General features: G+C 44.3%; 1 protein-coding gene across 3 annotated transcripts; it reads left to right on the forward strand.

The window, feature by feature from the left end:
- Nucleotides 1-4,512: 4,512 nt before the first annotated feature.
- On the forward strand, nt 4,513-58,224 carry Hlf (HLF transcription factor, PAR bZIP family member). 3 transcript variants are annotated; one of them, XM_047544985.1, is made up of 5 exons: nt 4,513-4,752; nt 5,732-5,941; nt 7,956-8,291; nt 48,870-49,090; nt 53,835-58,224. In XM_047544985.1, the coding sequence occupies exons 2-5, from the start codon at nt 5,827-5,829 to the stop codon at nt 54,051-54,053; spliced, it is 891 nt and encodes a 296-aa protein (XP_047400941.1). In that variant the 5' UTR covers nt 4,513-4,752; nt 5,732-5,826; the 3' UTR covers nt 54,054-58,224. The 3 variants fall into 3 exon arrangements, with proteins under 3 accessions (XP_047400941.1, XP_047400940.1, XP_047400942.1); XM_047544984.1 differs by lacking the exon at nt 4,513-4,752 and having other exon boundaries at nt 5,399-5,941; XM_047544986.1 differs by lacking the exon at nt 4,513-4,752 and having other exon boundaries at nt 5,405-5,941; nt 53,838-58,224.
- The last annotated feature ends 13,519 nt before the right edge of the window (nt 58,225-71,743 follow it).

The raw sequence follows: 71,743 nt of genomic DNA on the forward strand, positions 1-71,743 counted from the left end.
ATGCCCTGAGCTTAATACCCATGTTTACAGACTTATAGATGGGACCATCTTCTATAAAGGAGGAGAGAAACCAGAAAATGCAAAAATATCCTAAATAATAAGCTGGCACATTAGTGTCTCCTTCAACACCCACCAAGCACCTCCATATGCACTGCATTTAATTTTCCTAGTGACTCTGTGAGTTGGGAAACAGCCATCAGTTTGTACTTCACACAAAGACAACAGAGATCAGAGAGGTCATCCAAGATCACACGAAAGAGGCAGAATTTGAACCTGCTGGAAATCCAATAAGTTTATTGAATGGATATTTGTCACTCATTTACTGGATGGAGGTTAAGAGCAGAAGTATTGGAGTCAAGCAGAGCTTTTTTCAACTCATAGCTTGTCTGGGTCTTGGTTAGCCATAGGAAGGTGCAAGTTATTCCTTACTCTGAGTCTCATCTGTAAAATGGAGATAATAATGCTATACACTCCATATAGCCAATGCAAGTACTAAATAATATATAAAAAGTTTGATGCTCTGCCAAAACACAGCTAAGCACACAACAAATAGGCTTTTGTCTCCTTTATGTCATTAATATTTCTAGTACTAGTAGTCGTAGCAGTAGGTACAGAGGTGTGTCTGGCCCCATAAATGCTGCTCACTCTACGTCAATACACTGCATTAATTTTTACCCTTCTCCCTTTGCCTCATATATCCTTCTTTTCTTTCTTACTGTTTTACACAAGTTTCCCCTCCCCTTCTTTCCTATCGCTTATATGTAAATCCTACTATTCCCTGATTTTAAATGCACATACATGACTGGGGTAATACTTCATACCTATCTTAGTGTTTGCCACTCAAATTTACCAGAGCAATACAGAATGCAGGGTAGGGGTAGGGAAGCCTACCTATGATCCTTTACATGGGTTGTCCTTTAAAAAAGAGTTTAACAGCCCGGTGTGGTGGTGCACACCTGTAAACCTAGTAGTGTGGGAGGCTGAGGCAGGAGGATTGCGAGTTCAAAACCAGCCTCAGCAAAAGCAAGGTGCTAAGCAATTCAGTGAGACCCTGTCTCTAAATAAAATACAAAATAGGGCTGGGGATGTGGCTCAGTGGTTGAGTGCCCCTGAGTTCAATCCCCCACACCAAGAAAAAAAAAAAAAAGGCTTAACATTCCCAACAAACATTTTAATTTTTTTTTGTTTCTAGTTTGCATATCCCTGCATCCAGAGAATAGGTCTGAGGGTCTTCTGTAGTCAAACTAATTAAACCTAATTTTCCTTTTTGTATTTAAGCTGAGTTAGAGATTTCAGGAAGGAGAGAAGAGACCAGCCTGGGTTAGGCATGTGATGCCTTTCACTTCTGAATTAATTCCGGGATCAGGTACCCTTCTGGCAACAGGACAAACAGGTTCATCAAGAGCTTTGGCTCAGTGGTGTACAAAGCCCTTCAGAATCACAGAGCTCACCTGCATCTACCCGGGCTGGTGTTGTGTGCTGAACTAGGTTTCACACTCACTGGGGAATCCGAAACACGGACATGGCTCACGCTGCAAAGACCTCACCGTATCCCACAGGGTCTGTGCCAAGATGACCGTCTCACATCTGCCCCTACTAGGTTGCAAAAAGATTTCACTACCTAACCTCATCATTAAATCTCCCAAAATGACCAAACAGGTAGAAGTCACTGGCTGGGCAAAAGGTTGCTGTCCAGAACTTCAGAGCAGAGAAGGTGTCCACATCTGGTACTGGCATCTTTTAAGAAGTTGATTCTGAGAAACCTTTCTTCCTGTGGTCATTCCTAGTTTTAGGTCAGACACGTGTGGAGGCTTTGCTATTCCTCCATCTTTGAAAAGCCAAGTGAGTGCTTTAAAGAAGGGCACTCAGCAAGGTTCCTCAAATCAGGGTGCTAACATCATGCAGAGTACTATACTAATACAGGAGTCAGGAATAGGGATAGGAGAAAGAGGCATTTCAGAAGTGACCCGCCTGGGTGCGAACGCGGAGAAACAAACCTGATAGACATATCTAAAGGTTCTTCTCTAAGCGCATCTCTTTGTATTTTAGAACATCACATTCAACATTATAGTATGGTCATGCATGCCATATTCCCAGCCAGACTGTGAGCTCCCATCTGACACCATCTCTTGCTGTGTCTGATTTATCTTTGCATCCCACTCAGAGCTGTACCCAGAGTTGTTTTGAACAGATACTGAATGAATGACTAAGTGGACATATATTCATCAGTGACACATAGAACTTATGGCCAGAAGACCTTGGTCCCAGTAGTGTTCAGTAAATTATCTGATATCACTTGCCTTCATATAAAGATAAAATAACTGAATGGCAGAGGTAGTTACTTTGGTCATGACCAATGAACTATGCCACCCAACCTCCATGCCCTGTATAGAGCCTTCCCAGCAGAGGCTGGCTGAGTACTGCTCACTGGGACTTATCTAGATTGCGGGCTCTTGGCAGCCCTGAGTTGCTGTGTAAGGAGTTCTGTCCAGCCTGCTGGACAAAACACATGGAAAGACCATGTAAAAAGGTCACGTGGGAGGCTGGGGACATAGCTCAGTTGGTAGAGTGCTTGCCTTGCAAGCAAAAAATAAATAAATAAATAAAAAATAAAGACCACATGGAAAGAAAGAGTCCATGACATTACATGCAGTCTCATCTGCATCCCAGAAGAACAGATCCCAGCCAGGATGCAGAATGATGAGAAATAATGAAAAGACTTTTTGTTTTAAGTCATTAGGTTTGGGAAAGAATTGTTACACAATGATAGAAAGCAGCAATCGTTGCTTTCTTCATGGAATTGTTGGGACTCAGTGATAGGAGGGGTTTTGTAAATGGACACATGCCAAGCATTCGTGAGAGGCTGTCTCTGGGCATATGTGCAGGCTGAGTTTCATGCTGATTTGCAGAGATATGTCCATTTGAGAATTAGCCTGAGGGGGGTCCTTTCTCTTACGAAGAACAAAACAATGTGACTATCTAACCAGTATAACCTTTGGTTTCTTCTATATCCCTCTTCCTTCTTACCTGAGCAGCCTTGCATCCTTGCGGTGGAAGACAGGAGCGGGGTGGGAAGGGGAGGGAAGGAAACACACATAATTTAATGAAAAAAACTTATAAATAGCTATCTAAACAGAGTAGGAAAGGTATACCAACTTCATTTATCTTAAGGGATGGAGCTACTTTGAGGACTAGTCAATGCTTATAATAGTTATAAATATAAACTAGCAAAAACACTTGAGAAGGGAGAGGGAGTCAAGATGGTCCACATCCAGAGTGGACTAGGCTCAGAGGAAGTGAATTATATCAACCAAATTCCCAAGAGACCCTAATGACAGTTCACCCATTAGGATAATAAATGTAATTTCCAAGCCAGAGTGCCAGTCTCTCAGGTGGTGGGAAACCAGATATCTTAAGCTGCAAAGGTCTTCATGACTGGAAATGTGGGGAGGCAAGGATGCTCAGAGAGCCATGAGTGGTGGAGCATTTTGAGTGTGCTGAGAAACCGTAGTGGACTGTTACACAAACCTTGGTTCTGCCTCCTTTTGTGCATATGGAATCTGTCATCCATTTCTAACCAGGCTGAGAGGATGCTTTCTGCTATCACAGTTTATGGGTTGTGGGGAGATGTCAGGGAGATGCCTTCCTCCTCTCCAAAGGATAGTGGAAATGTCCCCTTCTTGCGTGAAAAACAGGATAACAGAATTGACTTGGAAGATTCATGAAAGATCATTAGCAAGCCAGGTTCAGCCACTTCTCATCCTTCATCAAAAAAAATAAAAAATTTAAAAATTTAAAAAATGTGCTCAGATTATCTCCACCTATTATTGTTCTTTTAAGTCTATATTATAAGGTTTGTTTACGTGTCATCCTAAATTTTGAGTTAGTCTTATTCATCTTCTTCTAGTCAGTCCCCACATCGTCTCTGGCATATAGGGTTGTTCAATAAGTGCACGTGGAGTTAACTAAAAATCTGATGTTTCTAGAATCTGAAACACTGCAATAAGCTTCTCACTTAGAATGTTGCCCTTTTGTGGTGATTTGAGAATGAGAAAAAGTAGAGGTCACTAGTTTTCTCACACGTCCCTTTATGAGAAAACCGCACTCAGCGGCACTCCTTTGTGACCGTTCTGGTCTCCTGGCTTTGGCGAGTCCCCTATGTTATGCCTCTTGGGGGCTCCATGGAAATTAACCCCACTAAGATGCCACCTCTCACCCCAGGGATTCAACAGCCTAGGCTCCCAAAGACTTTATGTCTCACTGAAATCAGGTTTTCTTCAACCCATGCGCATTCATTCTTGCAGAAACTTGCCCAGATCAATCAATCAATCTTCTTAAGCGATATAGGGAGCAGGAAAAGAACCCTTTTACTGGCCCCCACTTCTACAGGTCCGCCAGACTGGATGTCAGCGCGCTGCCCGCCCCAACGCGGGAATTCCGCCCCACACCAGGCGGGGCACGCAGGGCTTGGGCGGGGACAACTCACGCCGGGGTCAAACCCGCGAGGGAGGCGCTCCAGCTGCCATTGCAGAATACTTAACTTGGCCCAAGTAAAACTGTATTGGGGCCTATAGCCCCTAGTGCAAACGTTCCTAAAATCCCATTCCGCATGTACGTCTCTCTCCCTCCCTCATGCCATTTCAGGCAAATAGCTCATTCGATACCTCGGACAGCGTGTGACAGTTCACAGCAGCTCACTCCGCCTCTCTCCTTTCCATTCTACTTTTTGCACCCCATTCTGACTTCAAGGAGGTAATGTCGGGGTGGTTGTGGGAGCGGGGCAAGGAAGAATGTACTAAGTTGACTGGGTCCAGAAGAAATATAATTATAAGTCTTTAGTTTCCATTCGATCTAAACCAGTCTTTCCCAAAGTCGACTTCTTCTTAGAACTACCTGGGAAGCTTTCAAAACAAGTGATGCCTGGATATCACCCCAGAGGGTCTAATTTAATGAATCGAGGGTGTCGTCGCCTAGGTATCGGAGTTTTAAACTCCCCAGTTTATTCCCGGTTGCAAACTAGTAATATAAATTCCTAATTTCTCTGGACACTCTGGACCTAATTCCTAATTTCTTTGGCACTCTGACAAAAAAAAAAAAAAAAAAAAAAAATTACATTATGAGCCCAGTTCAGGGGCCCAGGAAATCTTGCCCCAATCCCCTTATGCCGCTCGCTAGTGCAGCAAGGTCTCGGAAAATCAGTGCGCGCGGTGATGCTAAACACTAAGGAGCGGAGGGGCGGGGTGGGTGGGTGGTACCCCTCGGGGCCCCGCCCCTGCACGCCTATCGGCGCGCGGTGCGGGCCCTGACGTCACTCTTGTCAGGGCCGCGGCACATGGGCTGCCGGATGCGCTGAACCCGGCGCTGCTGGGCCGCTGAGCGCGGGGAGCAGCGGCTGCAGGCGCGGGGAGGGGGGTGGGGTGGGACGGCGAGGCGCCGCGGGTGCTCGCACTAGGGGCTAGGGCCAGGGTGGTGCCTTCTGTCCTTCTGCAGCCGTCTCTCTATATTTTTCTATTTTGCAATTTTGAACATTTTGCAAGACGAGGGGTTCGAGGCAGGTGAGAGCATCTGCGCTTCGCCCTGGAACCCGCAGGCACTTGGCGCGCCCTCCTGGGACTGTCTGCCCTGAGAACCCGAAAGTTGTTTTTGATTTAAAAAAATATTCTTATGCAGATGTATTTATAAAGATATAAGTATTTTTTTTTTTCTTCCCTTGTCTCCACCGCTTTGAAAGCGGGTACTTTGGGCAAAGAACGGAGGAAAAGCTCAGCAATATTTAGGGGAGAGATTGTCTTTCTTTTTAAAAGAAAAAAAACTGAGTGCATCGCGATGGAGAAAATGTCCCGACAGCTCCCCCTGAACCCCACCTTTATCCCGCCTCCCTACGGCGTGCTCAGGTCTCTGCTGGAGAACCCGCTGAAGCTCCCCCTTCATCACGAAGACGGTGAGCGCTGCAGCGGCCGCCGCCGCTCCTTCCATCCCGGCTGTCCCGCTCTGGGGAGGGACGACGCTCTCGGGGTCCCCCTCCTTGGCCAGGCACCCGGTTGGCCGGCTGAAGCATCCATCCCCCTCCCTCCCTGACCCACCTGCGCCCCAGCCTTGCTTTGCGAAAATTAAGGAGCTCACCCATCTCCCATCCTCCTCAATAAAAAGAGGTGATCTCTCCTGACCAACATTTATCATAGTGCTGGGGACCTGGCCCAGCATCCACGGGAAGCAGCTTCTGCAGCGCAGGTGGGAGATAAACTTGACAGGTCAGGATTGTTGCTTACAATAACGAGAGTGGACCTGCCTGCTGGAAGGCAGAGCCTCCCTGGCTGGGGAGGAGACACTGGGGGTCGAGTAGGGGTCGGGGGCTCGAGTGAGGGGGTCTTCAGCGGTGTTGCCTGAGTATTGGAATTGTGTTACTGCTTCTGTTGTTTAGTATTTGAAACTCACTGAGGTGTGAGTAGAGACGCGTTTTCTTCCGCTGAAGGGTAATTTAGACAGCGGGGTGGGGGCTGGTGGGGGGAGTGGTCTCTCGGCTGGAAGCCGTGCACGCCTCCAGCGCTGACACTTTGCCGGTGCACTTTTCCTGGTGGGAGGGGAGAACGGAGCAGGCTCACGTGTACCCGCGCTGGAGCCTCCTCTGGCCTGAGCCCTTTCTTGGTAAGTCCCCAACCTTCCCTAGGCAACCTTGGCTATAGCGCTAGAGGAGGGGTATGCAGACAGAGGAGGCGTGGAACCCTGCTAATGCCCCCAAAGATTTGTCATTCCGGCGGCTAGTGCGGTTTCAAGCCTTTGATTTCACAGTAACCAAATGCGAATCATGCGGCTCATGCATAAAGTCTTGAAACATTATTCAGCTGCAAATAGCTTCAGAGTGTTCACATCTTTTCTGGGAGGGGATAACCTGTTGCGCTGCAAGAGCTGGGGTGTTCCGTTGCAGTCTGCAGACCATACCCCACCTCTTCGTTTATGGAATAGCACTTGGGAGGAAGGGTCTGGCTGCAGGCTGTTGCATCTGTGGGTGTTTTAAACCAGATTCTCGGATGAGACTGTAAGAGAGCTAGAATGGAGGCTGTGTTTCTGTGAGATAAAAACTCAGAAGCAAATTCCTTAATCCCAGTTCCACCCACTCCTGAGTACTAGAATTGGCAAAATCCAGAGGCCTGTTAAAGACCTAATCTAGTGAGCAGTATTTCCATGTAGGAAATAGCTGCACACTTCCATCAGAGGTATGTAGAACAACTCACCTTTTCCAATAGTCCTGCTTTTGATTGTTTGCATAGATATATCCGTTTTGTGAACTGGATAATACTTAAGTGTTTGGGGAAGAGAAAGAAGACAACACTTTTTTATTTACTCCTTTTGTAAAACAAAAACAACAAAAAACATTGTGCCCCTGCAGCTTTCAGAGCAGCAATAGCTACTAATTGCCCAGTAGATCCTACTATGGCTTTCAAAGTAGAGTAGATACTGGATGCATGGTATTAGAAAAGGGTGGAGAGGCCCTACTTTACTAAGATTAAGAGCACCATTGCACTGGTTTTGTAAGTCTGGGCAACCTCATAATTGTTTCTGCGATAAATTTCCGAAAAGATAAGTCAAGCCAGGTTTTTGGTGATTTTCTTAAAAATCCCAGCAATTGTATGTAATCCCAGGTGCTGTTTTCCCTCTTCAGACTTCAAGAACCTATCTCCTCAAATAATGCACTGAAGATTGTTCTCTTGTTTTTATCCCAGATCAGTCCGAGGCCCTGTCCCATTGACTAGTGCTTTCTTTCCAAAGTAAATAGGAAGATGTTAAAAAACAGGCAGAGATCCATGTCCTGCCTGAACTTTTAACTCTAAATCCACAAAACGCAGCAGCCAGCAGACCCCGTGTTCCTGAGTGCTTTTGTAACAGAGGCCAGGAAGGGTAGTGAGAGCGACTTTTCTTTCTTCTTTTTCTAATCCCAACTTTTCCTTGTTCTGCAGCATTTAGTAAAGATAAAGACAAGGAAAAGAAGCTGGATGATGAGAGTAACAGCCCGACAGTCCCCCAGTCAGCATTTTTGGGACCCACCTTATGGGACAAAACCCTTCCCTACGACGGAGATACTTTCCAGTTGGAGTACATGGACCTGGAGGAGTTTTTGTCGGAAAATGGCATCCCCCCCAGCCCGTCCCAGCATGACCACAGCCCGCACCCTCCTGGGCTGCAGCCGGCTTCCTCAGCTGCCCAGTCGGTCATGGACCTCAGCAGCCGGGCCTCTGCACCCATTCACCCTGGCATCCCGTCTCCAAACTGTATGCAGAGCCCCATCAGACCAGGTAAACTCTGTGGAGAGGCTCTCCTTTCAGAGAAGGAGCAAGGGGAGGGGGAGGGGTTGAAGGGAGGTGGCATAACTGTGCGGACACTCCTAGGTTTCAGCACGCTCCACCCACATCAGAGGTTCTTCCATTTCAGTAAGCATCTGTATCACTCACCTGGAGAGTCAGTTGAATGCACTCTGCAGACCTACTCCTGGAAATTTTAATTTTTCAGGTCTGGGGTGAGGGCCCAGAAATATGTATTTTAGCCAGTTTCCTGTGGGATTCGGATGCAGCTGATCCAGGGAAGAGCAGAAAAGCAGAACAAGCTATACTGACCTACAGATAATGGCTGGGATAATTTAAGCATCCATCTCATCTCCTATTCCTTTTCCTGATTCCCCAAACGCATAGCTAATAGGATTTTGCTGCATGGTTTGGGTAGACGCTTTGTAAGGCTTGTTTGTATCTCCATTTATTCTTCTGTGGCCTCAAGAGCAAAAATATGAATAGAGGTATGGGTCAGGTATTTTTTTCATCCATCTTGTTTTGACACTGAAAAATAGGATCTAAAAGCAGCTATAATTTTAACTGAGGCTTAACCTCTTCTTTCTTAGTGCCAGACACCATGTCTCACCCATTGCCACTTCTGTGAACCACACTGTTCTTGTATTTTGTCTTGATTTTCATCTGTCCATCACACTTAGTCCATCTTTATCAAAGGCTGCAAAGTCCACTGTAAATGATATTGAGATATTACAGAAAAATATCACCTGAAAAAAGGCTAGTGCTTTAAAACCCATTGCTAAGTGCACAGAGATAAACACAGATTGAGGAAACTCTGGATTCATGCCTTGAGCACCCCGTAGTACAAAGTGAACAGGAAGAAAGAGCATTTCATGTGCACAGGTAACCAGGAACAAGGATTCAGCCTGATTAATTGACAGGAAGGTCACCAAGCAGAGGGCCTTCCCTGCAGGGGAAGACAGAAAGCAGGACAATGTGAGACTTGTGTTAGAGATCGTTACTGAACTCCATGTCCTCAGCTCATGCAGAAATTTCTGTGACACACAGAGTGAGATTTAAGTGAAAGGAAATGAGGTAAAGGAGGAAGAGAATACTGTACCTTGATACATTAGTATTGAAGTTCAAGTTTGCCCTTTTAAATGTCTCTGGCCTTTCAAATCCCTGCAAAACCCACTTTGAATGATAACTCCAGGCCACTGACTGAAATGGAACAGTCTTAACCTCCAGTCTACCCTGAAGGCTGCAGGGACTTGAGCAAACACTCCTTTAAGGGAATTGGAGCCCTGCTGCATAGACTGTCTAGTGCCGCTCTCTTCAGTTTCTTCCTGGGAACAGACAACCAGCGAAATGCTTAACTCTTCCTAGAGGGAAGGCAGTTGGGAAAAGGAAGTCGAGCCCCAGGGGCCACATGTGTGGGTGCTTCAGTCACTCTGCTGTGCAGTGAGGCCTTTGCTACTTCACAGGTGTGTAACCTTAGGAAATGTCATGACCGCTTGAAGCCTCAGTTGCCCTTAGTGTCAAAGGGTATCATTTCTATTTATGGGGTTATTGTGAAAATTAGAGGTTAGGTGCATAAAGCGTCTGATGACTTGCACTGGAGTTCCATTACTGGGAGGGGGATTGTGGTCCTTGTTAGAGCTGTGTCAACTTTTACCATTTATTTCAATCCTCATCTTCTGAAATCCCTTCTTAAAGTTATTAGGTAGAGTGGACATCCTTCCTCTGGAGGGAAGTATCAGTTTTTTCCAATAGCTTTTGGACTTTCCTGTTGAGAGTCAACAATCAGGAATTTGGAATTTGATACTTGAGTCATTTTCTAGAGCTTGTTAGAATTTATATCAATCAATGACTGGCAGCAACTTGGGCTGTCCCAGGCAGAGATGCAATCCAGAGCAAAGAGCTCCTGAACCCCTGTGAGTGTCCTTTTATCACATTATGGTAGAAAGGTACACACTAAGGCTCTGGAAATAAACTCTTTTCTAAATGTCTTTTTTAAAATAATGGAAATGCACTTCAAAAAAAGTTTTCTTTTTCAAATTGAAAACTCAAAGAGTTAAAGCTCTTCATCAAATGCCAAAAAAATTAAATCACACTCTGCTCTTCATAAGTGTTGGCCATCATAAAGATTATAATGCAAAATGAAACTCTAGGGGATGTGGGCTTGATGGATGTGTATCACAAGTCAGTCTGAAAATGGAGAAAGTTCTTGACTATTCTGTATAGCTCACACGAATGACCAGAATAGAAGTACCAAGTGAATCTTGAGGAAAATAAGTCCTCAGAAGGGAAGAACACAGATGTAGCCTTGAACATTCTGGGAATTGTATAATTTCATTCTCAGTCAGGAGTTCTCAATCTTGGTCCGACTAACATTTTGGGTAAGTCTTTGGGACATCATCCTGTGCAGTTTAGGGTGTTCAGTGACATCCCTGCCTCTACCGCAACATGCCCATAACTGCTATCCTCCAGCTGTGACAAGGGGAAATGTCTCCAGTCACTTCCAAACGTCCCTGGGGATAAAATCCCTCCTAGTTGAGAGCCAGTTGGTCTAGACCTTCAACTTGGATGGCAACATTTAGACTTAATTAAGGGTCCTGTTTTAAAAAAAAATGGATGATTTTTACCTCCCCAAATATTTTATGGCAAAACTTTTGAGAAGGTCAGGAGACAGTAGGTTGCCAAGAAGAAATAGAATATTAAGAAGAACGTTGTTAAACACTTCTCGTTGATAAAATGTGAAGTCATCAAGCTAATCAGGAGATAATTGCAGAGCAATTTACTAAACATTTGTTTTCAGCTGTGTGCTCAGTGTGCATCTTTTGAGTTATGCTCAGTTGCATTGTGTCGTTCGTGCTGTCTGGTTGAAAGGAAATAAACCCATAAACAGACAAATTATGCATTACGAAGTCTACCCTAAGGGTATCTTGGAGCGACAAGGTGAGCATTCATTCTTGTGACTTCTGGGAACTATGTACCATGGTTCCTCCCTCAGCCTCCTTTCCTATTTTGTCCACCCCAACCCTATTTCTCTGTCTGTCTGATCAAAGAGTGAACCAAATATCTGAAGAAATACTCTAGAGGCCCATGAACATCTGATGTGGCAATGGTGTGGCTGCCATGTTTTCTGAGCTGCCCCCTCAGTGAAAGGAGGAGCAGGGGTTCTTGCACGCTGTAGCTACCTGCAGGGTCTTCTGGTCATCTGAAGGGCAGCATCCTGGATGTGGCCAGGTCAGAAGGGATGGCAGGATCATCCAAAGCATTCAATGTTTGCATTTCAGATGTTATCATAGGTGGTATGGGGGGTGTCCTCCTGGAGGTATGTGCTGGGTATTGGGAAAAATAAAAATGTGTTTGCCCTGAGAATCAAGCGATTGCTTTAAGGACAACTGTCCCTTTAGGGAAAGTCATCTATAGCAGACAAAGGCAGAGTTATTTTTAAACCCCATGCTTGTAAAGCTAGATTTGAAACTGTTTCCTCTGGGGTGGTTTTTCTTTGAATAGCTTGGGGGTGTCCTACCACTTTCAGGCCCCTATTCCACTGAGAATGAAGAAAGTTCTCTTTCCAGTTCTGAGCTTAGAGATGGGCTTATGGCAAAGGCTTGGCATAGAGTCAAGTGGAAGCCTTTCTGTGTGGTCGTGTGTGGGGAGAGAGCTTAAGTGGGTGTCATAAGAGAAGGGTTTGGGGAAGCCCCACTACCTCTGTGGGGCAGATGCTGACCATCCTTTCTGACAAAGGTTGTGCTAGTCATGGTTTCTGCAGAGTAATGGGGGCAGCTCTCTGCTGATGGGTTTGGGGTAATGGAAGGTCCTTCTGAGGCAAGAAGACCCTCTTGTTTTTCCCAGGATCGTGAGATGGCGCTCCCTGGGAGGGCAGATGGGACCCCTATTTTCCCATCCAGCATAAGGCATGTCTGCAGGTTGGCATGCTATGGCTGATAGTTGCCATGCGTAGCACCTCCGGTCTTTGGACATGTCTCTTCTTTATCAGGATCAAGGAGATCATGAAGGGGAGGGAGTCCACTTTGTTCTAGAGTTAGTCAGCCTATTTTCTGCTTCTTGGGATTATTTATCTTCTCCACCATATCCTGGAGAGGATGGGTCCGCCTGTTCTCTTGGCTTCGCCAAGAATGTTGCTCACATTCCCTGGCTGGCAGTCCCTCGCCTGTGGCAAGGGGCACTTTGGGATAGATATAGAGAGCAAGGCCACTTGATGGGTAGGAGTGGAGGCTCTGAACCCCTGGACTTGGTTTTTCATTCTGGACATGCAGTTGGTTTGCCGTGTAACTCTGTGTCCATTTCTGAACCTCTTTAAGCCTCAATTTGCTCATCAATATAATGGAGATTATAAGGAGTCTGTCCCTCATGGGTTTTAGCAGGGTTAGAGAAGATAAAGCATGGCGAAGCATGGCATGGTGTCCGACCCACACACGCTCAGTGCATGGGGCTCCTATGAGGGCAGCCACCTGGGAATAGGGGAAAGGATGACTGGGTTCCCAGCCCTTATCCTCCATTCCATTTAGGGATTTGTTCATCCCGTCCTCTTTCCTCTGCAAAAAATAGGGCATGCTTTTTTTTTTTCTTTTCTTTTCTTTTTTTTTTTCTTTTTCCAGCATGCCCAACACTTCTTCTCTGCAGCTAACCTGACCTTTCTCTTCCTTCTGAGTTAGGACGAATCCATTCCCTGATGTTAACCCAGCAACAGTGCTTCTGGGTTAGCAACTCCTGTTCTGCCAGTGTGGAAACAGCCAGTGCCTCCACGCCCAGCCCCCCAGCTCTCGTGGGAGCCCTGGCAGCCCTGGCAGCCAGCCTGCAGGGCCGTGCGCTCCAGGCACGTGGCTGTGCCCTGTGGAGCTTGCCCAACTCTGGGTGGTGTGCTGGCTTGCCTTTTTTTTTTTTTTCCTTCTCCTCCTCCTCTTGCTTCTCTTCCCAGGAGAACTATAGCCAAGTGCCAGCGAGCAATTGTAATCCCGACCCTGGCATGAGAATGCTGAGCTCTGGAGGGAGGCTGATAGGCCAGGGAAACCTGTTCTGTCCGGTGCTCCAGCCAGACCCCAAGCCTCTGTCCAGAGAGAGGCCCCATCTTCTCTGCACTGCTGCCGTGGGCAGGATTCCTAAGGGCAGCTCCTGCCAAGGGTCTTGGCAGAGTCTTTCTAGTTCAGCACTGTGCCTACCAGACTAGAAAAATAGCAATAGAAAGACAGAATTAGGTGGAGGAGAAAGGGAAGAAGGTGGGGGAGGTGGGAAGAGAACAAAAGCCTTGCTAACATCCTAATGTCGAAAGCCAGAGGGTGAGGAGATGGCAGTGATTTATTAGGTTTCTCAGAAACCTCTTTCCAGCCAGCACTAATCACTTTTACCCAGGAATCATTTTTTATATCTCAAATGGAGGAAAGAGGAAAGGTAGTAGGGGAATTAAGAAGATGAAAAATAAAATTGGGAAAGACTATATTGTGGAGGGGGAGGTATGGATCTGGGTTGATTCTGCAGGGAGAGTGACTGAAAATATTGGTCACATTAAATAATTTTCATTTGTTCTATTTAGCATCCCCCAGCAAATGGGTTGAGCTGAAGCCACTGAACCATTGTTTGGCCTTAAACTTAATTTTTCTTGATACGGAGTTGCCTGCCAGCTCAGCACTCAGAGTATCTATCAGAATGCCCTGTGTTGGAGACACAGATCTATCCAGGAAATATGGCAATGGTTTTTCAAGTTTGGGACCTGATAAACAGCCCTGAGTGTGAAATTCAGACTTTGCCATTTGCAGGTTTATTCATGATCTCGGGCAAGTCATTTAAGTGATCTGAACTTCCGGTTTCACATCTGGAACTCTGGAATTATCATTGCGTCTTCTTCATGGGATTGTTGAAGGTCACATGAGCCAGGGCATGTAGAGTATAGGCACAGTGCCTGCCAAACGTAAGCGCTCAATAACACCTTTGAAATTTCATTTCCTGTAGAAGACCTGGCGTGGGACTCAAGAGAGAGTCTTGATACTTTTCCCTTCCGAACCAACTAACCACTATGGTCAAGGATTTTGAATTTCTCCTATGCTCTTCTGCTGAGTGTCTGTTGTCCCTCTCTTAGCCTCTGAATTTTAGGTGACCTTGGGTGGCTAACTCTGACCTTTACTCCTTTCTCCTTGTTCACAGCTTAAAAAAAAAAAAAAATCAAACAAAGTGCAGTTTGAAGAAGTTCCTGCTTAGATTTCTTTCATGTCATATTTGTTAGTAAATCAATCCATCAGTGCTATTATCAAATTTTTAATAGTAGGTATTAATGATTACACTTGAAGGTAATGCAGTGATCTCAGGAGTTAGGAAGCCAGAAAGGCATGCGAAGGTGTTGGAAAAGGAGGAGAGGAGGTTAGTTCATACTCGTGCTTACCAGTGAGACTTTACAAGAGCCTTCAGAAAAATGATCCGCCTCCCTCAGGTTGTCCTTTAATGTGTAAATCCTTAATCTTTCTGAACCTTCATCATCTCGTCTGCAAAGTGAAGTCCTTGCTGGGTTTATGTGAACTTTCTAAAGCTAATGGGGCAAGAAGAGTCCAGTGTGTTACCTGGCACATAGTGGGCCAGCCCTTCCCACAAGTCCGTTCCACTACTCTTTTCTAGGAAGTGAAACAATGATTGGAATGGAATAGAGAGGAGGTTGTAGGAGGCAAGGAGCAATGTGGGCAGTCCCAGAAATAGCATCAGTTTGGACTTTGTTTTGCTTTGCGCACCGTGGGGAAGGCAGACAAGGGTACAGTTTGACTGCTGGTCTCAAGCAGATGCCACTTAATAGGAAAGTTAGAAACTTAGAAGCAAGGGGATGAGTGGCAGGACAAACTAGCAAGTCCTCAGTGCCAAATGATGGGCAATATCCAATATCTATTGGAAAGAGGAGGGTGAGAGGTTAACCAAGAGAGTGAGTGAAATATTTAAAAATAAATAAGGGAGCATTGCAGACCATAAGTGCTGTCAGACCTCACAGGAAGCAGCCATTGCTCAGGGCAGGAGCGCCTGGGGTGAGGCTTCCTGGAACAGCTGGACCTTGTGTTGGGTCTCAAGAGGGAGAGGTGGGAGGGCCCGATTGGAGAATGGACTGTGGGGCCACAAAGTTGTAGAAGCAGGAATGCCCAGGGTGTTTAGGGAACAAGGTGCAGATCCAGTTTGGCTGGTGCAGAAAATTCATAGGAAGGAGGCAGGGAAGTGAGTGGGAAGGGTTGATGTTGGTCAGGATGGAAGCTTTGGGAGGACCAGGCTTCAGAGCCTGAACTTTGTTCAAGAGGTGGTGGGGAGCCATTGAAGGTTTTTGAGCAGGGAAGTGGCATGTGAACCTTTCTACTCAGGTTCAAGGTTAGAGCTGAAACATTTTTAGAAACTTGACAGTAGTTTCCTCTGGCAAACCAGGATTTCCTTATTTTTATTATTTTGAAAATAAATACTCTCCCTGAACATCAAACAGCTTTTTAAAACACGATGTTCTAATGATCTAGATGAAGTAATTCCAAAACACAGGGTTTATATTTCACTTGTAAAGCCCATAATTTTGGTGATTGGGGGAAACACTCTTTGGCAAGAAAATAGTTTGAGGGATTTGAATGGTTTAGAATTTAGAAGTCCAAAAGCAGGGCTGGTCTCGTAGGAGTAAAAAAATAGATTTTAATAAACTCAGCCCATTAACATTCATTGCTTTTAAATGCCTTTATACGGCTTACTGGGTTTGCAAACAAGTACATTGAACCACTTTTTGAGCAAGCATGGGGGGGCACGTGTACACGTGTATGAGGGGGTGGGGAGTGGTTGCCTCAGTGGTGCAAATAGTACTTGATTGTAAGGATTACCTGCAGCAGTAACATCAAGCTAAAAATAACTTAGCCAAGTTTCTGGCCAGCTTATTAATTTTATTCCTGAGAGACAAAGAAATTATTATTGCAGTTTTGAATGCTTAAGACTTGACCTTGTACTTCTGGCTCCTGTCTTCCCTGAGACCAAAAGGAATTGTACACCATGCTTCCCTCTGTGTGTGTGTGTGTGTGTGTGTGTGTGTGCTTGCGCGCGCAAGCGTGTGCGTGGTTTTGTGTTGGAGTACTGCTGGAGGACAGGGGCTTTGTGGGAGGGGAGAGGGTGGCTGCTGAATGGCACATGCTTGAAGCGACTTGTTCAGGTGCCCCTGAAGCGTGCTCTGATATCAAGCCAGTGTTATGGGAGTCTGGAAAAGTTGCCATAACCAAACCAGTTCACCTAAATAAAAAAAATACAGTGTGTGCAGTTTCACCTCCAGCTACATACAGTAGCCAATTACAGGAATGTTGGCAGAATAGAGCGTCTGTGTAGGGAAGAGTCTACAAAGTATTACATCGCTTTCTGGTAGATACAAACTCCATGATTGTATGTGGGAATTCCTAAAATGTTTCTTCCCGAACCCCCTGACCCCCAGAACTGGAGATTGAACCCAATGGTGCTCTACCATTAAGCTCCATCCCCAGCCGTTTTTATGTTGACAGTCTGGCTAAGATGCTGAGGCTGACCTTGAACTTGTGATCCTCCTGCCTTGATCCCCAACTTGCTGGAGTTATAGGCACACATCATCATGCCTGCCCTTGCTTTTCTTATTTTCTGACTTTCAACAAATATATTATTGTGTTAACTCATTACCTATCTAGTCTCATTTCCTCTCCTGAAAAATGACCCAGCTCCCTTGTCACATTGGTTTCTAAAAGTTTGGCTTTTTGAAGTTTAACCTGGAATTAAAAAATTATTATTATTAATGATTGTTGGAAGGATGCTTTAGAGTTTGGAGTCTTATAATGAGACATGGCTTGTGGCTAATTAAACCCCCTTGGCTTTCCAATCTTGCCTGGGAGACCCTCGATTCCTAAAAACAATGAGTGCATGTACCGAAAGATGCTCCAGGGAGCTACAACACTAAATCATCTGTGACAAAATGTTCTCTCAGAAAGTGGAATTGCATAAATGGATCGGCAGAAATAAATGCTTTGGCAGAAACTCCTTGAGCGGGGAAGAGCAATGCTTTCTTTTCTAATTAGCTGTGGGTAGCAGTCTGTTCTGATGTCTTTGTTGAGGAACCCAAGCATAGACAGTGGAGCTGCAAAGACTCACTGCTGCTAAGCACTTCTGCTCTTCATGGAAAGAGTTAAGCATGCTGTCCGCTCATGCACAATAAATGCCTCTTGAGTTGGACTGAATAGGGAAGGTGAAGGCTTGTGGGGGTGGGGGGGGAGATGCGCTGACCAATGAGAATCAATGCTGTAAACCAGATGAGCAAGATCATCCAGGTACGAAGTAATCAGATTACCCAGAACAGAGATCGCACTACCCCGAGATATAAAGGTTTTTGAAAGGGTATTAGCAAACGAACTCCATCTGCCCCCCAGTTTGTACAGACTTAATTCGCCTTAGGATGGATTCATTATGGTCTGGGTTTAGTGTCACTCAAGGAGACCATGCAAGCTTCGCTAGATAGAGCTATAAACATAGGCGAGAGAGAGACCTGAGGTCCAACAGAGGAGGGCCAAAGGCCCCTGAAGATTTACAGAGGAAATAGTAGATAATATAAGATGTAAAAATAGAAATAAAGCCTTTAGATAGAGCATCTAAGGGTAAGGAAAGACAAATTTGCAGAACTGACTTCATAAGAATTTCAGAGAATTCATTTCATTACAATCAATTTCTTTATATCAATGCACTTTCCCAGGGGAGCTGGGTATCATATTTCCTCTTAAAATCAGAAGTTATGTTTATTTCAAATGGACAGTTACACATGAATGATTTTTAAAATAATAGTTAGTTCCATGTCAAAACATAAGTGTTTTTCAGCTTGTAAGTGATTCACCGAAACATAGAAGACAAGTTAGTAGTATTCAGTTATCGAATTCTTTAAAGTATGAATAGTTGGCATTACACTAGGTGGGTATAAAGAAGTACTTGGGACCTCTTTATATTCTATTTTTCTTTTTTTTTCTTTTTTCTTTTTTTTTTTTTTTTTGGTGCTGGGGATTGAACCCAGGGCCTTCTGCTTGCAAGGCAAGCACTCTACCAGCTGAGCTATCTCCCCAGCCCCTCTATTTTTCTTTTGACATGTTAGCTTTCCAGGCAATGATATTTCATTGATTTAGAGTTTATGATCATTTGGTCTCAAATTGATTAAGTTGAAATTTGTATCTCTTATCTTCTTTATGAAGAAAGATATTACCAAATAGACTAATTATGCAAACAGTTTTGGGGAGGTATATTTGATTTATATAAGTACAAAATCATCTTTATAAAGACTTTACCTGTGTGCATATACATTTTTTTTTTAATTTTTGTATTATGTGAACCCAGGGCATTTTACACTGAGCTACATCTCCAACCCTTTTTATTTTTTATTTTGAGATGATCTTGCTAAGTTGCTCAGGGCCTCCTTAAGTTGCTGAGACTGGCCTCAAACTTGGGATCCTCCTGCCTCAGCCTCCTGAGTTGCTCAGATACAGGCATGTGCCCTAAATTGATAGTCTTGACCACAAGTATATATTAGTAAATAATAAAAGAATTTTGGTCACTCAGACATTTCCATAATTCAGATTGGCATGCCATCAAATTGTTGAAGTTTATCTCCGCTGCCCACCCCCACCGCTAAACTTTCATATTTTAAATGAAAAGTTCATGTAAATGTACAGAACTGAAAGACCATTTGTTCCTTTACCTGTCATCAGAGGGGATGTCATGGACTAATCTCCAAAGACAGTGGTTTTCTCTTGAATTTTACTAATACAATGACCGTCTCTCAGAGCAGCTTCCTCTCAGTCTTTCCCTTCTTGTTGAGAAGCACCAAAACCTGGTGGTTAAACTGCCAGCCTCTGCCTTTGTTTCCTGCTCTGTGAGAAGGAACGAGAATACCTGCTTCTGAGGAGGAAATGAGATGATGTGTTCAGCACGTCAAAATACGAACAGTGGCTTTCATCCCCTTGGTTTCTGTTCGTCGGTTGCTCTTCCTCCTCTTCTCCCGTCTCCATCATCTTCCACCACCTGCAGTGCTGGTGGCCAAGAAACTGCTCCCCACCTCTGAGCCAGTGTGGGGAAGGGTCCCAAGAGGCAGAGCAGTGAGCCTGGTGCGTGTTACACCTGCAGAAAGAGGCTCCTCCCCTAGCAGCCCGGTCTGTGGTCCTCTCAGCCTTAGCATGTTGCAGTAACTGCCCACCTTCTTGGAGAGGACTTGTCCCCAACCTGTGCTTCATGGGACATGGCTCTTTTGCTTTTTCACATGCTCCTGTCCTCTGATGCTGTGCCCGAAAGAACTGGAGTAACAGGGGTGCAAGGGAGCTTCTAGACACTTCCTTCAGAGCCCTTGGGGACACCTCTGGGGTCGTGAAGGAGAGAATTGGCTATTCCCCAGTGGTTGATGGTGGTCTGCTGAGTGGGGAGAGGCAGATCAGTGGGTTTCCAGCATTCCGGGAACCCTGACTCTTCCTTTCCCTCGGGTGAGTCTCTCAAATATTTAGTTCTTCATGCCCCACCAGTTGGAAAAGTGACAGGGAGGTCTCAGCTGGGGAAACCTGGACCCTTCTGTTGAAGTGGAAGGAAAGCACAAGGGAATCGAGAAAACAGAAGTGGGTTATTTTGAATAAGTGTGTAGAGCTAGTTTTATCCAAAGGAGACAACTCTAGAAGTTGATTGACTTAAGAAATAGGGTTAACCTGATATGACTTTGCTTTTCAGTCAGGTTAGAAGTATAGGGTTCTTTAAAAAAAAAAAAAAAAGTTAGGGTTCTTGGCATGGGTCTTGATGCAAGGTGCCCTGTACTGTACATGTGGGTGTGGCAGAATAAAGCTATTAAAGGTACAGCCCTCTTAAGGGATTATAGAGTACATCAGCATCAAACTAGGCAAGATTTTTCCCCTCTTGGTAGGGCTGTTTGATTCTGGCTCTTTCATATCCTATCAAATATCTCTGAGCTCCCCTCTTATAAAATAGTGAGCACAATACTCCTGAGTTTAAATCAGCTAAATGCAATCTGAAATCATAGCAATACCCATGAGGTCTTTCAGCCAGGATCCTGTTAAGCACTAAATATAAGCGATTGTAGAGAATCAACTCATATTAGAAATAGTAGTCTTTCTTAGAATTTAGTCTGTTTCTAAGAGGTTTGGATATTCTAAATGCATTGCCAAAATCTGTCCTTTTTTTCTTTTTTTGTTTCTTTTTTTCTTTCATTCTTTCCACCAGCCCTTCCATTTCGACTGAAGGCTTAAAATAAACTTGGGCCTATCTCAGTGGCCAGAAACCATGGAGATCAGATGAAATCACTGTCAAGGCAGGAATAACAAGCTTTGATGAAGATATTCAGGGAAACAAAATCCTAATAGTATTAGCACATCATTGTTGGACCCTTTACTTGCCAAACTAAATTGGATCTGAAATAAGAGGCCCCCTAGGAAGCCATGAAACTTTGAGCAAACCTCGTAAATTCTGAGCTCCCGTCTCCTCATCCAGAAATGGTGGCCCATTCCACAAGACTGGCATAAGGGATAAATTACGTTAAACATGCTGTCAGTGAAAGGCCTCAGGCCTATGCCTACTCAGAGCTGCAACTCAGTTTTAATTCAAGGTCAGAATCTGGTATTTTAAAGATAACTTTCTAAAATGCATTTGTTGTTCATATCTTTGGAGTCTCACTTCCAGATTTCTGAATTGCTGGGCTGGGCCTTTGCAAGCTTACTGATGCTCGTTTGGGTAACAGAAAGATCTAATATGTAGTCCTGACTGCACTGTTAATTAGAAGTAGAACCATAAATCATCAGGCTCTGAGGGTTTTGGTTCTTCATTTGTTAAAGACGAATAATGTATGTCCTTCTAATTTATAAATATATCATAAATACAGGACAACCAAATAGGAAGTTGACCAAACAAAATTCAAATCAACCCCAAATTGGGTTAACATTATTATTGCCACTGGGGTTTGTATGAAAAAAGAGGAAAACATGGAGTAATGCCTTCAAAGTGGGGCTGGTCGCAAAGACCTCTGAACTTGAAGTCAGTCAACTTAGATTCTAGAGCTGGCTTATCAGGGCTAGGTTGTATGTCTCTGGACAGGTCACCAAATCTCTGAGCCCCAGTTTTCTTGTCTGTAAAATATGGGGGCTGTTTTTTTAGCTCTGTTACCCTGTGCTCTAAGACTACTGTGAGCTGGAAGAATAATATTAACATTTTGGGGTAAAAAACGTAAAACCTCTTGCTGCTCCCAAGCCAGGTAAATGAACAGAGTAGCTGACATTCTGTCACTCTTATGTAAAGGATGATGGAATTTAAAAACTAAAGCTGAAAAGCAAAAGACATTGGGCACCTTCTGGAGAAAAAAATGCAATAGCATTAAAGCAAGTTATTTCCTTTCAAATGTTCTTCATTTTGAATGGGAACCATTGGCTTCTCTCTGGTGTTCAGCGTTCCAGAGTAACCCTGAAAGTGAGTTATCTGTCAGGAATCATTGCTCTGAGGGTTGGATTTCTTAGCAGTGGCTTATTAGCCAGACAAAATATGAAAATAAAAGGAAAACCACAGAGGGGAAGCTGCCAAGGCCCATAGCTACCTATTTTGATGGCAACTTTTCCACAGGGATAGTGGCCAATTGGGCTTCCAGCTGCTTCTCAAGGTAGCTGGATTCAGGTTTGTAGGACTGTGCATGGAAATAGGTCTCATCTCACAACCAGCTTTGATAGCTTAGTAAGTACCTGGCATGTCACCTCGGAAGATTCTAGGATCTTGGAAGAGTCATGGTCTGGGATCAGTGGAAAGAGTTCTGGGATTAATTAATGATGTCTGCCATGAATTTAGGTGGGGCAGTACTTAGTGCCAGGTTATTTGCTGTCCTGCCAGAGCAGGTTGGGAAGATCCTTCAGTACTTGTCCCCTGCACTGGGCAGCAGACCAAGGACTTGGTCCAGTGTTGTTTCCGGTGTCCTGGAGATGTGTTTTTCTAAGCCTCCGGCACGTTCTGTTTTACTCTCTAAGAGAGGCTTATTCTGGTTAACTTAACAGAGAGAATGGAATAAAAAAAAAAATCTGTTGATTCTGCTCCATGGTCACAAGACAGGAACTACAAGATAGAAGGAAGCTGAAGTTCCAGCATGTAATTCCAGGGTTGCTCTAGCTCAGCCGGGCACGGGTGCCCCCTACTCCATCAGAGGCAGCCCCAGACCATAGGTCCTGGGAAGCTGTGGCCAGAGGTCATGGCTACAGGTTCCCTGGAAACTGGACCTGTGGTGGATAGTCAGCCATGTACTCCATACACTGCCATCTCGACATTTAAAGCAGAAGTGTTGCCACTTTCTTTAAGGGAACCCTGGAAAGTTTGCCAGTCTACTTGGGCTTGAGGGTGACTCTCAATTATCCATGATCCAGATCATCTGAGTTCTGTTTCTCTTCAACTTTGGAATGTGCTTTATGCTTTTGCACGGTTTGCTGCCGACGTTTGAATGCTTCAGATATTCTTTTCTGTAAAGAACATTCGAAGGGAAGAGTAGTGCTTTTGGCAGCTCCCCGGTGTGTTGCTCATAGCTAGCCAAATATTTCTGAGCCCTCTCAGCCTCCTGACTTGAAACCCATGAATGGTACCAGTGGACTAATAATCACTGACTTTTATTGAGCACTTAACTGTGTGTTTCCTGGGATCCAGGTAACCGTGTGACAAGGGGTGGATCCAGGAGAGTGCCGGGCAGTGGGGTGAGGTGGGCTGGAGGTTAAACATTGTCTATGGAGAAGCTTCAAGAGTGCACCAAGAGTGGACCTGATTTCCTTTGCTACTGCTCTTTCCCATTGTTCCTAGTGATTGCACTTGAGCTCTACATACCATTAACTTTCAATTATCCTGAGACTGACTAGCCAGTTTGCAGATTAACCAAGGTGAAGCCTTACCTTAGCCTGGGAGGTGCCTATCAACTCAGCTGCTCCTTAATTAGCTGGTTATGGCCAGTTGCCTGCTCCCTGGTTGGGGAGCTGGGGGCTGGGATGCTTATAGCAGGGAAGGGAAACCAAGGAGCATTTCCTTCCCTGACCCTCTACTCTTCGACTTGTGAAGTTTTGCATTCTCCGGTAGAGTCCCTGAGAGGTTCAGGAGTTCCTGGGGATCCTGTCTCTGTACCCCTACTACTTTCCAGCCCCAGCCCTAATGCATGCTCCAAATTGGGAAATTCAAGTTGACTGCAAGGCACAGGGAATTTGAAGGTTCTAGAGATTTAGAAATCTAATATGTTGAAAGGTGGCCCAGTAAGCAAAGTCTGCTAATCCCCCTTTTCCTCCTTAGCCTGTAAACCTCCTCCCACCAAAAATGTAGATTGACAGCCTTGAGACACTGAGCACTAGATCCCTCCTAGTGGAGACCAAAGCCACAGTGGCGGTGAGGGCAGGGTCTGCCTGCAAAAGCAAGTGCCTCCGGACCCAGCCCGTCCCCTGGTGATTGTTGGGGTAGCTGGTGATTGTTTCCCATGGCTACCCTGGTTCACAGAAAGTTGACTGCACTTGTCTGAGTCCCCGTGGGGTGAGAAAGTAGAAATCAGTGTGCTTGCCACACCTTATCCCAGTTCAGAATATGTACCGTTTAACCCGGGAGAATTAAGTTCTGGTCATATTTGGGATGGTCTCAGTTTTGGGGAGAGGTATCTTTCATCCTAGGTATACTCTCCATCTTAAGCAAGTATTCATTGAGGCCTTTGGTGTGAACATTTGGACAGGCTTGGGCTTGATGGGTTCCGTGGAGTATTTTCCTATCTTGAGCAGCATCCTCCCTAGCCCCTGATGTGTCTTTTCTGGGACCGTGATCTCACACGGTGCCCACAGTGCCCTCCTTGCCTTGGTGCAGCAGAGTGGGCCAGTGCCACTGTCCCTTTCCAGCCAGGAGCATGGGTTTCTTTGGGTCCTTCTCTCTGGCTCACGTTTTCCCAGGGCTGCTAGTGTGTATGTACAGTCTAGAGATCACATTTTATTAACACAAAGAAATCTGCTTGGGCTGCCTGGCTCTTGCAGTCACGTGGAGAGAAATGTGTTTCTTCGGTCCGCCAGCCTGCAGCTCTCCGTGCAAAATACAGCAGAGAGCTGGGCACCGGGCCAAGCTTACATTTCACTTCAGAACACACTTTCGCATCACTCCTTGGCAGAACATCCACGGCGGTGTCTATTTGGGGAGTAAGTTAGAGAAGTGTTGTTTCCCTCTTAGGAGAGTGTCGAGAGAGAGGACTTTTAGAAAATGGTTTGCCTCTCCCCCACCTCCATCCTCAAGGTGCCCAGGTATGAAGATGATCCAGCTAAACGCAGCGGTGGTGCCTGAGAGGAGCCCCTTCACTCCCAGGGCTGCCTTTTCCCCTTGCAAAATCAGTAAACACAGCCAGGACCGCCTGCCTGGGACAGAGAAACTTAGGCCAAGGTAATAACATCAAAACCAAAGTCCTGGAACTCTTGGGTAAACTGGTTACTCTCCCAGATAAAACAACTTTGTTGTCCAAATCTTTCTTTCCAAAGATCTAAGACTTTTTGAATGTTGGGCCAAAGCCAGCCATTGAAGGAAGGAACTTCAGCAGGCCTCCTAGAATGGCGAACACTGTGGAAATAAACAAACTGGCCTCCTCCATTCCATTTCCCCTCGCTTGTCTATTTCGATTTCTTTTCCCCCTGCCTGTACTTTCCCACTCCTTAGTACCCTGCCATACTCACCCCCACCCCCATCTCCATGTCCCTCTTCTCAAGGACCAAGCTGGCTGCTGTTTGCCTTCAGTAAAACAAACAGATAACTTCCAAAACAGGAATCAGAAGGAAGGAGGTATAATTTAGTTCTGTGGGTATTTTCCCTTCCCTGCCCCATACTCTGTTCTTATAGGAGGCTGCCTAAAGCCTCACGTGGGTTTGAAAATAAAGTTGGTTTGGGAATTTTAAAGCCTCTATTGCAATGGTTAAACAAGAACAACAAGAACCAAAAAAAAAAAACTAAAAAACAAAAAACAAAACAAAAAAAAAAACACAAAGATTGATTGGAAAGGGATTTATTTCTCTTTTTCTCAACAAACTAGGCCCCTCTTGTGAAAATTAACTTTCTTCCTCATCACCCCAGCCCACATACTCCATAGCAATTGCTCAGGTGCCAAGTCTTATATTCTAGAATTCACTGCTTTGGAAAGTTACTTTTGCTGTCAGTCCCAAGCAGCCAAGCAGCCGAGACTTAACGAATCTCTCCCAGCCAGATGCACACACCAGGCTGTTCTCCATAGGACAGGGCCCTGCTGCGAGGCCCCCGTTGTGGTAAAGGAGGCCCAGAATCTCAGGAGCTGGGATGCAGCCTCCTGCTGTCAGCTGGCGAGGACTTCCCTTATTCTGCAGAAGGTTCTAACAGCGACCCATTCCACCTTTCTCAAAAACCTGCTGGTAATTAGCTTTAAAAATAATGCCAAGTTCTCACATGGCTGGTAGGTGCATTAGCTCATGGGATGGAGGGGTGGGGGGAGTGCTACTTTACAGAGAAACACGGTTGCAATCACATTAATCATTCCAGGTGAGGTGAGATAAGGTTATTGGAGAGATGAAGTCGCCCTGCACTTTCAAAGAGGCCTTCTGAAAGTCTTGAGAGATAACACTTGAAGTTCAAAAGTTTGGAGTTACCCCCCTTCCCCTGAGAAATGACACGGTTCCCCCCCCCCCCACCTCAGGGATTGAACTCAGGGCCACTCGACCACTCAGCCACATCCCCAGCCCTATATTGTGTTTTATTTAGAGACAGGGTCTCACTGAGTTGCTTAGCACCTCACTTTTGCTGAGGCTGGCTTTGAACTTGAGATCCTCCTGCCTTAGCTTCTCAAGCCATTGGGATTTTACAGACATGGGTCACCACGCCCAGCTGGTATAGGAATTGAACCCAGGGCATCCCACATATTAAGAATGCACTGTACCACTGAGCTGCACCTCAGCCCCCTCACATTTTCTTAAATCAATAAAAGGTCCGGTAAATGATTGAGAGTCACACACAGTCAGCATCAAGCATCCATTCTCCATTATTCATGTGTGAACTGTCTGCTCAGTGTGTTAGCCATGGTGAATGAGTAATCCCTGGGTAGTTGCCATTTGCCACCCTGCAGAACAACCTTAAGACTTCTACCCCCTGTACCCATTGGGAAGTATCAGGGAACATAATTTCATTTTATAATTAACTGAAACAATTCACAGTGCGTTTCCTTAGTACATTATAACAGCAGGATAATTATTATTCAGAATGAACTGTACCTGGACTACTTTGCAAATCAGTCATTGAGGTTGTGGGGCTTGAATTCAGCCTCTCCTTGTATCGGTGCCAGTATTTTAATCCTGCAGGATTTTGTCCTTCTGCATAAAGCTGGTGAAGGTTTGTTGAGGCCCATCTCCCCAGCTCCTCGGGTTCTTGTTGGCTTGCTTCTGCAGTGGCATTGCATGGTCCTCTGAGGTGGAGACTGGGCCTGGGTCCCTGGTACCTGAGCTCCTGTTTTCCACCAGAGCTGGTACTCAATTAACACTGGTTGAATGAAACAACAGAGGTGCTACTCTCATTAGAAATGGTTTTAAACAAGCACTTGTGCTGGGCAGTGTGGCAGAGGGTCCTGATGGAGCAGTGAACTGGTGGGGGGCAGACTTGATTCAGCACTGTGTCAGAGGAGGTGAAGCGCAGACACCCCGCTGCGGACACAGGGACAGACGCAGGGCTCCCCAGATGCTTCCACGAGCTGCCTTCTTAAGCATTTTGCTGTTTTCTACTGGGTTGTTTAACAGTCAAGGATGAAGAGAGTTTTCAGACAAGAGGATTTAGGTGTTAACAAATAAAGTGGATAGCGATCCCTAGTTTTCCACCCTTCAGTCTCAGGGACACGATCAGAAGTCCGCAGCTCCACCTGCAGCCTTCCAGCTGTCTTGCGAGAGTTCTTCGAGTTCTTCCAACAGGTTCTCAATGGGGATTCTACCTGAGTAAAGTAGAGAAGTTCCATGCTGGGTGGGAGGAAGGGGGAATGCCGAGGGACACAGATTTTAGAACAACCAGGAAGTGACATTGGTTTTCTGAACAGATGCAGGAGGAAAGCTCTCCATGAGCCACATTAGGGCGTAGCTTCTCTGGGCATGTGATTCCACTGGTTTACAGAATGGCGCTTCTGCCCACACCAGCTGTCTGTTGTGGTCTCTAAGATAGACATGGCCCTGTTGAAGAGGACAGGGGCTTCCAGGTGCCAGGCCATGAGCAGTCAAAGCTGGTGGGAGCTCCTTGGCTCACTACCTGGACAGCAAGAGGTCAAGGATAGAAGAGATATCCCCAGATTTGGGATGCCTTCACTGTTCCCCACACAGAATCCCTTCGGGGCCCCGCCATGTCCTGAGTACCCACAGCAGGGAATATGGTGTGAGCCTCTGCACCCACTGGCGTTGATGATACTTTCCGCTTTTGCAGCTGCTGTTCAGCTTACTGTGCCTGACTTTCTTAGTGTGTTAAGAAGATAGCACCCCTCTTACCAGGATGAAGCAGCAAAGTTCTTGGGATAGAATAGTGCATAAGATTATTCATACAACTGAAGCATTTGAAAATTATTTTGAGAATGACTTAAAATATAGAAAAGCAAAAAAAAAAAAAAAAAAAAAAAGTAGCAAGCATCCTTATTCTGATCACCCAGAATGAATGATTTGACATATATGAGATACAGACATGTCTACATGTAAATTCACCTTTCTGTTTGTGTGTGGATTGCAACATTATGGATCAGGTTGAGGTCTTGGGGAACTTTTTTAAATAAAAGAAACATGTTTAATTCATAAGGCCAAACTGCAGTAATTCTGTTTTCTCAATTCTTCATCCCTCCTAGCATTTTGTGCCCATTGTTTTAATAAATAAGCCTGGTTTTAGCCTGGTTCATTGGAATTCCTCATTCCCCCGGGTCACACTTTGTCAAAGGGTGGGAGGCCAGTTAGCCCAGAGTTCCTGGATGTCTTACTTCAAATGTAAAAGGTGTCTCTCTTGAATAACCCCAGGAGGACCTGCACCAGAGAACTCTCCCTTCCTCATTGCCGGAGAAAAGCAGACAACAGATCAGAAGCCTGCACATTAACAGAAGGCCAGTGCATAGGACATAGGACCTGCATCTGCCCAGGGAGATACAGGGGATGCCAGTGGAATGAATGACTGCTAATGTGGCAGCCACCTGGCACAATGCCAGTGGCCACAGTGCTCCCAGGAGAGACGGCAGAGCTTCCCTCTTCGCTCCTGACCGGGAAACCCTGACTCTGGCAGTCAACTCTGCACCAATTTCTTTCTGAATGTAGAACTTCCATCAGATGAAGGGTGGGAAGGGAAACCGTACAATAACAACTAACCCTGCTTCGGTACTTATTGTAATTTGGGCTCTAGACAAATTGATTGATGGTTGATGTGTGTTACCCTGTGAAAACTCTAAGCTACCTCGGGGTGCTTCTGTATTAGTAGCAGATAGGTATTATTATTATCTCCTTTTACAGATGAGAAAACTGAGGCCCAGAGAGTGTAAGCAGAGTGTTGCAGTGAGCAGTTAGACAGTAAGGCCAGAACAGAGCACCAGGTTCTCTAGCACCAGAGCCCATGCACTGGCCACTGCCCGCCTCCATCTCTCAGTAGAGGGCTCTTTGCTGGTGGAAGGTAGCAAAACTTCTGGAATCATCAGAGCACTTGTGTGGATGGAACAGTATGATGGTAGATTCGTTCTGGGAACCTAGATGTGGAGGAACTAAAGAGCAAAGAAGTGACACCTGAAGGCACTTCTGTGGAGTCCCAAGGGCTGCAGCCAGTTCCAGGGAATGGAGTTTTAAAGATCAGAGAGGCTCACTTTCACACACAGACTTTATTTCTAAACCATAAAGGGTTTAATTTAAACGTGAATTCTGTGCTTTTGTGTGGCTCTCAAAGCCGCAGCTCCTTCCGATCTGGTCTTAGAAGAGAAGCACTGTGAGATGATACACACAGTGTTCTAGGAAGACTTAGAGATGGCCTAGGGGTGTGAGGAGCACAGGGTACTGCCATGTTCCCCAGGTCGCTGGTGCAAACCACAGCACAGTCCATGCAAGTCAAAGAAATGAACAGGACCCATGGACCTGTGCCTAGGCTGTGCTGGTCCGGCCTAATACAGTAGGGGACACACACAGTCAGAATCTAAGTGGTGAGAAGACCTTACCAAGATACATGTGTGAATACGTGGCTATGCTGGTCATCAGCTGTGCTTTCTGCCCTCAGTGGGATGTGTGGAGGGAGATGCTTACTCAGTGTCCCCTCCTTATGCCATTCAGACATGTGTGGTAAGTGCTTTGCAGATACACAACATGGACAGAAAGGCTCTTGAGAGAGACTTCTGGGGACTTGTAGCCAGCACTTGGTAAATATTAGTGTCCTTCCCCTTCCTGTGTATAAGGCAAGTTGTACGAGTGAGGCATCAGCAGCTCAGGATGCAAAAATAGCTCTGCATGTGAGGATGTGGCCTCCTTTCCCCGAGTGTGGACCAGATGTCAGGCTGCCTTGTGAAGACTCCAGGAATGTCACGGCTTCCTTCTTCAGGGCTCCGCTCCTTCTCTCCATATGGAGAAGCCTCCCTTTTAGTGCACTTCTTGGATCTGAAAAATAAGAACGAAAAATCTCTGGGTATGGGCCTTCTGTGTTCTCCTTTTTCAAAAGCAGTGTGTGTGTGTGTGTGTGTGTGTGTGTGTGTGTGTGTGTGTGTATGGACTTCAGGCCTTCCTTTTGAGTCAGAGACTCCGTCATGACATTTTCCCCGTCACCTAATAACATAATAAAAATTAACAGAGAACCACGTGCACGAGTGTTTGGCGTTCATGTATTCATTTTCTGGCCATTCACTGATGCCAACTGTTTACAAGGCATTGAGTTAGGTGCTGGTGGTTCAGAGATAAGGAAGATGTCATCCTTTGAACTGGAGAAGCTTGCGAATTGCAAAGAGATAAATAATTGTGAATGGAGTGTGAGGAAATGTGGTGAGGAAATGGGCAAGGACAACAGGAAGACAAGAATGAACAACTCTGAAGAGGGAGAAGGAGGAAAAGAGAGAGAGGGTCCTTGGAGAAGGTTCTTGATTTACGTATCAAAGAAGAAGCAAAAATGATACCAGCAAAAGGAAGGATACAACAAGCAACCCGCTGAGTTTTTCTGGACTGATATTAAGAGTTGATTTCTATTAAATTGCACCAGTAATTTATGGGAAAGGATCACTCAGAGCAGAGTACTATGAGACATGGGCTGCAAATATAAAAAATAGAAGAAGAAGAAAAGAGAATAAAAAATGTATGTGGTGGTTAATATACACACATACATCTGGGCAGGGGGCTTATTCCCCCAACCTGGATAAGGGGGAATTTGCTGCACGGGGAGGGCCCAGCAGCTCTGCGATTCCAGGGCAGTGAACCATGTGTCTCAAACATAGTGTGCTTAAAGATGTTGGGAGGGTAGAGGCGGCATAATTGATGTGATTTAAAAGTTGCTGTGGCAACACACCCACTTCCAGAACATCAGTGTTAGTGGGAGGGCAGGCAAGCTCGTGGCTCTTGCCCTGGGCTGCCCTATGCCTGTAGCTACCTGATCTGGGCTGAAAATCTGGACAAATTTAAAAGGACAAACACCCCACATGGTTCACTGCTGTCTGACTTTGTGGATCAATCCAATCATGGAATAAGATAAGGAAATGAGCAAATCAGAGAAAAGACTACAGGGGAACAGTAAGGAGGAAAAAGGAGGAGGTCTGAGTGGGCATGGCCAACTCTTTGCAGGGACATGTTTCCCCAATGTTATATTTTAATATATTAAGTGATGCATGGATTTTCTTCAGAAAAAATAAATGCATATGGCATCCATGTGTGTAAACTTTCCTTTATCTAAGTGGTAGCATCGAATGCTTTGGGCATAAGTAAAATAGTCTTTTAGAGTAGCAAAAGATTGGGATTAATGAAAAATTGATTGTCAAGAGTTTTGGTTGAATACCTGAGTGATTGCCTCTGCAGCGCCACCTTCTGGTGGCTCATATGTATGACATGGTGTAAATTCCCCCACTGTGGGTGGTTGATTTCCTTACAAGCAAGCTTGCAGTTTGCAAGCTCCTTACATTCACAGGGGCTATTTCCTCTAGACTAGCAGTTCTCAGCTCTGGCCTCACATGAGAGCTACTAGTGGAGATTTTTAAAAATTGTTTAACGATTCTTCATTACAAAAGTAATATAGGATCCTTGTAAAATAAGGTCAGAACGATGCTGGAATATAGCTGGAGTTCCTATATCCCAGTTTCAGATTCAAGTGTCAGCAGTTTCTTGAATACTCTTGCAAACATTTCCTTTGTCTTTATAAGCATATATATATATACACACATATATATATATGTCTGTAATGTGTGGGTGTGTATATATTGTGTAGGAATATGGAAATGTATGTACATACACTTACAGGCATACAATACATACTGTTATGCAACTTGCCTTTTTTATTTAATATATTTTGGCACTCTTTCCATATTAGTACATATAGATCAACCCACTACATCGAATCCTATTGTCTGAATGTGCCATAATTTATTGAACTTCACCTCTAGGCGTTTAGATTGCTTTCTGCCACAGATGCCGTTGTTCACCTGGGTGGTAGATGCATAATTTAATTCCTAGATGTGGAATTGCAGGATCAAAGTGTGTAGCCTCCAAAATAATGAACTAGTTCACACTCCCACTGAAAGCGTGTGATAAAGGTATTTTTTTATTTCCTAAAAAATATTTCCCATGTTCAGGTTGAGCTTGCAGGGGTGCTGATCATCTGTACAACTAGAAAGCTCCACAGGCAAATCTAATCCATAACCAGGGCTGAGAATATTGACTGTAGACAGAGGGTAAAGGAAAGAGATGCTACTTCTAAGGATGATGTCATGGTATGTCCTTTGAGATCCCAGCAGCAAGGCTTTCCCTGCTGTGTTGGGTTAGGAGCAATAGAATGACTCATTTCTTCTGAAATTCCTATTAAACTGGAGATCTCTGTTTACGCAGACATAAACATTAGTGGATGTGTATTTATTTAAATAGTGTACTAAACGCAGCAAGAGCCAGAGAAGTAACACCTAGGTTCTGTTTGATGCTTTTCTCCCTACTCTTTCATTATTTAGTCATAATCCATTTCTTCTTTTTATAGGCTTTTAAGAAAGAATTATTTACTTCCCTTTGGTGTGGCTTCACATCTCATTAGAAGTAGGTAGAACTTGTAGATATTGAAAAAGTCAATGCTGGTGTTTCTGATTTCCATATGAAATGTCCTCAGGTTGGTACATAGTTTGGTAGCTTTGAGAATTCAAGGTGTCCCATTTCTCTTGCTGGAGGGTACTGGGGGAAAGAGAGAGAGAGAGAGAGAGAGAGAGAGAATGGTTAATGAATGAATAGGAACATTTCTCCTCCAGAAATCCAGAAAACCCAAGAATTATCCATATATCCATCTTAAGAAATTATTCCAGGGCTGGAGAGATAGCTCAGTCAGTAGAGTGCTTGCCTTACAAGCACGAGGCCTTGGGTTTGATCCCAAGCACCGCCAAAAAAAAAAAAAAAAAAAAAAAAAAAAAAAAAGAAATTATTCCAGGTTTTGCCTTTTTCACAGTCTTTTTCAGAAAAAGATCACCAGCCATTCCCTTTGAGACCATGCCTTGTCTTCCTCCTCTGCACAGCCCTGTCCTTTGGACTGGGGCACTGTCCCCAACTCTGTGGCATCAGGAAGGCAGGTAAAACTTGCACACACACACTATCCTGTCACCCTATAGATCCCAGCTAGCATTTGCCTGACATATTTTCACGCTTGGTCTTCTTATCAGCCAACTCGCTCTCGTTATTAGGTGAGAACACCTCCCTGAAGGGGTTTTATGTTAGGAAATCAAGCTGATCAGGCCAGAGTTTAAAATGACAAAGAATTTCAGAGGTGATGGGATATTCTTGGCTCATGGGAAGATTTCAGACTCTGGATTTCCTTCCAATGCATGGTCCTGGTGGGCTTGAGATGCTAGAGAGTTGGTGATCCTCTGAGTCTTTGATGACAACTTAATGTCTTGTTTCTGTTTACCTAAGAGGTGGCCAAACCTCACCTTGTGCCTGAGAAACATAAAGGCAGATTTTTTGTCCCGTGGAGACTTCTTCATAAGCAGGAGCAGCCAGATGGGTTTAGCTTGGCTAATCTTAGAGCAAGCTGGAAATTTTCAATTTTTCTGAAACAATACATTTCTAAAACATTGGTCTGGAATATTATTCTAGTATATATAAAAGAATTATATGATGATAGCTCAAGGCTGAATTACTGCAGGTTTATAAATATGTGTAAGAATTTACCTGCTTCTTTTTTTCCCTTGCCAACAGGGTGATGGAAAGAACAAGATTTAATAAACCCCTCCATTTTTTATTACTTGTCTAAATCAGTGGCTGTTGGGAAATTCTCCAGTGTGGGACTTGAATTTATTTAGAAAACCCAAGAGTTCTTTTTCCCAAGTCTTGGTTTGCATCTGAATGTAAAAAAAATCAAATGTGCACACTGTGAATTCGGATCATAGACCTCTGTAAACCGTACATGTTGCTCCGTAGTCTCCCTGTCCCTCTGCCTGAAGGACTGAAGAGCAAGCTGTCACTTTATTGTTGTGTTCTTCCTCCTGTGCCACCTCATCACACAGGTATATGCCAGTAGGGCAATAATAAGACTTTGCAGTGAATACTTACTTCTACCTGGTGACTGTAAAGGTACCAGCTGACTCTGGAATTAAGTTGATGAGTCCCCCTCGAGTCCATATTCCTGACTTAGCATTACCTCCCCCCTGGCAGCTTCTATTGCCTATAGCAATTATTTAGTAACCTTTCAGAATAATCATTACCTAACAAGGAGAAAGCAAATGTCCCTATTCTATGTTGTTTTCATAGCCAATGGAATAGACGTCTCTGATTGTAGGTTATGAAGCAATGGCTACAGGCACTTCCATCTGCTATCCTCTTTCCCTCCATAACATCATACTCCAGACCAAGAAATAAAAAGATAAAAAGACGATGTGGGAGTGTTACGCAATGGGTGTAATAGACAGAAAAAGGAAATACCGCCATCAGTTAGGTTGATCCCCCTGTGTAGATGCTCTTGCGATCACCTCTCAAAATACCCCCACAGAGAATGCAGAGTAGACACCTAACATCACAGGAAGTGTTTAAGAACCCCAGCTTTCCTGCCTCATGTAGGGGCCCTATGAGTATAGCTTGAAAGAAATAGCTAGACACTAGCTTTTTGTATTACTGATGTCTTTGATGCTAGTGGACCTGTGTGGGTGGGGGAGGAAGTATAGAAGAAAGGTTTGGGCTTTGAAGTTAGCTCTCATTTTGAATATAAGCTCTTCCAACTCATCAGCTATTGACCTTAAGTGCAGTATTTAGTCTCTTTAGTTTTATTGTTTCTTATTTCTTTAATGGCGGTAATAATGCTGTTGGTTACTTGATTAGGAAGTACAGTGACTGTCCATGAGGGATCAGCATATTAGGAGGACCTCTCTTGGGTCAGTGCCATTTCTCTGACTTGTCCAAACTCTGGTCTACCTCCTACCTTTCTGACCTCTCCTAATTACCCTCCACAGAGTCCTCTTCTTCTCCCTGTCCCTGAAGTTTCAGTGTCCCCAGAGACTTTTCTTTGATTTCCTTGCTCTATATTTGTTCCTGGAGAGACCTCAAGATTATCACATCCACATGTCCTGTTAACATTACTCTTACTCTTATTTATTTATTTATTTATTTATTTTGGATACTGGGGGTTGAACCCCGGGGCACTCAATCACTGAGCCACATCCCCAGCCCTATTTTGTATTTTATTTAGAGACAGGGTCTCACTGAGTTGCTTAGTGCCTCACTGTTGCTGAGGCTGGTTTTGAACTCATGATCCTCCTTCCTCAGCCTCCCGAGTCACTGGGATGACAGGCATACACACTGTACCCGGAAGCATTACTCTTCTGAAGTTGCGATACCTACATGAAGCTGAGGCTTGTCATCCAAGCTGTTCTTCATCAGGAGTCCACGGAGGCCTAGCATTCGCTTCTCAGGGCTTCCCTGCTTCAGTGATGACTTCACCTCCTGTCCAGGTGTCTAGGCTAATCGTGCCCTCTCCTCCTCTCCCGGAGCTGATTGGCTGAGACTTGGAATGCTCCCACCTTGTGAATGGCTCTGGAATCCACCCATTCCCTTGTCCGTGATGTGGGTGAGCCCTTGCCAATTCTGGTTCCCCTCTGAACCCACTTCTGCTGAGTGGCCACAGCAGTCATCTGGAGATGAGTCATTCCAGTGAACCCTTGCTGATTTCCTCAGCGGTTTCCACTCCCTCGAGGGTAAAAGCTGGACATCTGAGGCCATCCTTTTTTGCTGTCTGCACTCACACTCCTCTTCTTTTTGCCTCTGAGCTTCAGCTACATCGACTACTCCCAGTTACCTCCCTGGTGCACAGATTCTCTTATGGTGGCTTATGTCTTCATGTATGTTGTCTCCTCTACCTTGATCATTCCTCATGCCTATGCTCGCTTGGCCAATTCAAGACTTGGCCAAGATGCTAATTCCCTGAGAGGCATTTCCTGATGTCCCTGCACTTTCTCCAAAGATCTGGGTTTAGCCGTCAACGTTTGAACACCCACCCTTGGATTCCTGAGCAGAGTTCTTCCATCGCACTTAGCGCCCCACACTCCAGTCAGGTCTTTGCCAACAGGTCTCCTCCTCCAGGCCACGTGTGCCCAGAGCTTAGGTTTCATTTACATGTTTCAGAGCCTAGTCCAGAGCAGGTGCCCAGTCAGAGTTTGCTATGCAAATGGATGTTTTAATCAGTAAGCCTTTGTTAATCATCATCTGTAACAGGACATTGGCTTGACCTTTGCCTGGAAAGATTCTCCATCAAGTTTGAGAATAGATAATTGCTTAAAGGTTACAGAATCACTTAATCTGATATAAGTTCTAGGCTGGCATATACTAGGTAGAAAATGGCGTGGGCATTAAGTTATCAGAGACCATCACCATCACTGAGGTAGTTTGGGAGGAGAAGGGCTTAAATTAGACCTTGATGGGTGTTATAACAAGTAGGGGTGGAGAAGATGTGAACCAAGAGTGCCCAGAGACAAGGCAGACCAATTTGGCCGGAGCTGAGAGTCCATGACAAGAGCAATGTACCTGATTGTAGAGGTCCTTAACTACCAAAGAGTTAGGACCAGGAGGCAATGGGAAGCACTGGTGGAGATGTCCCAGGAAGAATAACCTGGTGTTTCTGTTGGGACATGGCAGAAAGACCAGGTGAGCAGATCTTGCAGCATTCCAAGCCCCCCATGAGATGCCTGTGACAGGGACCTGAAACAAAAGAAATCCTTCACTGAACCCCCAAAACAGTTTCTTGCTAGAGCTGGAAGCAGCCTTTTCTGTGGGCCCAGCCCATTATTTAATGGGTGTGCAAACTGGGGCTCAGGGAATCTCCCCCATGTTCGCATGGAGGGGATTCTTTGGATTCCAGTCCTTGGCTCATTTCTCCATCCTTCCTGAGAGGAAGTGGTTAAAGTTTAAAGCCAGACAATATAGGAGAAACAGATCATTTACAGGCCCAAGGAGACCTGCAGAAGAGCCCCGTGGTCAGCAGGAGGTCGGAGGATGCATTGGTGCAAGCACATTGGCTTAAATGGCAGCAAGACTGGAGGCCGTGACCAACAAGCAGTCTACAGACCAGTTTAGGACTCCCTGTGAACTTTGGTGTAAGAGAGCCAGAGAGCACTGGCCAGGAGCCAAGGCCGGGAGGCTTTGGAAAAGCATGTTTGCTTTTGGGCGCTGACTTGGAAACTCGTACAGGGGAGAATCTGTGTGGATCTCCTGAGAAGCCGCAGACTGCACACACACCTGAATCCTGTTCATCTTCAGCCGGAAATGCAGACTTTGAAACAATCCTGTTTTTCTTCCTCTGTTTTATTTAGTTTGGTTTGGGTGGCAGGAGAGGGGGAAGGGCGTTGCTGGGGAGAGCGTGGGCCCTTTGTTCCGGGTTGGGTCCTGGGTTCACAGTGAATATCCACACAGTGACTTATTTAGTCTCCTGCTTCACTCTGTCCTCTGATTCATAACCCAAAATTTAACATAGCCCAGAAGAGAATAGTTTAATAACCAGCCATGGCAGTACTTCAAAAGCTGCAGGTTTCAAATGACTGAGGCCTGCACATTTTCACCAACTCAGAAGATTAAAGGGACTCTGGGGACCGGGGTGGCGCTGATTCAAATGGTGCCTGCTTGTCCTTGAAAATAGGAGGAGCCACTTTCTGAAAATAGACTTCAGGTATGGGAAAGCACGTGTCCCTGCTTGGGAAGAAGGCACCCCATCTTAGGGGTAAATTGTTGAGTAGCCCAATTTCTCTATAGGTAAAACAGGCCCGTTTGGCCCTGCCCATTTCACAGGGCCACTGGGAAGGCAAAATGAGGCTGTAGGTAGGGGGCATACAGTCCCAATGTTGGTACTGAAAACAGAAGACCCCCCCCCCCTTCAGAGCCTCTCTGTGGAGAGCTGGGGGCCTTGCAGCCACCTGGCATGACACAGCAGGCTCTGCGGAGGGCTCAGGGGAATGTGGGACTTGAGCCTCTGCTCTGTCCCCTCCAGGTGTCTCTGGCTTGCTCTTTAGCATGTGGGGTTGTGCACACAGCTTGGAAAGGCTTCTTTATTACACCCTGTCACCCTGGCAGCCTTGAAGGGGGATGGGATGGGGCTGCCCTAAGAAGGGACAGTGGCTGCACAAAACAGCTGAAGGACTGAGCACCCGCCCGGCCTCTGGCTCTCCGACTCACCCGGCCATTCCCCAGCTTTCACCCCTGCCCATTCCCCACAAGTGCAGAGGAAACCAGGACACAATCTTGTCTCAGCAGAGTTCTAAATGTTGGGGTGGAGTATGGGGCAGAAGGGCAGGGGCGGTGTGCCCGGTGGTGTGTGAGGGGGGTTCCAGGGCCTCTTGTTTCTCATGCATAACCTTCCAAACCACCTCTGGGGACCCCGGGGTTGCAGGGTCTGCAGTAAGCCGCATGCTGGTGTGCAGGACCTCTGGCACTGTGAGTTTCCTTCCGGCCATACTATTCTCTGCACCCTGAGGTGCTTGACAACTAAAGGGAAGGAGGATGCCAGTGTTAAAGCCACAGAGCCACATGTGCCCTATCTCTAGTCACTCCGTATCTGGGGAGAGGTTCTCCACCCAGGGAAGAGCAGCTAGAGGGAGCTCTGTTGTCCTTTCTCCAGGGCAATGGTGGGAGGACCGAAGGGCCACACATGCCCTGCCTGACCTCCCTCCTGTCCTCATTGAACTGACTTCTGACAGGCTGTGAGCGCCTCTGGTCTCACCTCTTAGTGGGTTCAAGGAGGCAGGTTTTGCTGACAGGCCTGGCAAGGAGCAGAATGACAAACACCCTTGGAACAAGAGGCCTTGTTAATCCTGTCCGAGCTCCTGCCAAGTTAGAAGCTGCCGAGTCAAGTCAGGGCCCTTTTGAGTACTGATGCACAACCCCAGGGCAAAGTGCTTGTCCTAGGCACAAGGTCACGCTTAGTGATGTCAGTCAGGCTTTGCTGAGAAAAAGGAAAAAGGGAACCAGGGTGTGACTCAAGGGAGTCTGGGCTGCAGACCTACCAGAGGACCGTCCCCCGTGCTGTCCAAACCTGAGTGGGGAGCTTTGTCTCCTCCGCTTGGAAGGTGAGGGGACAGGGCTCCTCAAGGCCCCAGGCCACAGAGCTCTGTGTGGGCACAGCCCTGATGAATTCTGAGTTCATCTGTGTTTTCCGATGGACTCTGCTGGTTCCACAGGACAGGTCCAAGCGGAGCCTCAGAACAGCCTTCCAGCTGTCTCTTTGCCCAGACCAAAACCAAACATTAATCGGCCTACTAATAACTTAAAGTTATAGATTTAAAACACTCCCTTGAAGTGACCTTTGAAGCCAACTTCCTGTTCACGGAGTGTAGTTGGGGCCTTTCTGCCAGGAATCCTCCCCCGTCCCTTCGTGAGGCATGCTCTCCAGTGCATCCAGGGGCTCCTGACAGATACCGGTGTGTGGAATGTCTCAGAGGCAGAACCCCTGGCCCTGTGGGTTGGCTGTTGCTTTGTCAAATGTGTCCTTGCTCTTGGCACAGCTTGCCATTCAGGGGGAAGAGAGGAGGTCAAAGAAGGGAGTGGGAGCGAGGAACAGAGGATGGGCTGCCTGATTGCCTGCAGCCTCTTGGGGGCTCTTATGCATGATGAGAGGCTGTACCTATGTCTTTGGGGGACCAGCCATTGTCCAGGAACCTGCTGAGCTAGAGAAGAGGGACTTGGAAAGCCCTCGCTTTCTTCCTTTTCTGCCCCTCTGAGGGGGAAGTGAAGTGGGACAGAAAGAGCACGAGTTAGGAGCATCCTGGCTTGAGACAGAGCTCCACCCGACTCCCCTGTTTTCCCACTGTGTGACTTGATGCAGGCGACTTCACATCTCTGAGCCTCCACTGTCTCTCCTAAGATGTCAGTATGATGACCTGGTGTGGAACTGGCTGGTGGTTCAGGAGGCTTGAGTCCAGGTCCTGATGCAGGACTGTCCCTGACTTGCTCTTGAGGCAGGGTTAGGCTTCCTGGCCCCACCCATGGCCTTCGAATGATTTAGACAATTGGAAGGTGAGCCTCTGTTTCTCCCTCTGCTGTTGGGCAACCTCGGGCTAATGAGTCAGCATTTCTGAGCTCTTCTGGAACCATCTGTTTCCATTCCTTTATATCCGCATCTGAAAAATGGGGAGATGAACAGTCCCACCCCTGGAGAGTTGGGAGGATTAAATGAGGTGGTGGATTGGGAGGGCCTGGTGGAAGGAAGGGCTTCACCCCCTAACCCACTAGTACTACTAACTGACTACTCAGAGGGCCGGGAGCCTGCCTCCCGTGGGACTTCATCACATCCACCTTTACAGTAAATGGTAACAGGCTCCCTTCCCGGTGTCAGGCTTGAGCTGGTGTTTCAGCGCCGTGTTTTACCCTTATTTCTGCTGACAGCCTGTTCCTCTTCTGCGAAGAGAGCTGTTGGAGAAGAGCCTTTAAGATCAAAGGCGTCTTTACAGTGGGCCTTCCCGTGTATTTGTTCTGTGGTCCGAGACTGAGCACTGGCCGGGTACCATGTCTGAACGTGGCACAGAGTTGTGCATGTGTGTGTGTGTGTGTGTGTGTGTGTGTGTGTGTGTGTGTGGTTATGGAGTGAGAGAGATTTTTGACTTAAAAATCAGCATATCAACCATATAATGCTCAGGACACTTAGGAGGAAACGTCAAAGTTGTGACAGGTTCCTAGCTGCTGGGTTCAGAAGGACCATTTCCAGTTTAACCTTAGCCTCAGCCTTTTCTATCTGTTCTTTCTCCTTCTTCCTTCCCCTGCCTTCCAGCCTTTCTTTCCTTTGGTGTTCCCTCTCTTTATTCCTTCTTTCACTCCTTCTAGCATTCCTTCTTTGGTTCCTCAGTTCCTTGCTCCCTCTTCCTTTCCTCCCTCTCACTCCCTGCCACCCGGCACACTCTGGCATTGACACATCAAGGGACAACAGCTGCTGTGGCCTCTTGGAGGTGGAGCCTCTAGGCCAGGGCCAGGCGGGTCCCTCAGTTGTATCCCAGGGTAGGTCAGGCAGTCACCTACAGCAGACCATGCACTTTATTCTTCCTTTTCCTCTCTTTTTCTTCCTCTACCCTACTTCCTCCATCTCTTTGGTCCTCCCTCCTCTTCTTCCTTCCTAGGAGTTTGAATGGTCTTCTCTCAGCAGCATCTAGCACAGTCTGCAGGAATGTACATTTGCAAAGTGAAGCCAGATCCATTTTTTTAAACAATTTTTTATCTTCTGATTTTGAAAATGAAGATACTCATTTCTGTTTATTTGAAAAATAAGTGAGGAAAAAAATAAGTGAAAAAATACAGAAAATAGGAAGAAAAGACAGTCCCTGTTAGGATGTTGAGGGTATTTGTGTTTGGTCACTCAGTAACTGGTACTGTCTCCTTCGTGCAGGCTCCATCTAGAAGTTGGGGTTGCAGCAGCAAATAAGACCAAGGTCCCTGTTCCCTGGAGCTTCTAGTGCATGTGGAGGGAGCCTGTCCAGAATGTCAAACAAACAGAAAAAAATCATTGTGGAGGGAGATAAATACTGTAAAGGAAATAAAATGTGTTTGATTGGCAGTAAGTGGGAGGTAGAACAGCAGAGAACTGGAGGAGATGTCATTAGAGTTGGCATCTTCATGATGCAAAAGGACCATGGAGGCAGAGGACAGGAGGAAGAATGTTGTCAGTCCAGAGAATGCTAAGTACCAAGGCCAGGAAGGGTCACACTCGGGCCGTGTGAGGAGCAGAAGAAGGCCACTGTGGAACCTGGAATGTTATCACATGTGCCACAGGAATGCTTTTGAAGGCTTGACTCGGGAAGCAGCCTGCACGGGTCTGCATTTGTAGAATATCTTCTGGCAGCTCTGTAGCACTATAGGGATGTACATGGAAGGAGGGAAGACAGGGGTATGTGGTCAGAGGAGGGATGTGCCGGCTTAGACAAGGGGCGTAGTGTGTATTTTGAAGTCTCTCTGATCATTGTGTCTGTATTTTGCATTTGTTTATATATAGACCATGCACTGAGCACTATCAGGTACTAGGCATTGTGCTAAGCACTTTATGTACATTCATTTCTCACACAACACAGCGAGGCGGGTGTGGTAATCTTCTTTTGCATATGAGGAAACTGCAATGCAAAGATACAAGGGGAAAATCAGTGCTTTCCCCCAAACTGATTTTGTTAGGATTTGGAGGGGCACTTCTTTTTGATTCTTTTATTCATAGATACTCAAGTGTATAATGTACAAGTGGCAGAATCAGAATTCAAGCCCAAGTATGACTCACTTTGCAGCTTAAGTGTACAAATTTCAATTCTGCCATAATGTAAATGTGATTGTAAACATCCCACCATACACTGGAGCTCACAGCTCATGGGTTAGTCATCCATTGCGAAGAGAATGTTTAACAATTACAAAAATTCAAGAGCATCTACAATTAGCGTTCGTTGTTCTCTTGTCTGTAACGACTGTGTCAGTCAGCTGCTCTGACCTTGGCTGGACTCACACATCCAGGGAGAAGGTGATCTAGCTGACCTAGGTTGACTCGCTACACACGTCTTCTTCCTCCAGCAGGCTACGCCAGGCAGCAGGCTACACCAGGCAAGTGTATGGCGGTGACAGACATGCTACAGAGGATTGGCAGAAACTCGTGGAGGTTCTTTAGTTCCAGCGCTGTGACTGACTTTTGGTCACTCCTGCCACATTCTGTTGGCCAGTGCAACAGTGCAGGAGGCCAGTCCAGATTCAAGCGGTAGGGAAATAGGCTCTTCTGAGACTGTAGGATCACACAGGATGGGATGTGGATGAGACCTTGGTCATCAGGACACAGATGCCTTTGCAAAGTGCTCGTCGTATGAGATAAAAAAACTGTTCTCTGCTATCGGAATAGACACCCCTGATCTGGCCTCACAGTACAGAAAGCCTACATCCTCAGGATGTTCTTGTGAGGTTTTTTTATTCTCGATATACATGTGAGCATTCTTTATTGTTTCTGTTGGGCGCTAGTCTCTATGCTAATTGCTAATTGTCTTTTTTGTTTTGGTACCAGAGATTGAACCCATAGGTGCTTAACCACTGAGCCACATCCCCAGCACCCCACCTTTTTTTTTTTTTTTTTTTGTGGTACTGGGGATTGAACCCAGGGCCTTATGCATGCAAGGCAAGCACTCTATCAACTGAGCTATATCCCCAGCCCCATTTTTTGCATTTGTTTTTGTTTTTCACTTTGAGACAGGGTCTCCCTAAGTTGCTTAGGGCCTTGCTAAGTTGCTGAGGCTGACTTTGGACTTGCAATCTTCCTGCCCCAGCCTCCCAAGCCACTGGGATTACAGGTGTGCACCAGTGTGCCCATGGGCTCCTGGCCTTTTAAAGATGTTTTCAGAGGCAGGGACATTTTATGCTGAAGCAACCAGGGTAGGAGCCCTGATGGTGATTTTCTTCTGAAATCTGGGGGCGCCAAGAGGGTAACAGGTGCTATTTCAAACCCATGTTATGACCTTCTGTGGCCCCAGAGATCGTGACAAGCAAATAACCAAACTGATGATGGGGAGGAGGGGAGAGATAGGCAGGAGAGAATGATCTGGCAACAAATTTTGAATCACAGGGATTTCACCCATCAATTCTAAAGGGAAACCTCTGGCCAGAATAAAAACCATTTTCCCTTTTATCAGCCCCTCTTGACAGGATAATATCCAGCCTATTAATGCTAATCAGTGATAAACACTGGACTACGGTATCCATTTTGACGTGACTACTGCAAATCTAATGCTTTGTTTATTCAAATGCCTGAATAAGGAGAACATCAGAAGGGTTGTAATTAGCCTTGAGGATTGAGTAATGAGTAAAACTATAATTTATTACTTTGATGCAGTCATAAATTTAAAAAAACAGAAACAAAAACATCAACCTGAGAAGAGGGAATACAGATTGCGGCTGTCCCCATTCACGGACGACTGTTACCTAATCAGCTAATTGAACATGAGCTACTAAGTTCCTATTGAAGTATGAAAGCAATAGGAACCTCCTATTTTCAGTTGTACTCTTTGGAATTTAGTCCAACCTAGTCAGTGACAGTGTGGAGACCTGCTTTGGGTTTGAAGGTACCTTCTAATCTCTTTCCAGATTTCTTTAAGCTCTTTGTTCCACCCTTTCCTCCAGAAATCCTCCTTAGCCCTTCTGGAAGTGACTTTCATCAAGATGCTTTTAGAAGAAGAAAATAATGTCCGCGAGATTGCAGAGTGTGTATAACTGGGTAGATTTTGTTGGTTTAACTAGGGATATTTCAAATAAAGTCCTGGAAAATACCAAGCTCGAGCTTAACCAAAACAGAAGAAAAACCACATGGTAATCTTAACAGATGCTAAAAAAGCATTTGAGAAAACGTAATACATTATTTCAATATAATAAGGCAGGAGGGGCGGAACTGCCTTAACTTGTCCAACCGTATCTACTAGGATTCTAGAATAAAGCTTCCTGTGAGGCATTTGAAGCATTGTCCATTGAAGTCTGGGGCAAGCAGGAGTCACTAGTCTCAGAGCCTCTTACTCCTCAGAGCCTCTTTCTCCTCATATCTTACAAAGCCTAGCTAATGCAGTGAGATTGAAAATTTTGAAAAGGAAAGTAGGAATTATAAATATTAAGAAGCCACAACTGTCCCTAGAGGTAGATAGTAAGATTATTCACCAAAAAACTAAGAAAAGTTAGAACTGTTGGAACTATTAGATCTAATAACCGAATCAAGTGACTGGACATAAGCCCAGCCTCTTAAAACCAGTAGCTTCTTATATACTTAATAGCCAATTAGGAAATAAGGGTATTTACACCAGTAACAACTCTATAAAATGTTTTAGGGATAAACCTAACAAAAAAATGTGAAAAGTTAAAATGAAGAAAATAAAAAACAGAACTGATAAATGAAAAAAAAGAAGACCCAAAGTATAAAAATGAAGAACATACTGGGAGTATATTTGATGTTTTTAAAGATAGTTGTCCCCAAATTAACCTGTGGCTCTCTTGCAACCTTAATTCAAAAAGCTGAATAATAACTTTAAATATAACTTAGCAAATATATTCTGAAACTTTCTCTGATAAGTAGATGATGATACATAACAAGGGAGGTAGGCAAGAATGGAGACAAGATGAATTGTATACAGGAAAATGAGGAGTGGGAGGCGGTGGGGGGAAGGAAAGATAATAGAATGAGACCAACATCATTACCCTATGTACATGTATGATTACACAAATGGTGTGACTCTACTTCATGTACAACCAGAGAAACAAAAGTTATACCCCATTTGTGTACAATGAGTAGAAATAAAAAAAGAAAAAAAAACTTACTAGAAGTGTGTGTGTGTGTGTGTATGTATGTATATATGTCTGTCTGTCTGTCTGTATGTATGTATGTATGTATCTATCTATCTATCTATCCATCTATCTATACCTAAAGGCATTTCCTAAAATGGACAATGAAGAAGGCAGAACTTACCTCGTCAAATATCAGACCTTGTTAATATCATTATCATAGGAAGTTTGGAAAACATTAAGTAACTGATGTTCCTTGCTTGTGCTATACACCAAAATAAATTCCAGGTGACTTAAAACTCTAATAATATAAGCCAGGTACAGGTGTAGTATACAAAAGTATAGCACTATATACAGACAGACACGTGTATGTATGTGTATAAAATATGATTTGGGGATAGAGAAAGTAGGAGTTAGAAGTCACAAAAGATTTCAATGTAGTAATACATTTTGATGTAGAATCTCCCAATAGTGAAAAACCCATCTGCAAAGTTAGAACACAAAAAACAACATGAGAGAAAATATTTGTTATAGTTGAAACAGACGAGAAGATTATATCCATAGTCTATAAAATTATTCTTAAAAATGAATAAACAAGACCCAATTAAAAAGTGGCAAAAAACATGAAGAAACAGCAGACTGTGAAGGAGTAAATACCCAATAACCCTGCGAGATGGTCAGTGTCACTGTTAACCAGAGAAATTAAAACTAATAGATACTTGTGCATATCCGATTTGGAACATTTTAAAAATTAATACTTAGGGGTAGGAAGAGTGTACTCTCCTATGTTGGTGCAAGAATAAGTAGGTATGACGTTTTTGGAGCACAATGGGGCAGTGCATTTAGAAATGTAAAAAATATACATGCCTTTTGTGTGAGCAGTCTCACTTCTAGGAATCTCTACTATAATAATATATACTTTAAAAATCCATCAGTTGGGGAATGATTAGATCAAGTTTTATGTCCAAACTATGGAATTCTGCTCATCCTTGAAAAAGAGCAAGGTAATTGATTTGTACTGCTGTGGGAACTTGCATTTGGTAGGTTGGTATATTGAAAAAGAACTGTAAGATGTGTGGATAGTATAATCCTACTTGGCTTAAACCACTCATGTTTAAAAACCAAGGTTCACACCAAGTGGTTGAGGGTGGTCACCTCTGAGAAGAGACATGACAGGAACTGGGAGACAGGAGACTAGAAAGATCTGGGACTTTGGTTTTCTTGATTCATTTCGGTGCTTGAAATTTTGCAGGGAACGTTTTTGAGAATATAAAAAGTTAATGTAATGATACATTCTTAAACCTACGGTTTTTATATATGAAAATGCTTTAAATCCACAAAAGTGTCAGAAACAATTAACAAAAGTTCCTCTCCCTGCATCTCAATGACACTATTCACATTTTGGAATAAAGGGGGAAAATGAGTCCAACAGAATTAATTCCACAGAAAATAGGGACAAATAAGATGGCAGGAGAGTCTCTGAGGGGAGAAAAAGACCTTGGCTTTGTTTCGTGGCCCTTTGCCATCTGCCATTTGCTACTGGGGAAGCCGTTTACCTAGACTGTGGTCCAGTCAGGTCTTCTCCATTCTGCATGCAGGGCTGACCTGCTTCCCCTGGAGGAAAGGGCTAGAAAGAAAGAATGCGAAGAAGGAATTACCTGAGTGGGAAAAGTGCTGGTTAGAATGACCACAAATGACTGTCAGAGTCTAGCATCTCAGAAGAGCACCAAAAACCGAGGAATGCTCTTTGTGAAAGCTGAACATTGAATTGGTGCCATGGGGAGGAACTGGGTGGAGATAAAATGTGACCACGTGGTGTGTGGTGTGTGTGTGTGTGTGTGTGTGTGTGTGTGTGTGTGTAAAGCTTAAGAATACTTAATATAACCTAAAAATACTATACTGAAGTATTAAGGAGGAACTTGAAATCACTTGGAGAATTGGATTTGGGAAGAATTAACAGATCCTTTGAGAAGGTAGGGGAAGGAAGGGTGCACCTGCCTGTGGGGGGTTGTAGTGAGGGAGTGTTGGGTAGTTTTATTGTTAAGCTCAAAGAGAGTTTTTAAAGGAGAATAAAACCCCTGTTTGACTGAGATGTGGTTCATTTTCTGAGGCAATGTCAAGCAGCACAAGAGCAAATCTGGCTTGACACCATCCAGCACAGAACCCAGCAGTCTCCAGAAGCTGGAGCGGAGCTGCAGCTTGGCTAATGAGAAATCCCCACCCCCTGCCAAAGCCTCAAGGCCCATCTCTTCCTCTTTGGCAAGCCGGCTACAAATAGCTCAAAGCAGAGTAGGGACCTGAAAGGTCACCCAGAGCACTCATTTTGCAAGCTTCCCACCAAGCCCTTCCAAAAAACAGACAAGCACGGTTTCACAGTTTTGCTAGAATCCAAGCCAATGGCTTCATGCTCCAACCTGGGGTAGCTTTTAATGAAACCTGAAGGATATTTCACACATTGAACTACCATTGGCAGTGAGGACGAAGAGGAGATGAGCCAAACAGCCAAGCTGTGTCCTCTCATTTATTTTCTGGGCGTGAAAGAAGCAATTGTAAAATTCAGGTGAAACTAGAAGTTAAGATTCAGAGCTCCCAGCATAAACATTTTGGTCTGTGATTAAGTTCACTTTCACCAGTAAGACATCTTCAAAAACACAATAAGCCCATTGTTCTGGGGATGTTTGTGCATTTCAGTGGTTTAGCCTGTAGAACCATCGAGTGGAGGTTAGATCGTCTCCATTGTGTCCCCTCTAATTTGTTAAGTATGTTTGAACTTGCCCGCTTCCCGCCGTCTCCACTGCCACGATTAATGTGTGCGTGCTTTATGGCGGCAGGTTGGTCTCTGATCTGTCTCCAGTGCTGCCCGCTTCAGTTCCTTCACTACACTGCTTGAGTCTGCTCCCCAAACTGCAGCTCTCTTTACTACCCAGAATTCTCCAGTGACATTCAGGCCCTTCTATAATGTCCTCACTGCCCACCTTGCTGGTGGCCACATCTCTTGCATACATGCCCTCCCTGCTCCATCTCTTCTTCGCGGAGACCATTCGCAGTTCCTCCAAAAAAATGCAAACCTCTGTCTTGTCTTTGTTCCTGAAAGATCTTATTTCGCCAGTCGCTGTCACAAGATGCAGCTATGCCAAGTCTCATCTCCACAATGCACTCCCCAATCCCCATGGCGACACTTTACCATCTCCCACACGCCAGAAGCACAGGAAACTTATGTCCATCTCAGCACCTACACTCTGTCTTAACTGGTTAATTACTGGTCTGTCCTCAGAACTCACCTGGAAAATACCTTTCAGATGAACACCACACTGTCCTGTCGACTGCAGCCTGCAGCCCATCTAACACAACCTTGGTGCTACGTGAATGTGCAATAGGAAAGAAAGAATGTTTTTTGCACTGAGTTTCTCCCTGTCTAATGTGTGAACATGTACTTGTGTGTCTTCATTTTTGCCTGATGTGACATGAGTGAAGTCTACATTTATCCTGCTGTGTTCTCAGAAACATGGTGAAGATGAGTAAGACAAATGACTCCAGGGTCATGTATCAATTGGATACATGAGTGACTCTTGTCACTCATCCTGGTGTATCATAAGTAGCAGTCTGCTGGGTCTACCTGCAGTGTTCATGAATTTAAACTCCCATGTTGTTGCAGGTCAGCTGTTGCCAGCAAACCGCAATACGCCAAGTCCCATCGATCCTGACACCATCCAGGTCCCGGTGGGTTATGAGCCAGACCCGGCAGATCTTGCCCTCTCCAGCATCCCTGGCCAGGAAATGTTTGATCCTCGCAAACGCAAGTTCTCTGAGGAAGAACTGAAGCCACAGCCCATGATTAAGAAAGCTCGCAAAGTCTTCATCCCTGATGATCTGAAGGTAAATTGGAACTGGTAATCAGGCTTTGGGCAAATGGAAAGTGGGACTGAGAGGCAAATACCAAGGGGTGACCCCCAAGAAGCTCATATAAGCTAATGAACGAAGAGCTCTGGGTTTCTGATCTGGTTTCTTGGCTTGTAGCTTCTTGGCCTACTGCTTCCTCTCTGGGTGTCTTCTGAAAGATGATTTCATGTCTGGACACTGTACAGAAATAAGGGGAAACAGTAAAATGTCAGAGTGATGTTAAGTCTAGGAAGGAAAGACACTTGCTACCATCTGCACAGAAAACCATGAAATAACCCAGGGTTGGAAAGAGAAAGAAAATCCCTTGGGAAGGGTAGCAAGACCTCAGAGTCCTCCAACCATTGCCCTTTGGGGAATTTGTGGATAGCCACTACCACTTCCCAGAAGGCATTGCAGATTAACAGCCAGAGATAGAACCTCCCTTCCCATTGCCAACCTGGTGTGACCAGGGTGTGTAATGTGAATGAAGTTGATAGAGAGACTCCTTCATACACTATTTACATGTCACCTTCACTTTGAGTTGCAAGGGGTGATCACTTGAGCATCTCAACCAAAGGCTAATTCTGGATTGGGTTTCTTTGATATCTTGAATGGGACACGTTATTTGTAAGGGGAAGTCGATTTACCTTAGGAAGTCAAATACAACTTGAAACAAAATCGATCTCACACATTTAGCAATACTTTAGGATGAGAATTCTTTCCAAAATCATGCCAACATGGAACCGTTTTTAATTAGCCATTTCATAGAACTTTTTTGTATTTAGTCTTCTTTCCAATCCTAAGGACAATGGAGATATGATTGTACATAGTCAAGGCTCTGGAACCATGCTTAATTAGTAACTTTCTAACATCTGATTCCCATTTCTCAAACCTAAATGTGGCTCATGTGTAGCCTCTCCTGGTCTGGGAAAATGGAAGTTTGGATGTTGTCTGATGTACACCAGTTCCTACTACTTTTCGTATCTAGGATGAACACAGTAAGAAGTACCCAGCAGATCTAAATCACTGCTGTCATCCACATATCTGAGATTACCTTAACTGCTGCAGAATGGGAAAATGTCGAGGATGAAGGGGACCTTAGAGATCTATTAGTCCAGAGTTAGCAATTTGCAGTTGAAGAAATGGAGAAGCATAAAGGGGAACTGAGGTTAACTCTACTTTTAGAGTAAGGCCAGCTCCCAGGTTGTCTCATTTCCAGAAAGGTCACCGCAGCATGTTAGCCTGACAAAGGCTACAGCAAGGGCCCTTGGGTGACAAAGCAAAATATGTCACCGTGAAAGTCAAAAAAGGAAAGTGTGTGCTAAAAAGTCAGAAAATCTAAACTAGTCAGGCACTGATAGACTGGATGAGGTAAGACCAGGTGCCATGGGATTAGATCCAGGACAAGTTGGCACCCTCTCTCAGTTGGATGCCTGTATGGTTCTTAGTGATCTGATTGATTTGAGGTGTATTTCAGAGTCTCATATCTTATCCTAAACCAGGGAGCCCGTTCAGTGTGGATCTTCTCTTGATTGGAGGACAGTTTGAAAGGATGCTGCTTAATACTTGCTAGAACTTCCACCCAGACTTTCACAGAGTCTCCAAATTTACATGTTCAAAGCAAAGAGCAAGATTCTTTAATAATCCAGGTAACCTTAGCAACTAAGAGGCCATGTGAAACTGTACTGGAATTATACATATTACAGCTGTCATGGTCCAGCCTGAACTGTTCATGACCTGGTCATGGGCAGGAACATGCTCTTGCCATGTGCCCTTGGGTTTTTGGGTTTTTTTTTTTGTTTGCTTTTTTGTTTTTCCAGTTGTGGATGAAGCCTGAAGCCACAAACCAAGCACTGGTGTGACGCAGGAAGAATTGTAACATATTCTCCCTCCAGCACAGAGGACTGAGCTGGGTGGGTGGGAAGGTGTTCATAGCACCAGCACTGGATGATGAGTGGTGAAGGATGCCCACCAACACTGTTCTTCCCTACTCCTCATTTCCTGTTTTTCTTCTCTTGAGCCATTCATTTGGGTTAGCATGAACTCCCTGGGAGAATTAAGGGATGACATACTGGTATTTCTAATTTCTAAATTTCTGAAAAATCAGTTTATTCATCTTAATTTCTTAATATTTTAAGGGCCCATTCATTTACCTGACAAATATTTTTCAACTGCTAGTGTGTGCCAAACCCTGTATCAGGGTGGGGATACCAAGGTGAGCCAATACTGACATTGTTCCTCACCTCATGAAATTTCTAGTCTGCTACAAAAAAAGAATGCCAACCTGTGAGAAGGATCATGGATGTGCAGGTCTTTGCTGGTACGAACAACTGAGTATCCAAATGGCATCAGCCTCAAGGAGGTTGGAAGAAGGGGTTGTCATGCCAGGTTATCGGCCCCACTCAAGACCCTACTTTCCCCTCTCACAACCACTCTGTAATGACAAAGCGGAGTGAGCTGGTTTTTCCAGGCTGGGATGCTTGGTCTTTGTCATTCCTACCTTCTGCATCCGTTGTTCTACCCCTGTTCCAAGCTCCCCTCCCAGAGACATTTACTCTTCCTTTGCTAGCTCATCTACATGTGTGGACAGGTGAGGCTAGAAATGAAAGCACTTTAGAAGAGCCCTATGTAGAGGCAGAGAAGCTGGTTGTTACCCTGAGCTCAGCAGGTAACTCCCTGTGACCTGGTAGGTTTGTCACAGACCAGCAAGTCCATGGCCTATGGCAGTACCTTCCCCCATCCCTCTCTTGCCACACAGATTCTAGGGGCTTGTCCTACCCTCACTCACCCCCTGAGCTCCTGTTCCCTGTGTCTAGGTTCTGATCCATCCTGAGTCAGCTCCTCTTCGGAATGTTCTTGGAAGCTGCACTCCCAGGCACGTTGACCAGTGTGGTTACCAACACTTCTAAGTGGTTGGAACAGGGTCCTATATCCAAGTGACACAAACAACCTCCATCAGAACTGGAGGCTCACTGTGGCAAATATGCTTTGAGCCTCCCACCCCTGTGATGTTACTAGCTCTCCTGCCTCTTCCCAGCCTCTCTCCCTTTCTTCCATCTCCTCCAACTCCCTTCCAGAAGCACAACTAACAGATTCTACCAGCAACCTTAGCACACCTGCCCAAGTTTGCTCTTTGGGTATCCTTCAGTGGGCAGCCTCCTCCCTAAGAAGAATTCTGGTACCAGCTATCATGAAGATAATGTTTTCATCCTATTACATATTATTATGAAATGTATGAAAGCTAGGGGTGCTTTATAAGTAAGATGACAGTGCTGGCTGGTGATCAGTAGACAGGACACACTTTCCCTCTCACTCTGCATAGTGTGAATGTCTACTGAGGGGGCAGGTAGATCTGGGGAAAGACGACTGATCTTGGACTTCCCTGGCAGCCTTGGTCCCAACTGTGATGACCTCCTCCAATGCCAGCTGTCCCTTGGGATCCAGGGGTAGGGTAAGGACTGACCTCCTCACCCACATATTCTGAGTGGCATGCACAGGTAGGACAGAGGGGTTTTGCTATTGCAAATGGTTAAGAAAAATCAGTTGCAAAATTGATCAGGTGGCACCATCAATGAATTAGGAAGGTCTCAGAGAAGATTCACAGTTCTTAGTCTTCCTCAGAAGCTTTTCCTTTTTTTGTTGGGGGAAAAGGAGAGTCTGTTTTCACATTGACCAGCTAAATTTTACCCAGGGCATCTGGGGCCTAAAATACAGCTACACAGGAAATTAAAGTAAGTTATTTAAATGTTAGCCACTGATATGAGTACCTCGGTTAATGGCAGGACAAAGGACTTTTTAAAAAATTTTCCATTTTCAGCCACCAAAGTCTACATGCCCATTATATAATATTCTTATAGTTCAGAAAGACATAAAAAGTGAAAGATTCTACCTCTCTCCTTTGCCTTTCTCTACAGTCACTTTTTAGTGGTACCACTTTTATAGCTTGGTATAAATCCTTCTAATCCTCTTTCTATGAATATATTATGTTACAATTTTTTAATCAAGCCAGGATGAAATCATACATATTTATCAGCAGGTTGTCATTGGTTCCACCCACACTGGAGTATATCATGAACGTCTTCTCAGTTCAGCTGGATCATTATTTTTAATAGCTATAGAGTATCCCTGTGACTATCATAATGTAGTAAATCTCCTACAGATAATTAGTTTTTCCCATTTTTCCCTTTACAAACAATGCTGCAGTAACAATTCTGGACTCGTGTCTCTGTGCACACACATGGACATTCCAGCAGGATGAAATTCTAGAAGTGGAATTGCTAGATCAATAGTATATGCATGGCAACAGTTAAGAGATGTTGCTAAAGTGCCTTCCAAAAATATTACACCAATTTACCGCAAAAAAGCATATGAGTACCCATGGAAGAAAAGAAGGTTCCTAAAGACTTCAGCCAAGACAGTAAAGAATTTTGGAATGCAGTTTAGGGTGAGAGGCAAGTCATTTGCTTTCATTCCAGCTCTGATGTCTACCTCATTGAGCACATGATCTGTTGGGCAAAGAGAATAGGAACCTGTTGTGACAAGTTGGTCCTTGATCCAGGAAGGAAGCCATGGCCCACGGACCCTTCTCTCAGATGTGCAGAAACTGCAGAGGAAGGAGACACAAGTTAAGAACCTGGGCTGGTGTCTCAGCACGACCTGAGAGGCTGCCAGCACCCTGGTTGACACTCCGCATTGCTGAAATCTAATATCTTGTTTCTTTTTTCCTTCTGTAACTAATGAGCAGGATGACAAATACTGGGCAAGGCGCAGAAAGAACAACATGGCGGCCAAGCGCTCCCGCGATGCCCGGCGGCTGAAGGAGAACCAGATTGCCATCCGGGCTTCGTTCCTTGAGAAGGAGAACTCGGCCCTCCGCCAGGAGGTGGCTGACTTGAGGAAGGAGCTGGGCAAATGCAAGAACATACTTGCCAAGTACGAGGCCAGGCACGGGCCCCTGTAGGCTGGCATTTTTGTGGGCTGGCTTTTGAATAGATGGACAGCTTGTTTCCTGTCTGATAGCACCACACCCAAACCAACCTTTCTGACATCAGCACTTTACCAGAGGCATAAACACAACTGACTCACATTTTGGTGTGCATCTGTGTGTGTGTGTGTGTGTGTGTGTGTGTGTGTGTGCGCGCGCGTGTGTGTGCGCGCGCGCGCGCGTTTGGGAGTATGGGCGTACGTATGCTTGTGCTCATGTGTGTGGTCAACTGTGTGTGTGTGTGTGTTCCTTTGCACTTGCCATTTTCAGATGGCCCTCTCATCGTCTTTTAGTTTGAACAAAGAAAGGTGCCATGTTTTGACTAGACTTTGGAGACCTCTTGTGGGTTTCCCTCCCCATCCTTTTCCACTGCCGCCCTTGCCTCCTTGCTTCATGTTCCAGCTTACCTGCTCTTCCGGGACTTCACTGGGATTCACTAAGAAGGGCCCTGGTCAAATCGTGGATCTCAGTTCTCAAGAGTCCACACTCTTGTTTTTGTTTAATCCATAAGTTGCCATGCTACCATGGTGCACACAGTCACTTAGCACTACACACGCAGCTCTAGTCCTTTATAGGTTGCTTTCATTTTTTTTTATTTTTTCAGTTTTGGTGGTAATTGTCTTCAAAATTTAAAGTGCTGTTTAGATTTGTTAGATCCCATATTTACTTCCTGCTATTTACTAAGTTTCCTTTTAATTCTACCAGCCCCAGATAAGTAAGAGTACTATTATAGAACACAGAGTGTGTTTTTGCACTGTCTGTACCTAAAGCAATAATCCTATTGTACGCTAGAGCATGCTGCCTGAGTATTACTAGTGGACGTAGGATATTTTTCCCTACCTAAGATTTTCACTGTCTTTTAAAAAACAGAAATTAAAATAATGCATTTGAGCATGACCAGAACATCCCCAGGATAGGGAAGCAGAGGGTAATGGGGAGGTCTAAAAATGAGGGGTAGATGGATCAGTACATGAGCCAAAAATGCATCTTGGAATAGCCTGTGGCATTGACATTTAGTTTCATTGTCTCCCTTCCCCCACGCCCACCCCACTCCCACTTTTCTAGTTAACTTTTTCCATATCCCTGTTGATATTCAAAACAATTCAAGTACTTAAGATTCAGTTTTCCCATTTTTTTTTTTTTTTGGTAATATACATATTTTTGTGAATTCTCTTTTGCTGTTTTTTTTTTTTTTTAAATCAGTTGATTCAGTTAATAAGTTCATGTTTTGTAAGACCCTCTATCCTCACGGTATCATTTTTTAATGCCTCATCAATTCAGGATTCTGGAGCTTCTGTTTCTTATTCTCTGTTTGCTTTTGAACGTATGTGCTCTTATAAAGTGGACTTCTGAAAAATGAATGTAAAAGACACTGGCGTATCTCAGAAGGGGATGGTGTTGCAAACTGTGGTTCATCCAATCGATTTAAATGTTTACTACAGACCAAAAGGAGAGATTATTAAATTGTTTAATGTTTATACAGAGTAATTATAGGAAGTTCTTTTTTTTGTACAGTATTTTTCAGATATAAATACTGACAATGTATTTTGGAAGACATATATTATATATAGAAAAGAGAAAAGTATTCCATGTTTTAAAATTATATAGCAAAGATATATATTCACCGATGCTGTACAGAGAAGAAGCGCTTTGGGGTTTTTGAAGTCTTTAATATTTTAAGCCTATTATTGACACATCAGCATGTTTTCTGCTTTAAATTAAAATTTTATGACAGAATCGAGGTGCAGCGTGACGAATCCTGCTCCGATGCTTTCTTGTTTCTTATTAGGTCTCAGAAAGAAGTCAGTTAACATCACCCAAAAGCACAAAATGGATTTTAGTCAAATATTTATTGGATGATACAGTGTTTTTTAGGAAAAGCATCTGCCACAAAAATGTTCACTTCAAAATTCTGAATTCCTGGAATGGAGCATTTGCTGACGGTGCCCCAAACGATCTTGTTCTCCTCTTCTGGCCTATGCATCTCATGCAGTGTAAGATTGACATCCGTGCTATGTGTATGGCTTGTAATCGGATAGATGTTTTGACTTTAACGATGATTGTCCTTCTGTTTCACTAAGTTGTATAATGTCAAGAGATTCTGCTGTTATTGCAAAGAAACATTTTGTGCTAGATTAAAATCCCCTTCCATCAACGGGAGCTTTCTAGTGTCCTGCCTCCAAGGTATCTTAATTCTTTAACTATCTGGTGGTCTCCTTCTCTGTGCATCAGGACTGCTTCTCTCCAGTTGTGTCACAGATTTGGGAAATGTGGCCAGTAGGATATTTCTACTGGGTACCCATTTTGTTCCAAACCACAGAGCATGGCAGGGGGTGGGGGAGTCTTGGAACTAAAATACATTATTTAGGAAAATTACTAATAATAACCAACAAAATCTTTGGCAATCTTAAGTATTACTGAGTAAAGAAACTCAGTAAGAGCCACAAGTGAACACAGAATTGACCTTTTTACATATGAAGAGGCTAACTGCAGACTTCTTAAATGAGAGCCAACATTAAAGACAGACAAGTTACACCTTTAAGTGCAGAAGCTGAAGGGCTGTGCTGTGGATCGTCTGCTGAAAAAAATGTTTGCACACTGGTCTTTCTTGGAATTAGATTGTTTGTATCAAATGAGCATCACAGATGTTTTCTGCAGAAGAAATAAAATAATCATATCAAAATGTATTCTTCTTTTGGGCCAGGAGAGGTTTCAGACACCTACCTCGTCTTAAAACATTAAACATTTTGGAGTCTGTACAGGTGCCTTATATGCAGGTCATTGTCAACAAACACACACACACACACACACACACACACACACACACACTCCTGGATTGGCTGCCTGTCTGTCCAGGGCAATTAACTAGTAAGTAAGACAGTCTTTGCTAAATGGAGTGGGAAGCCACAGTCTGACTATGAGTGACTTGGATCCAGGGTCAAATGAGCACTTGCAGATTGCAGCTACTATGAGAGTTCCTGTTGTCATTTTTCACCTTTTCATCCTAAGCATCTTTCAGAGATTAATGACTTGGCCATTAAAAATGAATACAAGTCACATCACGCCAACATCATTTAGATGCAATTTGGGATGAGTGGCTCAGAACTTCCTGATAAGGTCACCTCATTGTTTCTTTTGATTAGATTTTCCAAAAAAAGGCAAAGAAATAATCAGCCTATCTCTGCTCGCTACCTTGAGAATGTGGTCACTTTGGACCATTCAGAAATCCCATGAGGTAAGGTTGTGCTAGGCTGCTTGGTCTAACTACACAGGTTTCCTTTGAGTCATCCCTCCAAGCAGGACCTTTTGTTTGAAGAGAAGGAGAATATGGATGGGATTCTGGCATTGGGTGAATGAGAAGCTGTATAAGAACCCAGAGGTTCCTTCTAACCCTCTGGTTGTGTCTGGGAACTCATAATTCTACATGTACATTCAGAAAGTCTAGAGTCAGAAGAATCCAGGAGAATTTTAAGCGGCACCCTCCGCCTTACCCCAGGGTGAAACAACAGACCTTCTGTAAAATGCAAAGTTGACTTTGGATTTTCTAGTACTTCACCTAATTTTCCCCTTATGTTCCTTTTAGGAAAATTCACACTCTATCAGTTAATTAGTGAGATGCCAAAACAGCAGCCTGCTTGGCACACTGGGCTCAGTCACCCCTGCAGGTGACTGAGATGTGTTGTGCCCTCCATGTGGTGGACACCTTCTGGACTCAACATGCCCACTTCCTGCTGAGGGCTCCTAGGCACTCCCCACTGGTGAGACCAGTTCTCCTGTGGATGTTGGCTAAAATTAATGTTTCTAAAAATGAGCAAAACTTTATCTTAGGTCCTGATGAATTGGATTTAGCAACCAAATCCAGTGCATTTTGCAGGAGACCAGGTGTATACAGGGGAGTGTGTGTGTGTGCATGTGTGTATACATAAGTCAAGATGTAAAATCTTTCATTTTTGAGCACCTTACCAAATGACAATTACCCATTATCTTTTTGGCAACACCACAAAGATCGCATCTGTTAAACAGGTACAAGTTAACATGAGGTTAGTTTAATTGTACACCAGGATATTGGTGGTATTTATGCTGTTTAGTCCAAACCTTTATCTGTCTGTTATTCTTAATGTTTAATAAACTTTGAATTTTTCCTTTCTTTCATGTATTTTTGTTAACAGTTGGCCCAGCAATTGGTTCTGTTTGCACCTCCATAACCAAGAGACCATTTACAGAGACTAATTACATAGATGATAAAATGATAATACCATATAATTAGTAAGAAATTAACATTTATTGGGTAATTATGAACCAGAGGCTGTTCTACACACATGAAATATTTTATTTACTCCCATATCAACTCTATGAAGTAGGGACAGTTGTTACCCCTGTTTACAGAAGAGGAAATTGGAGGTTAGGAGGTTAGGTAAGTTAAGAAGATCACCTAAGGTGACAGATAAATTCTGATTCATTTAATTGGCACCATTTAGAGTGGTGCTTCCCAAAGACAGCCTACAGACTGTGTTCTTGTTGAATAAATAAAAATCACTTGGAGACATATTACAGGAGCACAAATCTAGCAATTCTGAAACAGATCTGAGCTGGGCTCAGACTTTTGAATTTTTAAATGCTCCCAGGTAATTCCCATGTGTGGCTAGGTATAGTCATTCCTTAGTGTCTGAGGGGATTGTTCCAGGACCCCTGTGAATACCAAAGTTCATGCATGCTCAAGCCCCTTATATAAAATGGCATAGTAATTGTACATGACACACACATCTCCTGTATGCTCTAAGTCAGCTCTAGGTTATTTATGACACCTGATACACTCTAAATTCTATGTAAGTAGTTGTATTGTTTAGGGAATAATGCATATGTTAAGTATACACAAGACCATCCTAGGCCTAACTATATAGTACATGTCAGCAACAGCACTATAGAGGAGGGAAGGGGAAAAGGACCAGCAGGAGACTTCATCAAGAAGCAATTTCTTGGGCAGGTCAATTAAAAATATATATATACAAATATATATTTTAATATATGAAATTATAATATAAGTTATATCTGTGAAAGAGGATTTAAAAACTCCCAAAATCTGCCTGTGCATATATATTCCTTGGAAATGCTTTCTTAACACAGGGCAATTCCTATGCACATTACAGTTTGCAATGTGTAAGGTAAGGAGGGGCAGAGCAGTCAGTAAAATGGCAAATCAACAAAGTCCTTGCAATCCTTCAAAGTCCTCAGACATCCCTGATTCTTGCCCTTCCTGGTGTCTAGTTGTTCAGCCACCACTGGATTCAAAACCAATATCTGGCATTAAAATGACCCTCCCACACCCCACCTTTGGAGCTGACTTAAGTGGGCTTCTATTTCTCAAAACCATGAGTGTCATGAGACACTTGCCTTGTAAAACCAACCAAAGTGCCTTGCACAGTGCTTTCTCCCCTAGAGGAGGTGCACTAAGTTATCCTTGGTGGTTTGGTGCATGGTCTCAAAGGGGTTTCTCCAGAGTGATGTCTTTTTGGAAGAAGCTTACCAAGACATAGAGCATTTTGGAGGTGGTCAGTCGCTACCTTCTCCACGTTGAGTTTGAGGATACACACAGAAGGAGCACACACTTTGGAGTTGATTAAAATGTGGTTTTAAACCCTGTCTCTGATATCCAATTTATTTATTTATCTATTCATTCATTCATTAATTCTACATAGTTATACATGACAGTAGAATGCATTTTGATACATCATATAGAAATGGAGTATAACTTCTTATTCTTCTGGTTGAAATGATATATTATTACACCTGTCCTGTCATTATATATGTACATATATGTACTCATAGTGTCCAATTCATTCCACTATCATTTTTGCCCCCTCTAATCCAAAGTACCTCTGTTCTTTCCTAGCCCTCCCCTCATTGTGAATTAGCATCCCCATATCAGAGAAAATATGGGCTTTTGGTTCTTTGGGATTGACTTGTTTTACTTAGCATGCTATTCTGCAACTCCATTCAAAATGAGATTACCGTATAAAAAATGGTGGGATGAGACAGACATCATTACCCTATGTACATGTATGATTACATGAATGGTATGAATCTACATCATGTACAACCATAGAAACAAAATGATGTACCCCATTTGTGTACAATGAATCAAAATGCAGTCTGTAAAAAATAAAAAATAAATAATTAAAAAAAACAAAAACAAAATGAGATTACTGGCAAAAGCTATAATCTCATTCTTTAAGGTTGAGTAATATTCCATTGTGTATATATACCACATTTTCTTTATCCATTCCTCCAATAATAACCATATTTATTAAGCATCCACCACAGAAAAGTCATCTTTAGCTAATAGCATTATGCTTAATCATTCTGAATCTGAGTCATTTAATGCTGTCTTAATTTTATTTGTATTATGCAACATACCCTATATAAAGCACCTAGCAGACTGGGGTATTAGATAACCAACAAGTGTGAGTTCTGCCCTTAAACTGCCCAATCTTCCTCCCTTTCTGGGACATTGCCAGCTCTAGAAGGAAGTGGCCCAGGTTCAGTGTCCTTCTCTGGCCTTTGAAAATCAAATAAATGAGGAGACATGAGGAAACATGTTGGGATTACTTAGCACTTTTGTTCCTTAGGATAGATTTTTGCAAGTTTCTATCCTACCTTTCAGAAGATAGGGAATAGGTTAAGAAAGACTGTTAAAGAATCTTGCACCTACTGGCCTTATTTTAAGAAGAGAAATCAAATATTTGCTGGTGGAGACTGGATTCTACTCCAGGTTTGCAAACCCCTAATCTCATGCCAGATCACCAATTTTGCCCCTGACAATCATCACCGCATCTTTATCTTCCACCCCCAAGATCAAATGGTAGTGCAAACATCATTAACTTTTGTACCCCATAATCACCACCAATTTCCAAATGCCACCCCAATTTTCATATACTTAATCTTATGGTTTAGATCTGGAATGTTCCCCAAAGGTTCATGTGCTGAAGGCTTGGTCCCCAATGCAGCAATGTTCAGAGGTGTGGCTTTTGGGCTCTGACCTCATCAGTGGTCATTCATAGCTAAATGGATTATTGGGAGGTGGTGGAAACTGTAGAAGGTGGAATCTAATTGAAGGAAGTAGGTCACTGCAACCGTGTTCTGGAAAGATCTAGCTCGTTCCTGGTCCCTGTCTCTGCTTCCTAGGAGCCATGAGGTGAGCAGCTTTGCTCCGCCATGATCTTTCTGCAATATTGTTTTACCTCACTTCAGGCCCATAACAGTGGAACCAGCCACCCATGGATTGAAACTGCTGAAACTGTAAGCCAAAATAAATCTTCCCTTTTCAATGTTATTTTGCTCAGGTAGTTTATCACAGCAGCAAAAAGCTGATTAGTACACTCAAGTTTACCAGCGCTCTTGCTTTGCTAAGATTGCATCAGATTCTAGCTATTTGATCACAGCCTCCAAGCCTTTTCTATGTAGAAATTCTGAAGCCACTACTGAAAATGAGTCCTAGGATATAAAAGACCAGCGGCCAATGCCCTTGAGTTGAACCTGCAATGCCCAGCCACTTTGGGAATTGTGCAGTTTTCCTTGGAAATAGATACGATGGACTTCCATCATGAGTCACAAGACCCACCACAATCCAGGTTCATTCCCCAATAATCAGCAGTCCTCCTTTTCCTTGGCAACATCCCACAACTTCTAAAGGGGGCAGGAAATAGGAAAAAAAGGGGAGGGACTCCTCATGAACTTCCCCCATAAGAAAATGCTCTCAGGGAAGGAAGATGGTAACCTCCCATGGATAGGATCCTACCATATCTGAGCACCACTGTACAACTGAACATTCCCTCCTATGTATTTCATCTGGCCATTCAGTATCCCTGGGAGGTGCTCAGGGTAGAATAAACAAGGAAAGGGATTTGGGAATGGCCTGCCTTGCCCAAGGTCAGAGAGGAGGGAGAGGCGTGTGCAGCAGTGTGCTTCGACACCCTTACATTGCTAAGGGTGTGCATGCTGGTCCCAGCTCAACTCCATGAGGACTTGAGAGTTCACACTTGCCTCCTCCACCCCGTTGCAAACATATTCCAATGACTTCAACTCTAACTAAATACTTCCGAATAGATTTTTAAAATGCCTTTGATGGTGTGCTGACTCCCGAGCCTGCACCCAGGTGCTCCTCCACCCACCACCTGAGATGGAAGGCTGTGATCTCTAAGGGGAAAGCCAGCATTCGGTTGGCTCCATCTTATCTAGGGCCATCTTTCCCAAAATGAATCTCCCTCACCTGTAACCTGGTTCTCCTCTTCCTAGCTTTTCTGTTCTCAGCTTTGCAGCCAGAAAGTGAGTGTTCTTTGACGAGACTTCTGTGACAGCCCAGCAATCCCCCTCCCTGTCTTCAGCCTGCCCGCTTCTTACCCAGGCAGCTGGGCAGACACCCCTCACCCTCCTTTCAGGTCCCCCGTCTCCCCTGCTGCCTCTCTAGGACTACAGAGGGAAGCGGAGGCACAGAAAAGCCTCATGAAAAAGAACCCTTAAAAGACCAAAGTCCTTTCTTTCTTTTGAATGAAGATGAATCTCAGAAACAGAGGAATTTAATTTAAAAGAGGAGACGGAGGTGGGTGAGCAAAAAGGAGGTGAGCCTTCCCTTGGTCTCAGAGTTCGCAGCGGGAACCATGGATTTGAGCTATTTGTGTACTGAGGTGGTCCTTCTCTCTCATCCTCCCTGTGTCCCTGCTCACCTCCATTTCTTCCCTCTCCTCTTCCTTTGTGAGGTTGTGAAGGAGGATGTGAGGGGTGGATGTGGCTGAGAGGGGGAAGTGACTACGGGGGCAAAGGGAGGATGGTGATTCAAGTCCCCGGGCTGTGGATGAACTTAGGAAGAGCCCAGGCAGGTGCCTAGACTTCCTGGCCTCCTGACAGTGACCTTTACACACACCATGTTTGTGAGTCCCATTTACCAGGCAGCGAGCAGGAACCCCATGTTCCACGGTCAGAGACTGACCCCAGGGCACTTTGAGGATGATAGAATAATGTTTGAGTCAGAGGATGCATTTGCTGTATTCCATCTGGTAAATTCTTTCTTTTTCCAGAGGTTCATTTTCCAGAACCTTGTGGTCTTGAGAAGTGTTATGATTAAGATGTGAGGTGTCCCCAAAAGGCTCATGTGTGAAACAATGCAAGAAAATTTAGAGGTGAAACAATTGGATAATGATAGCCTTAATCTAATCAGTGCATTAATCCGCTTGAATGAATTAAGTGGGTGGTAAGTGTAGGCAGGTAGAGTGTGGCTGGAAGAAGTAGGTCATGGGAGTGTGCCTCTGGGGTTTATATTTTGTCCCTGGTGAACAGAGTTCTCTCTCTCTCTCTCTCTCTGCTTCCTGGTGCCATGACTTGAGCTGCTTTCCTCTATCACAGCCTTCTTCCATAATGTTCTGCCTCACATCCCGCCCAGAGCGATGAAGTTGGCCATTTATGGACTGAGACCTCTGAACCTGTGAACCAAAATAATTTTTTCCTCCTCTAATTGTTTTTGCCAGGACTTTTGATCACAGCAATGAAAAAACCGACTGAAACAAGAAGGAACATGACATGCTGAATGTTCTATAAGACTATGCACAATAACACTATGGCAACTCCCTATTTTCCAGGCCACATTATCTAAAACAACCCCGTCTCCTTTTGCTATTTTCAGAGGTGGATCCAAAGGGCAAAGATGGCCTGATTCTTGTTTTGCAGATGGAGAAATAGAGACACAAAGACCTTCATTCCTTCTGTCCTGTCTTCTAGGACTCAGCATAACCTTTAAATATTTAAATCCTACCCACTCTTCAAGATGAATTGAAATGTCACTTTGCCATGTTGGAAGCAGTTATTACTCCCACCTCTGAACTTCACCCCATATCCCATTCAAGCTCTCCCTCTGACCCTCTATAGGGCTTTCTAAAATGTGGTTTTTAAATACGTTGGACTACAATGCAGCCCCTTTCACAAGATGTCAGCAGACTGGGTGTTGTAGATTGCAACCAAACCTAATACTAACTAATTCAATGCATGATCTTTATTCTTTAAAGTGTTTTGTGTTTTATATTCTTTTTGCGAATTATTAAAAAAAGAAACCTGGAAAAGAATCTAGTAATCTTAGAACGCTAATTCAATGAAGCCTGCCTTATTACCTAGATCCTTCCTCTAAACAAGGAAACGTACCTCCTCCAGCAATCACCCCTAAATAAATGTATACCAAAGGCTGGATGGCAGGGTGGGTCAGCCCTGGGTGTAGGTAACATGGGGTCCATTGTCGGAAGTGAATTTAAAAAGAGAATATCAATATTCTTCATCATTCAACCATTTTCTCTGTCTTTATGGAAGAAGAATTTTCCAAGTGTTTACCCAGTATAATAGAAATTATGAAATTTCTGCTAAAGTTATTTCAGTGGAAGTTTTAAACTGTGGAGACTTTGGAAAGTGACTAGAATAGATCCTGAAGAGAAGCAAAGACATGAACAGTGCTGCAATTTGTGAAATTTATTGGGAAATGGGTATTTTATGCATTTCTGCCTGCCTCACCTTTACATAAATAATAAATTCTTATTTGTAAATCTGTTGCTTTATGTGAAGTTTCAAAGTTAAAATTAATAAAAAGTTCTCCAATAAACTGTGAGTGATAAAACTTGATAAATCTGGTTGCACTATGTGCTGAACATGAATACACAAAGAAGGCCAATTTTCATGCAGCCACTAACAAAGTCATAAAAGTTAAGACATGAGTACCAAATCTGTACTATTACCACTCACTATTGCAACAGGTACACCTCTGAGTCTTTTCCTTTAAACATACACTAATGTGATTAAAAACATTCTTTTCTGGTTTACTATATTTATTTGTTTTGTGTATATGATGGTTAATATGGCAATAAAAGAAAAAAAGTGTGGTTTACTGGGCATTACTATTACTTATTTTATTTTTTGATTGTTACTGAAAATAACTATATGGTACTGAGAAGAGGGAGTAAAAAGCTATCTCCTGGGGCTGGGATTGTGGCTTAGTGGTAGGGCGCTTGCCTAGCACATGTGAGGCACTGGGTTCAATCCTCAGCACTGCAAAAAAAACAAATAAATAAATAAAGATATTGTGTCCACCTACAACTAAAAAAAAAAAAAAAAAAAAAAAAAACTGCTTCCAGTAGAGCCCTGGGTACTCCCCTGCCCCTGCTGAATACCATTTCCTCCCAACCCTCACATAAGACCTCTGATGTGCCCATCCCCCACAGCATTTTGGAAATGAGGCTATGCCTCTGGCAAATAAGTTTGTTCCCTTGGGGCTTCCTTATTACATTGAAATCACCTTGACTTTGGGTCCTTGCCCATTTTTACACACATGAAAGGAGAGGAACACTCTCTTTTTTTGGAGTCCTAGATTAGAGGGTTTCTCCACCTTGATTCGGTGGACATTTTAGACTAGGTAATCCTTTGTTATGGGAGCGGTTCTAGGCATGGGCTGTTTAGTTTCATCCCTGGCCTCTATCCACTAAATCCCAGTAGCATTTCCTCTCTCCAGTGTGACAACAAAAATCATCTCCAGAAATCACCCCAGTTCAGTCTTTATTAGACTGAAAGTCAGCATTTTGTGGTTGAAATGGTCGTGGAGGGAACCTGTTGAACTAGGGCAATGTTCCTACCATTGCTGAGCCTCTTTTTTTTTTTTTGTATCTAGCAAAGTTACAACAAAAACAACTATTTTGATTTGATGTGAAATTCAAAAATGTTCATACATGTGAAAATGAGTTGTACAGTTGTAAAAGATCATTATTACAGACAGGTCAAAAAATTGATACTATGCTGGATTGTGAGAAAAATTCGGCTCTTAAAATCACCTATAATGGATTTCATTTTTGAGTTCCCCAAAATTTAGTTTCCCAATTAAATGCAATGTCTTCTTTTCTGATTTAAAATAGAATCTCTCATTCAGCGTGATCTGTTTGAGTTAGAAATTCAATCAATTCAAAGTACGAATGTCCAGGAGAGTTTCTCTCAAGGCGTCTTTCCACCTTCTCTTTCTCAAGGTTCCATCTGGGTGCAGGTGTAATTTGCAAATCCAAGGGAGGATGGGGAGGGGTCTCAGATCCACGTGTTGGTCACAGACTGCTCTTGGGAACATTTTGGTTTGGTTCCTGGGTATCAACCTGGGAAGAGAATCTAAACGTCTCCTGGGGATCTTTGTATGTGATTCTCGACTTGGCTCCAAGGTGAGATCCCTGCACCTGGCCGCCACTTTCCGGATGGTTCAGAAGTTCAGGTCCTTCATTTCTTTCAATTTCTGCATCTGCTTGGGGGCCTTGGATGTTTTCCTGTACATCTTGGCAGGATGGCCCACTCACCCTGACACTTTCCTTAGCCCTTAGCCTGTTGCCCTGGTGCCATCTGAATATGTACGGGGTTGACCATGGGCTGTCCTTAAGACATTTGTACATCCCAGGGCGAGTTATCCTATTTCATAATCTGCATGGTCCTGCTGAACTTCTTTCTTCCCCTCCTACTTGAAACAACTCCAGGTTTGACCTCAAACGAGGGACCAAAAACATCCTTATCTGTATCGATTGCCCTCTCTTCTCTCTTTTCTCAATCTCCTCAGATCTGAAAATCTTTTCCTTCCCTTCCTCTTGAGTGGGGAGTTCCCTTAACATCCTGGCTTCCTTCTACCCTAAATTATGGGACTTTTCCTTTCCAGTGGCAAAATGGCAGAAGGGCTGCGAAGAAACAGATTTACCAGTAAGAGAAAAAGACATTGAGACATATTTCAAAACTATTAGCAGGGTTCCAGGGAGGGTTCAGGGCCAGGTGATGGGAAAAAAAGAATCTTCTGAAAATGAAAAGCTTGTTCCAAATTGTCTTCATACTTCAACCAACTGTCCGCCCACATAGAAATAAGCTCCTGCCCTTGAAAAGAAAAACCTACTCTCAGAGAGAATGTCTCTTAAACTTCTAAAATTCCCTTGCCCTCCTTAGCTTCGCTCCTGGTTTTTCCACTGTCCTCTCCTCTTTCTGGATTTGGTTTTCTGTGTGCATTGCTCTGGGGAGTTGTCCCTGGACAGAAGCCCCTGGGTTAGCAGAGGGCTCCCTGCTTGCCTTCCCATCTTTTCTGGGGAAACCAGGCTGACACAGCTGCTCTGGCAACCAGTGTTGCCAAGGAGAGCCGCCAAGTCTGTGGAGCCTCTGCTGAGAGCTGGGACAACGTCCCCTCATGGAAAAGCCATTCTAGTGTTTTCCTTCAGAACTGCCAGACAGGGCCAAGGCCGACTTCAGGGTGCTTCACCATCCTGCGGCACCTCAGGAAGCAAATCCCAGGGGCTCCAGCAGCAGCTCCCTTCAAAAACTCAGATCCTTCAACCTGTTCAGGGCCAAATGTGCCTTGTCCTTGGTAGCACCCCCAACTTATGCTACAAACATGCATGTGTGCATGCAACACGCACTCATGCATGCAGGGACACACCTTCTTCCCTTGGACTCTGTTTAGAAGCCTAGATTTATATAATGGAATGTCCTCTGTCACATGGACTAAAATAACTCTGGCATCCCTTTCTGGGTGAATTTTAATTAGGAAAGACATAGCATTTAAATTATGCTTATTACTTGCAGTTGCTTGTACAAGCTGTGGATTTAGGAAAAGGCAATGGGAGTCATGTGAGCTGCATTTTTTAATGGGATGAATCTGGGAGGGAAAATTACCAAGGGCATGTTTAATTTGCTCTTCTAGACATCCTGTTTAAGGAAGGAGGTGGAAGTCCTAGGATCATTGCCACCATTCTGGGTTTTTTTTTTTTTTTGGTACTGTATCTTGAACCCTGGGCACTTAACCATTGAGCCACAACCCCAGCCCTTTTTATTTTTATTTTTTTATTTTGAGGGTCTGAGTTGCTTAGGGCCTTGCTGAGTTGCCAAGGCTGGCTTCAAACCTGCCTCAGCCTCCAGAGGTGCTGGGATTACAGGTGTGTACCACCATGCCAGATATTACTAACATTCCTTATGTGCCTACTCCCTGCCAGAACCCTGGCTAATGAGCATTTTATATTCATTATCTGATTTAGTCAAAAAAAATTTGACTAATAAGTCTGACTGGGAACTATACATTTCTAGGGAAGACCAGGCACATACCCCCAGTATGAATCCAGGGTTCCTCCCTGGAACCACCATGTACTTATTATAGCACCCAGTTGTCAACAGTATGTGATGAATTGTAATATAAATAAATAAAAGATATTTATTTTATATATGGTAGGAGAATTATATATGGGAATAGGGTCCTGGCTACAACTTCTTTCCAGTGTACTGGATAGATAGCCTATGGCAGTCTCCAACAGATGGCTAACTTTCTGGTGAGGTTTAAAATTTGGAAGAATCACATTTCTCTCCCTTACCTCTCCCCGCCCCCCAAATCTTATTGTTATGCTATTGAGGATAAATTTTTCAGGTCACAACTGTGATCTGGGGCAAACATTTTAACTCATCTGACTTTTCATCTATTTAATTATAACACAGCTATAATAGTAATATCCAACCTCAGAGACTTCTCCAAGGATCATAAAAGATTGGTTATGTAGCCAAGTAAACATTTTTCCTTTCTCCACTTTGCTGCTAAGGAATTTGGGGGCTCAAATATATTGAATGACTTTGTATCCAGTATCGATGAATACTCAGGCATTTATTATTCATCTGTGATAGGCTGTACTGTATTGTAGATGACAGGAATACGTAGTGAAAGGGACAGACAAGGAGTGGGACAGGGAAAATGGATCACAAGCAAACGAATGAGATAATTTCAGTTTGCAATATATGCTGTACAGAGGGTCAAAGAAAGCAGAGCAAAAAAGCTGTGGTGGGGAAACTCCAGATGAGATGGCTGGGGCAGAGAGTCTCTTTAAAACCGAGATTTGAATCATAAGAGGAAGAAACCATGTCTAAACCTGAGGGAAAAGCAGTTAAATCACCCAAAGCAGCGAGGGCAAAGGCCGTGGGTGGAACCTGTGAGGTAGGGATAGACAGGTCCACCAGCCCAGTGCATGGGAAGGAGAGGGGTCCAGGACAGGAGCGGCCAAACAGGCAGATGCCACATCATGGGAGCTGATTTTATTCTAAACGCTGTGAAAATATTTGGAAAGTTTTAACAGGGGAGCGGTATGCTCTGGTGTACATTTTAAAGAGGTCCCTCTGGCTGCCATATGGAGAATGAATTGTAATGAGACATGTGGAAGTTCAGTGGAATAGTCAAAGGCAGAGGCGATGGCAGCCTGGACTACCGGGAGCAGCTCGGTGGAAAGGCCTGGACCCAGCAATAAGTAGGGGAAGTGGGACAAGCACTCAGGCCCACTTCGGGCCCCGGAGCCCATGATGTGCCAGTTAAATACCCCCCTGTTTTTTTAGATTAATGAATTTCCCTTTAGCAATGTTTTGTGCAGAGCTATAAGGTCCCCAAGGCCTCTATCCAGGAGCAAGAGTAACACTGGATGTGATGATCAGCATCATCAAGATCTGCTCTCCTGGGGTGCTAGACAGGAAGGGGACCAGGAGGGAACCACCCAACCATCAGAGGCAGGAAAAGCAGAGCTGGCAGGACCCAGGCTCCTGGGTGTGGGGCTCCTCGCCCTGGAAGGAGGTCCGAGGCACACACAGTGGGGACATATACCCAGAAAGAAGGAGGCCTGTATTCCCTTAAGATCCACAGGCTTGTGTCAGTACGAGGAGACCAACCACGTGTGGAGGGTCCTGGGAGGGAAAAGGTCAGTGGGGGCCTGGGGCCTTCAGATGAAGAGAAGGGAAGATGTCTCTCTCTGTAAACCTGCAGGGATGCCCTGGAAAGTCCCCTCTCCCTTTTTAGCAATTCATGACTCCTCTGGAAGTAAGAAGAAAAGTTCCAGACACTTCTAGAAATTCTATGTTCCTCGAACATCTGTGTTTCTGACCATCATGGCATTTCAGACAGCATTCTTATATTACATTATATATTATATCTTATAATAATTGTCTGTAGGTCTGTCTCCCCTAGAGGAAAGTGGCCTCCTTGGAAAGGGTCTTATTTACTTTTGTACCCTTGGGCCTTGTCAAAGAATCTAGTGTACAGTAGGCAATCAACAAAACCTTGTTCAATGGCCAGATGTATGACATTCCTAAAGTACCAGAGAATAGTGCTAAGTTCTTCATCTGTGTTGGTCACAGACCCTTTCAAGAAAATGATGACAACTATGGGCCTTTTCTCCCAGAAAAATCCACACATAAAAATTAAATATATATATATATATATATATATATATATATATATATATATACACACACACTGACTTCTTTTATTGATTTTTTTAAAAGATGATAACATTGAAGACCAGAACACCAAAACAACGTCTCCAAACCCCCCACATGTGTCTGTCATAGTCATACCTAGAACCCGCATGTCCTGACTCTCTAATCCTGTCTCCTTTCTGCCGTGCCTGGGCAGAATGAGCTAAAATGTCACACAAAGATAACAATCGGAACCCTACCAAGAACTGGCCTTGGGGAGAATTCTTAGCAAACAGATGATGGCCGAGATAATAGGCTCCTACCCTGGGCTGCTGTGATCATACTGTCTGTCCTGGGCAGGCCAGGGAGAGCCCAAAAGGGTGTTGAAGCCCTGAAAATCAGTGACTACTCGATTGTCTCTGAGAGTGAGGCAGTAGCACCAAGTATTGTGCTGGGGAATTCAAACCTAATTGTAATCTCTAATGAGCTCATATGCTTTGAGGCATAGACACCTCAAAGCAGAGAAGCTCTGGCTTCACATACCAGTTTACTTACGGCGAAATCTCAAGGGGATGTGGGGACTTGGATGCTCCTCAGAGCCTGCCCCTTCTGGGTGTTGAAGGCAGAAGGAAGCACAGATTTCTGTGAGGTTTAGTCCACCCCCTCCCACTTTCTGAAAGAGAGGGGGGTGTGGAGAAAGGGAAAGAGGGAGAGAGGATGCATCTGAAAAACGAGAAAGTAAGGCGAGGGGAGCAGAGCCTAGTGGGAAAGAGAAAGAATCAGAACACCCTTCCCTGCCATCCTGTGCTCCTTACCACCTGCAAAACACTTTCCCGGCTGGTTATCCCATAAACTCAAGCCTATGGCAATCCTGAAGTTCATCCCCCGTTTCATAGATGAGGGACCTTGAGAGGAGCAAAGAGACACTATTCCCAGCAAGATCTTCTCATGTCAGCTGGTTCACTGGGCACATGTTGGTGCAGGGTTGCCAGGAGGAAGACAAAACTCGCTTAGGTGATTGGGTTGGGGGATTAGGAAATGGGTGACAGAGTTCTGGTCAAGACGAATACCCTGCTTCTTGTCCCTTTTCTACTTCCCCAGTTTGAAATTTGCCTAGGCAGCGATTCAAGGGTTTTTGGATTAGGAGCACTTTTTGGAGAATCTAATAAAAACTTTGGATTCTTTCTCTGGAATAAAGTATTGGTGATGGGTTGAACAGTGTCTCCCCCTTGCCCCCACATTCATGCCTACTGAAAACTCAGAACGTGATCTTATCAGAAATAAGGTTTTTGCTGATGTAATTTATTAAGGTGAGGTCATATGGGATTAAATCCAATGCCTTATCTGAAGAGCAGAGAACACACAAACACAGAGCTGAGAGACAGAAGGTCATGGGAAGACGGAGGCAGAGATCAACG

This window comes from Sciurus carolinensis, chromosome 3, assembly GCF_902686445.1.
Source record: "Sciurus carolinensis chromosome 3, mSciCar1.2, whole genome shotgun sequence".
NCBI lineage: Eukaryota > Metazoa > Chordata > Mammalia > Rodentia > Sciuridae > Sciurus > Sciurus carolinensis.

What these genes read in the sequence shown, in the direction of transcription:
- Hlf (XM_047544985.1), top strand. Translation starts at nt 5,827, where the DNA reads ATGGAGAAAATGTCCCGACAGCTCCCCCTGAACCCCACCTTTATCCCG. An exon ending in CCCCCTTCATCACGAAGACG is followed by an intron (nt 5,942 to 7,955) that starts GTGAGCGCTGCA and finishes CTTGTTCTGCAG; the next exon opens with CATTTAGTAAAGATAAAGAC. An exon ending in GCAGAGCCCCATCAGACCAG is followed by an intron (nt 8,292 to 48,869) that starts GTAAACTCTGTG and finishes ATGTTGTTGCAG; the next exon opens with GTCAGCTGTTGCCAGCAAAC.